General features: G+C 41.9%; 2 protein-coding genes across 2 annotated transcripts in view; both read right to left on the reverse strand.

The window, feature by feature from the left end:
• Window positions 1-19,546: 19,546 nt before the first annotated feature.
• LOC129708101 (heparan sulfate glucosamine 3-O-sulfotransferase 3B1-like) lies at window positions 19,547-49,318 on the reverse strand. The gene is made up of 2 exons (XM_055653661.1): window positions 47,440-49,318; window positions 19,547-21,655 (listed from the first exon to the last, which is right to left on the reverse strand). The coding sequence occupies exons 1-2, from the start codon at window positions 48,039-48,041 to the stop codon at window positions 21,037-21,039; spliced, it is 1,221 nt and encodes a 406-aa protein (XP_055509636.1). The 5' UTR covers window positions 48,042-49,318; the 3' UTR covers window positions 19,547-21,036.
• Window positions 49,319-60,167: 10,849 nt separating this feature from the next.
• LOC129708102 (protoheme IX farnesyltransferase, mitochondrial) overlaps window positions 60,168-72,089 on the reverse strand; it is a 97,523-nt gene continuing 85,601 nt past the window's right edge. The window contains exons 6-7 of the mRNA XM_055653662.1: window positions 67,113-67,345; window positions 60,168-62,871 (exon numbers count right to left, since the gene is read on the reverse strand). Of these exons, the coding sequence (XP_055509637.1) occupies window positions 62,447-62,871; window positions 67,113-67,345 (658 nt within the window). The 3' untranslated portion in view covers window positions 60,168-62,446. The remainder of the gene's footprint in view (window positions 62,872-67,112; window positions 67,346-72,089) is intronic.

Genomic DNA, 72,089 nt, shown 5'->3' on the forward strand with positions numbered 1-72,089 from the left:
AAACACTCATTCATACTAATCCATGTTTATTCACGCAATATTCCCATTAATTTCTCCCTGGTCATCTACAACGGCAAATTAACCTACCAGCCCACGTATCTTTGGGAGGTGCGAGGGAATTGGAGCATCTGAGAAAACCAATGTGGTCACAGACAGCACCGGAGGTCTGGATTGAACCTGAAACTTGAATCACAACTGCAGCAGTCTTACAGCTGTGTCATTGTGCCAACTTATGCTGTGGGAGCCTGCTATAAACGTTTATTCCCAATCCCATTCCCCTACTGACCTGGGCCTCCTCCACTGTCAGTGAGGTCCAATGCAAATTGGAGGAACACCTCCTCATATTTTGCTTGGGCAGCTTACAACCCAGTGGTATGAATACTGATTTCTCTATTTTAAAGTAACCCTTGCTTTCCCTCTCTTCCCCCACTCCCTCACCCTGGTTGTTCTGCTAGTTTCACTGTTGTCTTGCTTAGTCCCACTGTTTGTATCCACTCTCCCACAGCCCACAACGGACCATTGTGGGCTCCATCTTTCCTTGCTCATCATGGCTGGCTTTGATTTGTTCTTTTCATACCTTTCATTCATTTGTTCCTTGGGCCTTTTCATACCTCTAGTTGCCCTCTCTCCTGAATCCAACTGAAGAAGGGTCTCGACCCGAAACATCAGACATTCCTTTACTGCAGAGATGATGCCTGTCCCGCTGAGTTACTGCAACATTTTGTGTCGATCTTCGGTTTAAACCAGCATCTGCAGTTCCTTCCTAGACAGTAAGAAAGATATTGGAGAGAAATTAACTACCTTGTAAATGTAGGGAAATAAAATATTTTGTAAAATAAAACTTGTCACACAAGGGTGGTGGGTATATGAAACAAGAGGAGGTACTATCACAATATTTAAGAATATATTTACATAGGTATATGGATAGGGAATGTTTAGAGGGATATGGGCGAAATGCTATCAGGTGGGACTAGTGTAGCTGGGGCATCTTGGTCAGCGTGGGAAATCTGGGCCATAGAGGTAGTTTCCATGCTGTACACTCTCATGACCATGACTAGATTATTGTGGAGTTGGCGGGAAATACAGTTGCAGCTATTATGTGGAGGAAGGTAATCGAGATTGGTGATAAAATATTTCTGTTGAACATTAGCGTGTGGCCTTTGACCAGGGGGCATTTGGGAATTGTATTACCCACAGAGCAGGTAAATGAGCCAAAGAAAGGATATACCCTCATATAAAGTTATGTAATTCCCCAGTATATTATTATTCATCGCAGTAATAATATCATTGCACTGAATTAACACCAAACAGTATGATCGCACAAATGAAAATAAAACTTAACGTAGAAGTGAAAACAGAATCCTCCACTATAACTTTATTGATCGTACATATCTGATATTTAGTTATTTGTATAAGAACACAATAGCACCTAGAATTGTAGACAGCTCAGTGTCACTGTATTCCCCCTGCAATACACATTCAATGACAACTATAAATTCCTGACTTTTACTTTAGTTACAAAAGTTACACAATGAAGTCCTAATGGACGTCGTCCTGGTATTGTACAACAAGTAGCTCAAAAGATTTTTTGATGCACTGGTTTTAATCTTCCAAAGTCCTGTAAGTTCAACAAAGATTTCATCAGATCAGAAAATAACATATTAACTCAAAAAAAACGGAGGGAAACAGAATATAGGAAACTGCAAGTCAGTTAGATTAAGATCTGTCACTCGGAAAATGTTGAAAGCTGTTTTCAAAGATATCATGGAAAGGCATATAGAAAAAATCATGGTTTGAGAAGAGATATCATCTTTGAAATGGAGTTTTGTTATTTTACTATAAGAGTTCTATGCAGAAGTAACATGTGCTTAGTATTAGTGATACAGCATGGAAACTGGCCCATACACTAGCATTATCCTATACACTAGAGACAATTTTTACAGAAGGCAATTAATCTACAAACCTGCATCTCTTTGGAATATGGGTGGAAACCGGAGCACCCAGAGAAAACACACGCAGTCATAGGGAGAAGGTACAAACTCCATACTGACAGCACCCGTAGTCAGGATCAAACCCAGGTCTCTGGCACTGTTAGACCTCTGTCCCACTTAGGAAACCTGAACGGAAACCTCTGGAGACTTTGCGCCCCACCCAAGGTTTCCGTGTGGTTGCCGGAGGTTGCAGGTGGTTGCCGGAGGTTGCAGGTAGTGGAGGCAGGTAGAGAGACTGACAAAAATTATTGTTGCAGAGGGAGAGGGGGAGGGGGAGGGAGAGGGGGAGAGAGGGAGGGAGGGAGGGGGAGAGGGGGAGAAAACATTGCAAGGAAATATCAGAGCAGCATTGAACAATAAAGGGAAGGAATTAATCGACCACTAAAGATAAGGTAAATGGACAACTTTTGAAGGAACTTTTGAAGGTGGTGAGAGATGCTGTAAGGTGGGGAGAGTTCAGGGGGAGAGTTCAGACCTGGATCATTGGAAGAAATAAAACATTACTGAAGGCTGTTTATATAATGTACACCATTAATAGTTCCCTAAGCACAGCCGAAAGCAACGCATCTGGATTGAAGAATATAGAAAATAATAGGCAGGAAACTAAATAAAGAATAAATTAAGACAAAACCTGGCATGTCAGTAGCTGGTTTAATATAACTGCCCTTGTTTATTCTGTTCAGTTCTATCTATCTTTTGTGGATAAAGACATGTTGAACGGGCTAAATAGCACGGCATGGCCCATACGACTTGAAATTGTTCTGCAAAGTTCAAAGAAATATGTCTACTCGTTTCCTGTCAATGTATCTCTTTCATGTATTCTTTCCATGCATCAATAAATCTTATTAAATACCAATTAAACTACATGTTATCCAATAACAATCAGGTGAACTCTCTGTCTCCATGACGGAAAGCATACAGTATTTGATCGAAGAATCTACGAGCTTTTAGAAATTCCCTCATAAAGTCATTCAGCTCAAGCACAGGTGTCTTTAATTTCAAATAGGACTAGAAAGAGTTATGTTAACCACAGATGTACCAGAGAGTTAAAACTTCACTCCGAAAAAACTTGGATATTTTTGTTCATACTTTTATCCCTAATTTATTTATCCATTCACGCTGTGTCTAGTTTTAGTCACACTCTCCTTAATTGATCTGCATTATTAATAGCATTTTAAATCTTTTTCAGAAAGTTGCATGTTCTCAAGAATCTATAAATGACAAATGTAGCCAGGGACGATAAAATGTTTCTTTAAGCCCTGCAGGGCCTCAGGTTGTAGCTTTCCTGTACCCGATTCATTATTTATCATTTTATGATTAGCTTTTTTTGCAACGATGGTGACTATATAACTGAGTGGAAAATCAAATGCAGAAGGAGCGAACTAATAGCTTGTGGCGCTCTTTAAAAAAAAAAAATCAGGAGATAAGGTTGGCTATATCTGACTACATGTTGTTGAAAAGCAGAATATCGCAGATTTTCAAAACACTACAACGGAAACTTTAAATACTGGAAATATTCAGCAAATCAAGCAGCATCTGTAGATTTATCATTTCATGGAATTATCCTTTTTTTTGCAGAACTAATTTACATTGAGATCCTTGTGTATCGATCTTAAGTGATTCAGCTTAACACCAAGCTCTCAGGTTATTTGAAGATTCCATCACATGTAGCAAACAACAGATCTGATCACTGGTCACAGACCTCGATTCAGAAAAAAAACCCTCCACCACTACCTTCTTTCTTCATTGACCAACCCGATGTTACATCCTTGTTTGCCAACTGCACAAAACTCCAATTCCAAACAGCCGCTGCCAATCTGCTTGAATGGTCCAATCAGCCATCTCCATACACATTGCAACATTATGAACTAAGTGTTATGGTCTTACTGAAGAAACAGTGACAACAAGGAGTTCTGATGCTCTGATCTATTTTTACCCCACAACAAACATCAAAAAACAGATGGAAACATAATGAAATGCAGATGTTGAAAACTTTTGGAAAACACAAAATGTTGGAGTAACTCAGCGGGTAAGGCAGCATATGTGGAAGGAGTGATAGGCAACATTTTGGGTGGGGACCTTCTTCAGACTGAAACGTTGCCCATCTATTCCCTCCACAGATGCTGCCTCACCTGCAGAGTTACTCCAGCACTTTGTTTTACCTGAAAGCAGATCATTCAGTCACCAGCGAAATGACTTCAGCTTGAAAAATTAATTCTCGTTTCTTTTTCAAGGGATAATTTCTCCACAGATACTTACTGAGAGATTCCAGTGTTTTCTGTTTTTATTTCCGATTTCCTGCGTTTTTTTAGTTTAGTTTAGTTTAGTTTAGTTTAGAGATTCAGTATGTAAACAGTTCCCGGGTCCACCAGGTCAGCATCGACCAGTGATCCCCGCATATTAACTCTATCCTACACGCACTAGGGGCGATTTACATTTGTACCAAGCCAATTAACCTATAAAACTGTACAAAACCATAGCTGGTCATAGTGTGAACTCCATCATCAAGTTCGCTGATGACACCACTGTTGTGGGACGTATCACTGATGGGGACAAGTCAGAGTATAGAAGAGAGATTGACCGACTGACCATATGGTGCCAGCACAATAACCTGGCCCTCAACACCAGCAAAACCAAGGAACTGATTGTGGACTTTGGAAGAGGTAGGATGGGGACCCACAATCTCGTTTATATCAATGTGTCGATGGTGGAAAGGGTCAAGGGTCAAATTCCTGGGCGTGCACATCTCTGAAGATCTCTGAAGAAAGCACATCAGCGCCTCTACTTCCTGAGAATATTACGGAGAATCGGTTTGTCAAGGAGGACTCTCTCGAACTTCTACAGGTGCACAGTAGAGAGCATGCTGACCGGTTGCATCGTGGCTTGGTTCGGCAACTTGAGCGCCTAGGAATGGAAAATACCACAAAAAGTAGTAAACACTGCCCAGTCCATCATCGGCTCTGACCTCCCTACCATCGAGGGGATCTATCGCAGTTGCTGCCTCAAAAAGGCTGGCAGCATCATCAAAGACCCACACCATCCTGGCCACACACTCATCTCCTCGCTACCTTCAGGTAGAAGGTACAGGAGCAACGTCCAGATTCAGAAACAGCTACTTCCCCCACAGCCATCAGGCTATTGAACTCAACTCAAACAAAACTCTGAACATTAGTAACCCATTATCAGTTTATTTGCACTTGTGTGTATTTATTTATACAATGGTATATGGACACACTGATCTGTTCTGTATTCATGCCTACTATATTCTGTTGTGCTGAAGCAAAGCAAGAATTTCATTGTCCTATCAGGGACACATGACAATAAACTCTCTTGAACCTTGAATTTTGTCTTTGGAGTGTGGGAGGAAACCGAAGATCTCGGGAGAAACCCACACGGTCATGGAGAGAACGTACAAACTCCGCACAGACAGCACCTATAGTCAGGATCGAACCCGGGTCTCTGGCGCTGTCAGGCAGCAACTGTACAGCGGTGCCAGTTTTGTTTTTAATTTATTCATTTGTTACATTGTTATTTGTAAGACACCGCGCTGCATAGTTTAACAGTGGTGTTACCTACATTAAACAGTGATTACACCTCAAGAGATATTTCCTTCTCTCGAAAGCAATTCGGATGTCTGGAAGTCATAAATAGTGTTATATTAATACAAGTGCGTTCATTTTTGCACAGCTGAGTATATGGCTTTCAACCTGTTCTCTTCTAGCTTATAATGGTTATCAAAACCTCTCGATTGTGTTACAGAAAGAATTTAGCATTCTGTACATATATAAAAGAGGTGCATAAGAAGGTTCAAAGGTCTCGAAGGTCTGTTTATTGTCACGTGTACAGTGAAACCCGATTATCATACAGCCAGACCAAAAAATACCAGGACTGTTCAAAACATATCTTTCAGCTCAGTTAGTTTACACATTGTTTAAGTCCTTGTTCATGACCTGTTCTGTGTGTTTCCACCTCGTTGACACAAAGCTTTATTGAATTAACTACCTGGCTCCCTCTGCGTTGCTTCAGTACATTCCGTGCTTTACATTTGGTCTGCTCTCTTCCATAGCACCTTATCCACCTTGAATCTCAAGGTCATTCTTTTCTGAGAACTCCACAGTCCTGACTCACTTGGCCTTTCTTAAGAAAAGAAAGAAGGAAGTATTTGGTAACTAATTGGCAGATCCGTGGATGCTTTTGAGATGAATTCAAGACTTTGCCGTCCACATACAACTACTGGTAATTAACTACAACTAATAATTACGCTAGCTTGTACTATATAGCCATCGTGGAATTTCTTCAATGTGCTGCAGATTAATCGGCAGTAAGACTGCAAAGCATGCACACAAATGACTGTAATAACTATCTGAAAATGCCTTCTCACCAAGTCACAATACATTCCAACATTACATTCTGGGTGCAATAGTGTTGGCATGAGGGGAAACTAACCTGTGTACTTGAATTACATTGATAGAGCACTGTTTATTCTTGAGACTCATGTTAATGTCTAAAGATTACAAATATTGATCATAATCTAGCAGTCCAGTTTATGGTTCTTTACGGTCCAGTCCCCAGGTAATACTGAAGTGCTCATTTAATAGGAGTAATTATAATAAAGAGCACCAAGTATTACTTCCAGTAAAATATAACGTTCATTCATTACGTAATTAAATTCAGTTAAGGCCAGCCCAGTAGCACAGCGGTAGAGTTGCTGCCTTATGCCCCTGTCCCACTTAGGAAACCTGAACGGAAACCTCGGGAGACTTTGCGCCCCACCCAAGGTTTCCGTGCGGTTCCTGGAGGTTTTTGTCAGTCTCTCTACCTGATTCCACTACCTGCAACCTCCGGCAACCACCTGCAACCTCCGGGAACCGCACGGAAACCTAGGGTGGGGCACAAAGTCTCCAGAGGTTTCCGTTCAGGATTCCTAAGTGGGACAGGGGCATAACAGTGCCAGAGACCTGGGTTCAATCCTGACTACGGGTGCTGTCTGTACGGAGTTTGCACGTTCTCTGTGTGACTGCGTGCGTCTTCTCCAGTTTGCCCCCACATTCCAAAGATGTGCAGGTTTGTAGGTTAATCTGTCATTTGGCCTTGTGTGTTGGATAGAATTTGTGTACAGGTGACCTCTGATCGGCATGGTCTCATTGGGCCGAAGGGCCCATGACAACTCTGATCTCCAAACTAAACTAAACAAACATTGACCATATTAACAGAGAGAGAAATCGCTTTTCCGATCAAAGATATTTTGTCAGAACAGGGAAAAGTTTTTAAAAAAATAGAGGTTTTAAGCTGCAGAGATAAAGGGAGATGAGATGATAATCAAAGTAAGAGTGCAAAACAGCACAAGCCCAGAGTGGAATTGTAGAATAATCATTGGATATTAGGAAAGTATTTGGGAAATATGATGAGTGGGAAGAGAAGAATTAAAAAGGCAGGTGTCATATCTCCTGCCATTGCAATGGGAGGTGGTGAGGGAAGTCAGTTTAACAAGGTTGTGTGGACAGGACACTTGCATGGCTGGTGGGAGAAAGGTGAAGTTAGTTCCAGACAGTACATGGGGTAGGAAGGTCAGCAAGCTCGGTGAACGAGGCAGCTTATTTTGCAACTTACCGAATAGTGAAAGGCTTGGAAAGTGTTGATGTGGAGAGGATGTTTCCATTAGTGGGAGAGACTAGGACCAAAGGCCACAGCCTCAGAATTACAGGACGTTCCTTTAGGAAGGAGATGATGAGACATTTCTTTGACCAAAGAGGATGATGAATCTGTGGAATTCTTTGCCACAGAAGGCTGTGGAGGCCAAGTCAGTGGCTATTTTTAAGGCAGAGATAGATAGATTCTTGATTAGTACGGGGGTCAGAGGTTATGGAGAGAAGGCAGGAGAATGAGCAAGAGATGACTGAATGGTGCAGTAGACTTGACGGGCCAAATGGCCTAATTCTGCTCCTATCACTTTTGACATTGCCTCTCTGAATTGTGCAGAAGACAAACACAGCAGATGTGGATGTACCCGGTAACGATTTAAAGCACGGGATTACAGAAGGAGATTAGGTGGGCAAAGATCCAATGGTGAGTTGAGGGAGTGATTGGTTTTCTAGAGGAGAGGGATAAAAGGCAAAAACAAAACTGTAGAACCAGAAGAGAAAAAGGCAAGAGAAAAATCTGGCCGAGCCAAAAGGAAGAGATAATCTTCTGAGCTTCATAGCAAGAGCCAAAATGTACATGTATTTTACATTTAATTGTTGAAGCCTCTTTCATGTTGCTCTATTCCAGTTTCCATCTCAGACCTCATGTTTTCTATTTATGCATTGCAGCTGGGGAATCAAAAGTCAGTTAATTAAATCTATCTGGAAGGAGACACATACTAACCATATTTGTAACAATGGAATTGCTGGATTATCATTGACCACCATCTGGGCTCACTTTGGGGCTTTGGGGAGGGAAAACTGCTCTTGTTACTCAATCTGGGTAATATGCAAGCCCAGAAACGCAACAATGTGGTTGGTTCATCACTAGCCTCCAAGTCGAGCAAACTATCCGATTCTATCAAACCCTCCACATAAATCAATGATCCAATGATATTTTATCGTCACATGTACCTGGGTACTGATAGATGCTTTGTACAACCCGATACAAGCATGTAGCAGACCTCACCTAGGCAGTACACAAATGTCGCCATGTCTTGGCACTGACAAAGTTACACAAAGGTTCACCGAACAGTCCTATCCACTGTTACACAAAAAAGCTGGAGAAACTCAGCGGGTGCAGCAGCATCTATGGAGCGAAGGAAATAGGCGACGTTTCGGGCCGAAACCCAAGGGTTTCGGCCCGAAACGTTGCGTATTTCCTTCGCTCCATTGATGCTGCTGCACTCGCTGAGTTTCTCCAGCTTTTTTGTGTAACCTTCGATTCTCCAGCATCTGCAGTTCCCTCTTAAACAGTCCTACCCACTGCTTGCCTTCGTCGGGTCCCCCTTCATTCTTGGCACGTCCCCACCCCTCCCCCCACCCACCCACCAGGTCCCCGTTAGTTCTCAGTGCCCTCTCCCCACTGCATTCTCAATAATAATCAGTAACATTTGACACACCGTCCAGCATCAAGCAAGTGCCAGCCGTGAAAAATCCTGCTCTTGTGTCTATGATCTCAACTTAGCCCCGCTAGAGCTGTGTCGTGCTTGCATCCACAGTGGCATCCATGCTATGTCCAGTTCCACCAGCAGGTCACACAAGAGGCAGCAGTCCTTAATTGTCATATGAACCTTCAACAATGAAATTCTCACTTGCTGCCGTTTAACAGGCCGTGTTAAGAACATGCAATAACTCAAAGATAATATATATTAATCAATAATACAGTAAATGAATGACCATAATACCAGGTAATCCATATTAGTGCAGAAAACAAAGTCCATAGTCCAAGCAAAGCAAGGTCCAAAGAGGGTCATAGTAGCTGAAGTTAGTCTTGTTTAGTGTCGAGGGTTTAGGGCACAGCGGTAGAGTTGCTGCCTTACAGCACCAGAGACCCCAGTTTGATTCAGACCACGGGTACTGTCTGTACGGAGTTTATAAGTTCTCCCCGTGCTTGTAGGTTTTTCCGGGTGTTTTTTTTTCTCCCACACTCCAAAGATGTATAGGTTTGCAGGTTAATTGGCTTCAGTAAAGATTGTACATTGTTCCCAGCATGTAGGATGGTGCTAGTGTACGGTTTTAAGACATAGGAGCAGAATTAGGCCATGGGCCCATTAAGTCTGCTTCACCATTCAATCATGGTTGATCTATCTTTCTCTTTCAACCCCATTCTCCTGCCTTCTCTCCATAACCTTTGACACCCCTACTGGTCAAGAACCTATCAATCTCTGCTTTTATAAATACCCAATGACTTGGCCTCCACACCCACCTGTGGCAATAAATTCCACAGATTCACCACCCTCTGGCTAAAGAAATTGCCCATCATATATCATTGTATAAAATCATGAGAGGAATAGATCAGGTGGACATACAGAGTTTCTTGCCCAGAGTGGAGGTATGGAGAACTGCAGGACTTAGGTTTAAGGTGAAGGGGGGGATAGATTGTATAGGAATCTGAGGGGAAACATTTTTACGCAAAGGGTGGTCAGTGTATGGAACAAACTGCAGGAGGAGATAGATGAGGCAGGGACTATCGCAACATTTAAGAAGCAATTACACAGGTACATGGTTAGGACTGGTTTAGTGAGTCATGGGCCAAATGCAGCTGTGGGATTAGTGTAGATGGGACATGTTGGTGGTGGGTGTGGGCAGGTTGGGCCGATGGGCCTGTTTACACACTGTATGACTGTTGCAAGGGAACAAGTTCAAGGATCTGATGAGTCAAACAGAAAAAAGGTTCACTCATCTGTTTAGTTCCAATACAGTTTTATTCGCAATAGAGGACAAAACCAATACTTGTCTTGGTATGCGCGGGGTCCATTTTACAGCAGCACACCGCTCTCTCTCTCTCTGCTTCCATCCTCGGCGCTGATCATGGCTCAGCCCGTCGGTGAACCCCTCTCGTACGGGAACTTGAACTAACTTCTGGCTTACTGCCTTTATATAGAGAAGAAATCAGCTGTCGAAATAACTGCCGGTAAATCCTGGCCAACTGCGCTGCTCCAAAGTTCAAACTATAACCAATGGCAGCGGACTGCATCCCAAGTTTCTACCAAGTTATCTAACTCAGAGATGCAAGCAGTTGCAGATGCCGGTTTACAAAAAAAAAACACAATGTGCTGGAGTAACTCAGTAGGTCAAGCAACATCTCTGGACGATATGGTAGTGTTTTGTATGGGGATTTTTCTGCAGACAGATTGTAGTAAGGATAGCTGGATACAGAGGTGGGGGATTTGGTGTGTGGGCAAAGGCTAGAGATGAATAGGTGACAATAGGATGTACGATAAAGAGAGGTGATGATCTGTGAAGCCAGAGGAAGGGATATAGGTGAAAGGAAATATGGAGAAGAGTAAAGAGAGTCAGGATTGTGCGGGAAATGGCTCCACACCCAGTTTGGGCCACCAGAGAAAGTGGGGGGAGGTTGTTACCTAAAATTGGAGAATTCAATGATCATACCATTGGATTGTCCGCTACCCAAGGGGAATATGAGGTGCTGCTCCTCCAGTGTGTGTGTGTGTGTGTGTGTGTGGCTTCACTCTGGCAATGGAGGAGGCCCAGGACAGAAAGGTCGGTCTGGGAATGGGAGTGGAGATAAAATGGTTAACAACCGGGAGAGGAATCAAGCCTAAATGTAACTTCTTTCAGCCAACGGAACAGCCAAGTCAAACAGGCAGCGAGGTGAAGATTTTTAAACCCAGACACAAAAGACGTGAATTTTATCCTCTGCAACTTTTGCTTTGGCAGTGACTTATGTAATTGCTACATTTTCATTGAGTTTTGTTTCAGCCATCTTGCATTTCCATTGCAAGGACACACGTTAGCAATGAGAATTGTGAGAAAATGCTATTCTGTGCAATTCATTCCCAGCAATATGAGTGTGGCTGTATTGTATTGTATATCTTTATTGTCATTTCCTGAGTATTCGCATACCCAGAGGAAACAAAAAAACGTTGCTCAACCAGTGTCCATTCAGTGTGCATTAGAAATAAATAGAAATAAAAATACATGTATCATGAACAAATTTAACACTCTACTAAACATTCAACAGGCGTTCCGATCGGCAGCGGCACAACAGTGGCTCTGCTGCAGTGTGTCCAGGTTGGTGGTTGGTGCGCGATACTTGGCAGGGGGCAAAGTCCGTTTATCAGTCTTATAGCCTGTGGGAAGAAGCTGAGGAGCATCCTGCTGGTTTTGCAGCTAATGCTCCTGTACCTCTTCCCAGATGGCAGGATGGAGAAAATGTCATGCGATGGGTGGTAGGGGTCTTTAATGATGGAGATGGCTCTGCTGATACATCTCTTCCTGTATATGTCCAGCAGGAAAGGGAATGGAGCACCAATAATCCTGCTGGCGGTCTTCACAATCCTGTCTAGTTGGTGCCGTTCGTACGCCTTGCAGCTCCCGAACCAGGAAGTGATGCCGTAGGGAGGGCAGGGAGACTCCTAGTCTTGTCTCCTGTCATGCATTTTATGAAGGAACCCATGTTTATCTCTGCATTAATTTACAGTCTGAAACTGTGTGGATGGCATGTTGATTTTAATCTTTTGTTTGACAGGCAGCTGCATCATTAGGAATAGAAATTATGTAAATACGGCATGATTGGACTGTAATTTTTATTTTAAATTTTAGGAAGTCTGTCCCTTGGTGATAAAAGCATTCTACCTCAGTTATGAGATAGTTATCACTTGCTGAAAGCATGTTCATGCAAGCAAGCAGTTGATATTTTTTCACCTTGATTTTATAGGAAAAGTTTCACTAGCTTACATAAAACATAGAAATTAGGTGCAGGAGTAGAGACCATTCGGCCCTTCGAGCCTGCACCGCCATTCAATATGATCATGGCTGATCATCCAACTCAGTATCCCGTACCTGCCTTCTCTCCATACCCCCTGCTCCCTTTAGCCACAAGGGCCACATCTAACTCCCTCTTAAATATAGCCAATGAACTGGCCTCAACTACCTTCTGTGGCAGCGAATTCCACAGATTCACCACTCTCTGTGTGAAAAATGTTTTTCTCATCTCGGTCCTAAAGGATTTCCCCCTTATCCTTAAACTGTGTGGCCCCTTATCCTGGACTTCCCCAACATCGGGAACAATCTTCCTGCATCTAGCCTGTCCAACCCCTTAAGAATTTTGTACGTTTCTATAAGATCCCCCCTCACTCTTCTAAATTCTAGCGAGTACAAGCCGAGTCTATCCAGTCTTTCTTCATATGAAAGTCCTGACATCCCAGGAATTAGTCTGGTGAACCTTCTCTGTACTCCCTCTATGGCAAGAATGTCTTTCCTCAGATTTGGAGACCAAAACTGTACACAAAAGATGGAACATAGTACAACGCCGCAAAAGAGCAGGCCCTTCAGTTGACAAGTCTATGCCAAGCATGATGCCATTTAAATCAAAGATCATTTGCCTGCATGTGATCCATATCCCTCCATTCCCTGCACGTCCATGTGCCTATCTAAAAGACTCCTAAAAGCCACTATCATATTTGTTCCCACCACCACCCCTGACAGCATATTCCATGCCCCCACCACCTTTGTTATAAAAAAAATGTCCCCGCACATCTTCTTTAAGCTTTGACCCTGTCACCATAAAACTATGTCCTCTAGTCTTTGATATTTCCATCCTGGGGATAAAAGTTCCGAATGTCTATTCTATCTGTGCCTCTCATAAGTTTATATACTTCTACCACATCTGTCAGCTTCTAAAACGGCAGAGGAAACAATCCAACCTTAGATTATGGATAATAGCCCCTAATCCAGGCAGCATTATGGTAAATCTCCTCTGCACATTCTCTCAAGGCTCCCTATAATAGGGTAGACACACCAGTACCCAATACTCTAAAGGTAGACAAAATTGCTGGAGAAACTCAGCGGGAGCGGCAGCATCTATGGAGCGAAGGAAATAGGCAACGTTTCGGGACGAAACGTTGCCTATTTCCTTCGCTCCATAGATGCTGCCGCACCCGCTGAGTTTCTCCAGCAATTTTGTCTACCTTCAATTTTCCAGCATCTGCACAGTTCCTTCTTGAACATTTTATCTACCCCAATACTCTAAAGAAGGGTTTCAACCCAAAACATTGTCTATTTCCTTTGCTCCATAGATGCTGTTGCACCCGCTGATTTCTCCAGCAATTTTGTCTACCTTCGATTTTCCAGCATCTGCACAGTTCCTTCTTGAACATTTTATCTACCCCAATACTCTAACGAAGGGTTTTGACCCGAAACGTTGTATATTTCCTTTGTTCCATAGATGCTGCTGCACCTGCTGAGTTTCTCCAGCACTTGTCTACACCCAATACTCTAAATGTGGCCCCACCAAAGTCCTATAATGCAGCAACATGATGTCCTGACTCTTATATTCAATGCCCAATAAAGGCACCATGCCTACTTTACCACTCTATCTACTTGAGTTGCCACTTGCAAGTCACTACTGACCTGAAGCCCAAGCTCTCTTTGCACATCAATGCTGTGGTGCCCATGGTTGCCTCACCAAAAGTCTGCCCGTCCTTTCTTTGTTTTGTTATTTGTAGTATGTGTTAAAAGTATGTTTTAGTGTTCCTTGGTTTGTATGATGTGGGGGGTGTGGATGGGTTGGGGAAAACATTTTTTCTATCTCTTACCTCGATGGAGACGTGATTTTTTTTCCATATGGTATTTCCGTCCGCACATCGTTGAGTTGGCGGCCTTTCCTGGAGACCGACCCGGCGCTCCAAGCCGCGGGAGTCTGCGCGAATTTAACATCACGGAGCTTGCGATCCCTTTGCTAGGGATAGAAGCTCCAACCGCAGGGCCTGTGGACTTCACCCCTCATCTTCCTGCACTCCAAGGAACAGAGTCACAACCTACTCAACCTCTCCCTATAGCTCAGACCTTCTAGTCCTGGCAGCAGCCTCATAAATCTTCTCTGTACCCTTTCCAGCTTGGAACCATCTTTCCAATAAAATGGTGCCTGGAACTGAACACGAATACTCTAAATTACAATTCTGAAATAGCATCCAGGTGATTGGTATAGTTATTGTAATTGGATCACTTTCCCAATCATTGATGCATTAGTGAGAAAAAGATGGTCTGCATCAGGTTTGCTAGTATTTGACATTTTATTTCTAGTTTATCTGAATACTAATCATTTAATACAATTTTTTTAATCTTCAAAGATTTGCTGTAATGCTCTTAGCTGAAGTGAGGTTTCTACAAATGGAGCTGGGTTAATGTTTAAAAAGCAGTTGTCTGACAATACTGTAAATACCTGGAATATTTTTGTGCCTCTTTTCAATCTGCTCACTCTAGATTACCTCACCGTTGCAGGTAAATTGCAAATCCACAATCCTTTAAAAGGTTGAGTTGAGATCTGGATAATCTTTCAACGACATGCATAAACAAACAGCAAATCCTTTTTGGTCATTGATCAGAGGATCAGCCTATCATATTATTTTGTATTGTCCTTCTTCAATCATCATAGACAATGCACCACAGTAGATCCCTTTATCCAAGATCAATGTAATTCTATTAATAGCTTTTGTATAATCCAGAAACTAAATAGTCATATTTTTACAATGGAATGTTTGGTTCTATTATAGACCCGCCAGTGATTTGCAAATTGATTGTGCCACGATATCCACATGAACTTGAAAGAAGTATGTTTGTCTCCATCACAAATTATAGTCCAAGATATCAACCATGCATCTGCCATCAATATTTCAGGACAAACCTGAATTTAAATCTTGATTCAGATACAAGGAACTGCAGATGCTAAAATCTTGCATGGAACACAGACTACTAGAGTAACTCAGCAGGTCAGGCAGGATCTCTGGAGAACATGAATAGGGGTTGGGTCTGACTTCATCAGACTAATTGAAGAGTTAAGCATGCTTAATTGCCCTATGCATGGAAATAGAACAATGAAATTCTTACGTGCAGCAGCACAACAGGTTTGTAAAATTATAAAATAATAAACAAACAAAAAAAAGTTTGATCAATTAAAAAAGCCAATATACCTGCAGTAGAAAACCAACAAAAGCCCAAAGTCCAGAGTACAACCAAAGCAGTTTGTAGTTCAAAGTTTAGTTGGTGTTCGTCGTGTTCAATAGCATCGTGGTTGTTGAGGAAAAGCTGTTCCTGAACCTGGAGGTCATGGTTTTCAGTCTCCTATACCTTCTGCAGAGGTGAATCAAGAGCGTGGCCAGGATGGTGTGGGTCCCTAATGATGCTGGCGGCCTTTTTGAGGCAGCGCCTCCTATAGATCCCTTCAATGGTGCCTGCACCTGTGGTGGACAGGGCAACGTTCCCCACGTTTAATCTCCTTCGTTCTTGAGTGCTTGAGTTGCCGAATCAGGCTTTGAATGTAGTGGGGGAGTAACATTTTGATTCCACCACAATAAGCACATTTTAAAGAGACAGCCACCATTTCAGATCACATTAGTTCCTGCATTTACTGTACACTATTTGAGGTTCATATACACAAAGAATATCATTGTGTTCTGGAATAGGTGACCATAAACCAGGCAGCACGGTGGCACAGCGGTAGAGTTGCTGCCTTCAGCACTTGCAGCGCCAACTATGTGGGCCGCCTATACGGAGTTTGTATGTTCTCCCCTTGACCCAGATTTTCGGTTTCCTCCCACACTCCAAAGACTTGCAGGTATGTAGGTTAAATGGTTTGGTGTATGTGTAAAATGTTCCTAGTGTGTGTGGGATAATGTTAATGTGCGGAGATCGCTGGTTAGCGCGAAACTCGGTGGCCTGAAGGGCCTGTTTCCGTGCTGTATCTCTAAAAACTAATCAAATCTAATCTAATCTAGCTAAACTCATAAAACAAAACGACGTTCCTTTAACTGAAGAAGAGTCGCTAATTCGAAACGTCACCTATTCATGTTCTCCAGAGATGTTGCCTGACCCGCTGAGTTACTCCAACACTTTGTGAGATTTCTCTCATGCTTTTTCAGTTCCTGGTGCCTCTATGTTATTTTGTCATTGTCCAACTTGCCATTTTAGTTTGCTTTCCATTCTAAATACGTTAAGATGTTCTAGAGTGAGCTGCAGGCCTTGTGTTAGTCAGGTGTTGAACCATATCATGCAACATTTCTTACCTCATTATCTGAATATAGCTGAGTTCTGGGCATGAAATCGTGTGAGCTATGATTGATACTCAGTCTGGCCTGTCCAACTAGAGATTAAGAGACAAATTCCATTGCATCACTAAGGGCTATAGAACCCAGGCACTCCAATATGTCAACTAACTACACCATTCGGTTTGTCCTTCCCTTCAATAACATTGACATTTGGGACAAACCTTGGTTATGAACAGTTAAAAAAATACCTTTGCAAATAGTTTTGCAGTCACACCCTTGCTGTAAATAGTAATCTGTTAATTATTTATCTGGCTTCTAGACACAGGCCTGTGAAAACATGTTTACCTCAAAAGCCACTCCTAAAATGTCCCTGCAGTGGTAAGCCAACACATTTAAACATACTTCTATTTGTTCTCTATTCTATTCTTAACCCTTGATATCCTAATAAAGTAGGATATTAGGTATGGATATTTCTCACTTATTTTATTGATATTTCAGTATCAGTTTAAAAAAAATTTGGATTTTAATCTATTTAAAAATATCAGGATTTTTTTTTTTAATTGTTCCTTCATTGCAGTTCTCCAGTTTTACTTTGATAGCATTTCATTTTCTTCTTGCCTAGAACATTTCAATTGTTACTGAACATTTCTTTATAGGTTTAAAAGTATAGATATAAAGGTTGGCATAGAACGTGTTAATAGTTAGTTATTTGTACATATGACAGGGCAGAAGTTTCTAATTTCCTGGAACTGAAGCATCACGCCAAAGGAAATGACTGTTCAGTGACAGCGGAGGTCAAAGAACACCATGTACTGGAAAAGCATTGTTGTGCAACCTCTGTACATTGTGCTAGATCCTAAATATTACAAAACAAAGATTTATGGCAAGAAACCTTTAAAGTCTCATTATCTTGGCATTCAAAGATTTACCTGAGGCTATCTTTGTTTCTTATCCAATTTCCATATGCAGGTAAGGTAAATAGCATTGGAGGGTTCCATACACACTTCTTTTTGTTCATATATATATATCGTTCCTTGCCCAAACCCCAACCCCAACCCCAACGAAGGCCCGGATAGAGTGGATGTGGAGAGGATATTTCTGCCAGTGGGAGAATCTAGGACCAGAGGGCACAGCCTCAGAATAAAAGGACATATCTTTAGAAAGATGAGGAGGAATTTCTACAGTTAGAGGGTGGTGAACCTGTGGAATTCATTGACACAGATGGCTGTGGAGGCCAAGTCAATGGGTATTTTTAAAGCAGAGATTGACAGGTTCTTGATTGAATGTAAGAGTGTTAAGGTTTATGGGAAGAAGGCAGGAGAATGGGATTGAGGGGGTGAAGATATATCAGCCATGATTAAATGGCGGAGTAAGTTATATGGGGTGAATGGCCCAATTCTGCTCCTATAGCTTATGAAGGCATGAAGACTAAAGCATGAAACCATGTTTAACATTTCCTGCACAGTTGCTTACCTTTTAAAATGAGTTCTAATCATGAGAGTTTAAAATAGAATTGCCTCTGTTCATGCACCAATACAAAAATAAAACTCAAAATACTGGAGTGCTGGAGTTACTCAGCGGGTCAGGGGACATCTGTCGAGGGAATGGACAAATGACATTTTGGTCAGAACCCTTCTCCAGATACATGGACATAAAGAGTTTCAGTTCGGGACCCTTCTTCAAACTCCAGCACTTTGTGTTTTGCTCAAGATTGCAGCATCAACACTTATTGGTGTGTCAGGTCAGTTCTAATTTGGTTATCAATGGTCTAATGTTAGTCTAGCTCCAAGGGAACAATTCTATCTGCAACTGAACAGAAGCATTTGACATCAGTAAACTGTTTCAGTCAGGGGAAGGAGTGCACACCATAACTGTAGGCACTTATAGGGGTTCTGAGGTGTACAGTGTGGAATAGGCCCTTTGGCCACTGAGTACATGCAGACCAGAAACTATACATTCCAACTGACTAAACCCCAAAATCCCCCTCAACAGATCTCTCTCTCTCTCCTGAACTTCATTCAAATACATCCTAACCCAATTTATATTGTCATTGTCTAAAGAAATCCCCAGCTCTATTATTTTTTTGGATGAACATGTGGGGCAAGGGGTTGGACAGGCTAGATGCAGGAAGATTGTTCCCGATGTTGGGGAAGTCCAGGACAAGGGGTCACACAGTTTAAGGATATGGGGGAAATCTTTTAGGACCGAGATGAGAAAAACATTTTTCACACAGAGAGTGGTGAACCTCTGGAACTCTCTGCCACAGAAGGTAGTTGAGGCCACAGTTCATTGGCTATATTTAAGAGGGAGTTAGATGTGGCCCTTGTGGCTAAAGGGATCAGGGGGTATGGAGAGAAGGCAGGTACAGGATACCAAGTTGGAATATCAGCCATGATCATATGAATGGCGGTGCAGGCTCGAAGTGCCGAATGGCCTACTCCTGCACCTATTTTCTATGTAATTCATGTTGATAATTAAAGTCACAAACTTCCCACAAAAAGGTTTTTGATTGTCATCCATGGAAAACCAATATATAATTGTTAAAGGTACAAGTCGATCTGTTCTAATAAAGGAAATCTTCTGTGTTTAAAATATGATTTTGTAATTAGGTTTTCAAATATGTTTTTTGGTCATTTTTAAATTAAAGTTCTTGCTTCAAATTTGCTATATTTGAAATTGGTGCAGCGTGCAACAGATAGTAGTGGAAATATAATGGGTCTCAATCTGCTGGTTCACAGGCAAAAGACAGTTTCTATTTTCTATAAGAATTGGATTTGTCACTGAATAAAACAACATAATCATATGCTGTCTCTAAGTGGATGGTTAAGAATTACAAACTTATGAATAACTATTCAATTTTCAGAAAAATGAAAGACTATTAGTTTGGTAAAATATATTTTATTTGTTTCTTCATAACAAGAAACAGGATGCTTTTTTCCCCAAAATTCCTAGAAAGAAACATTTTTATCTGTGTAAAATTAATTTTCTGTTGTACATACCACAAAATACTTGATTTACATATTTTTTTTACACTTTAACTATTCTAAAGTACAATATTATCAGAAACCATTTGCTAATATACGTACTTTTGAATGCAAGCTGAATAAAACTCAGCCACATATTTATTATTACAAATTTATAGCTAACCACCATGTCAAGGTATAAATTCACCTTGCGGAAGACAATAGATTGGATACACTGTTATGTTATGAAGGTAGACACAAAATGCCGGAGTAGTAACTCAGCGGGTAAGGCAGCATCTTTGGAAAGAAGGAATGGGTGACGTTTCGAGTCGAGACCCTTTTTCAGACAGATCAGTCTGAAGAAGGGTCTTGACCCAAAATGTCGCCCATTCCATCTCTCTAGAGATGCTGCCTCACCCATTGAATTAACCCAGCATTTTGTGTCTACCTTCGATTTAAACCAGCATCTGCAATTCTTTCTTATACCGTTATATTATGAATTGGGTGAACAGAGCAGATGTGAAATTGATTTCTATTGCAAAACAGTTGTGTAGAGCACTTTATTGCAGGCTCAGTGAATGCAACATTTTAAAGAGAGTTTCCATTTTGCAGAGGAACAGTTTTCGTCACTGAATGGTGATATTTGAGGAGTTTCTATATTTAAAAGCAAGAGTGAGTTTAAAAACAAAAAGGTCAGAATCTATGAGTTAAAAATCAGTTAACATGCAAAATGAGAATCCACATTTTTTTAAAAATAGGAAAAATTGTATTTAGTTTATTTGCACATTTTGTAGCTAATCTTAATAGATCAGCATGGATGTAGACTAAATAACATATATCTGATAAGCAGCTCACTTTTAAAAAAATAAGTTAAAGAAACAGATGGCATTTTGTCCATAAAATGGAGAAATAGGTGTGAATGACATTATTAGAGATTTCACTCTCAGGGGCCCCGTGGCTTTGGTTTCCCACTGTAGGCTGAATTCTGCACTGAGTTTGACCAACTGACCAGTCATTGCTTTCATGATGAACTCTCTACATGCTCCCAATGTTTATCAGCAAGGAATCAAATGTCCAAACGTTAGATCTCATGAACACTGAATACCCGTAACAAAAAAAATGTGCTTTTAGATATTAAAACGTAATCAATGAAAGACAGATCCATCAATGAGCAATGCAAATACAATTGTGGAATGTTAGAAGATATGATCTATATACAGTGTACAATGTGGTTAGGCAGCTTAGTGAATTAATTGCTTAAGAATTAAAAATAAATTATTATAAAATAGATTTCTGTACAAGTTACACATATATATATATATATATATATATGTATGTATATATATATATAATATAGCAATAAATTCATGTCTCTGTTGTCAAATTGACCTTAATCCCAGCCAAAGTTCTGTCCTGTCATTTGGTAAAATTTCATGTTGAAAGGCCTGTAGAAGTCTCTCAGCCTCTGAACTATTTCCGGGTCAATGTTGGGATGTGTTCTGCCTTTTGTCTTGCCCAGGCAATGGGGTTTGCTGCTGCCCTCAGGCTTCTTCAGGCAAGGAAAGCCCTTGGTCTGGTTAAAGTAGAAATGTTTGTCTGTGATGATTCTCTTCAGAGCCAAAAAGTCTTGCACCCTGCTCAGTTCTCCCGCTGGGTCACTGATCAACCTCTCCCCACTCACAAACAGGATCTGCCGCATGGGGAAGTATTGCAGCCAATTCTCCAGGTGCTTGGCATAGATGCCAATTTGAATAGCACTCCATGACGTATCGATCAAGCCTGTAGTCCGGTTTTTGAAAGTCAAGCTCTCAAAGCTGGGGATATCGGGCTTTTTAGAGAGAGTCTGTGTGTAGTCAGAGATAGCTCGGGTGACGGGATCCCGAACCACCACGATTAGTTTGGCATCCTTGGACATGGCATAGATTCGAGCAGCTGCTTCCATAGTGACAAAGTAACTAGGAGTCTTCTCCATGGTGATTTGACCTTCCAGTGTCCGAGGCATCAAGTCCCTGAAAGAAAACACATATTTTAGTCAATCTGAGTAAAAGTGGGTCGCATTAAATGTCAAGAAACATATGGTAGATGCAACATATAGAATATTTTACAGAGGAGCGTTACAGTGTTGCAGCGGTAGAGTTGCTGCCTTACAGCGCCAGAGACCCTGGTTCGTTCCGACTAAAGGGCCTGTCCCACTTGGCGATATTTTAGGCAACTGCTGGGGACGGTCATAGTCGTAGCAGGTCGCCGATAAAACGGCAACAACCCACGTCATCCTGGCGACAACCTACGTCAGGGGAAGTCAAGCTACGCTCATTGGCATCAAACACACTGTCACTGAAAAATGTTCAACAGGTTGAAAATTTAGCGGTGACCAGAAAGATGCTACAACTGTTTGCAACCATCGCCAAACATATGGTGACAAACTAGTTGCCTGTAGTTGCCTAAAAAAAATAAATAAATAAATAAATAATCGCCTAAATGGGACAGGCCCATAGGGTGCTGTCTGTACGGCGTTTGTCCGTTCTCCCGGTGACCTGCGTGGGTTTTCTCCACGTGCTCCGGTTTCCTTCCACACGCCAAAGACGTACAGATTAGTCGGTTTTGGTAAAACTGTAAATTGTCCCTGGTGTGTGTAGGATATTGTTAGTGTGCGATGAACACTGGTGGACTGTAGGGCCTAGTTCCATGCTGTATCTCTAAACTAAAATCTAAATTACACGCGAGATGCTCTATCAGTCATCCGAGTGAAGATAGACCATTCAGCCCTGAGGTTTATTCTCTGAGATCTCAATGGGTCCAAATATAACTCAAATAGAATATATGTTTTATAACAATGGTCCTGCTGTGTTGTGTAAAACATCCCCAATTCAGAAATTCCAAAAATTATTTGGCAAATTCTGTTAACCAAAATCTACACCAGATACTTCTAGAGCCGATTTCAATAAAGCTCTTGATTGTGAAACTGCCTCGGCTACTCAACACTACAACTGCTTATTAGTGGCATCTAATTATTGCAAAACATACCCATTGCAGTAGCTCAACATAACAATGCAAATCAAAATAATGATTCATGAAATTGTTCTGTATGTTGCTATTGTAATAGATCTCCTTCCCAGCCAGAGAAAAAAAAAAGTTGAACTTCCTGGTACACCCATCAGCAATAATCCTCTCTAAACAATCTGTGCCAACCATCACAGTGAGAAATACTCACTTAATATTGTCTTTCATTATTCACACACACACAGTCACACACACAGTCACACACACAGTCACACACACTGCAGAGCAAGAATTCAAAGGAAGAAATTCAGTTGAGGTCTCTAGACCAGAGCACATGGAAATGCAGCAGCTACAGTCCATATTATTTTTATTCCGTCGTCACTAAGAACAAATATTACAAGCGCGATATAATGCCAGACATTCCTGTTTAAGATTAATTAGGGATGGACAAATTGCTGGTCTTGCCAGCAATGCACAAATAAATCCCACAAACAAAAACGTTGGGGATCACACATTGAATGTTATAATTCAAAGCAAACTTAAAGAAGATTCTTTTGTGAAAGGACAGCAGCTTTTCCACTAATACTCGTAAAGACCAGCCTTAGCCGAAGAACAGATTGGCCTACTTAGTGTATTAAGTACTATACTTGGAACCTTTCCATACTGAGACCCAAAGTTTTGGAGAAATATAATGCAAAGCTCAAGGTGCAAATAAAGTGAGCAATAAGCTGAGGGTTTTTGCGGGTCAGAACAGAAACGAGATGGTAACAACCCATCAATAGCAGGTGGCCATTTTATAATTCAGTGCCTGGTCTAATGCCTTTATTGGAGGTTTTGTCTGCACAGAAGGAATTTGTGCTAATCTGCTACAGTTTCTCAGGGAGATATTCACCGACTATTATGAACAGAAGAGTAGAGGATTTGTGAATGTTATTTTATATTCAAGTGTAACAAATTCTCAACCATGTCAGGGAACTGGCAAACCTTTCCGTCAAATCACAGTCCAGTTCACTTGGTATAACCGATAATGTTTATTGTTGTTCTTCCGTCTAATGTACCCGTAAATTAATGTGCCAGCAATAAATAATACCAGTACACATGACAAATAAGCACTCTTGAAATCTTGAATCTGTGCTATGGTAAAGATTCACCACCTTCCTCAGTATCTAAACATTGAGTTAATCTTGAAAAGAAATCGCCAAGCTTGATTGACTGTTTTTACTCGTAGGAACAAAGTTAGAAAGAACTCGTGGGAGTTCAGTTTGATCAAATGCTCAGCACAGTCATAATTTGTGCCCTTGTAAATTTTGGTATGCTATGTTAAAAAAAAAGGATGATCTTGCTTTGATGTGGTGCTTTTCACAACTGCCTAATCGGCCAAAGTGCTACAGTTGAAGTGCAGTCACACTAATAGGAATCGGAACACTGTCCACTCCCTGCTCTCAGATGCACCAGATAATCTGCTCTTCAAATCCAATTCAATGCATCCTTGATAAAGATAGCACTTTATATATGTGCGATCATAAAATGCCAAGTCCAAATCGATGAACACATGTTCTCTGAATAATTTTTCAATTAACTGGTGATAAAAATTAGGAAATCTGCAAAATATGATCAGTTGTTCTATTTGAACCATGCTAGTTATTGTGCTCAGTTTTAGTTTAGTTTAGAGAAACAGTGTGGAAACAGGCCCTTCGGCCCAAGACCACACCGGCTAACGATTGCCCGTGCACCAGTTCTATCCTACATTCTAGGGGCAATTTACAGAAGCCAATTAACCTACAAACATGCACAACTTTGGAATGTGGGGGGAAATTGGAGCACCCAGAGAAATCCCACGCAGGTACAGTGAGAATGTACAAACTCCACATAAGCAGCACCCGTAGTCAGGTTCAAACAGGGGTCTCTGGTGCTGCTACCACTCTGCTGGCAATTTACTGGATTATGCAGTGGAAAAAAAGTGGTTATTGTTTTGAGTTTCATTTAAAAGTTGTTGGCTATCATAGGTATTCCAAACAGTAGGTTGTTGGAGATCTAGCTCATCAGCCAGTTGGGGAAGTCCAGGACAAGGGGTCACAGCTTAAGGATAAGGGGGAAATCCTTTAAAACCGAGATGAGAAGAACTTTTTTCACACAGAGAGTGGTGAATCTCTGGAACTCTCTGCCACAGAGGGTAGTTGAGGCCAGTTTCATTGGCTATATTTAAGAGGGAGTTAGATGTGGCCCTTGTGGCTAAGGGGATCAGAGGGTATGGAGAGAAGGCAGGTGCGGGATACTGAGTTGGATGATCAGCCATGATCATATTGAATGGCGGTGCAGGCTCGAAGGGCCGAATGGCCTACTCCTGCACCTAATTTCTATGTTTCTATCAGGAGAACAACGTGAGATGGGGTCAGGTGGTGGGTTGAGCAGTCAGAGGCACAATGGTGGTGGAAACTGCAGGATTAAAGGAAAAACAGTCAGGTTACAATTATCTTGATGGCAAACCAATTCACTGATGCTCTATACAAGCCAACATATCCAGGGAATCTTGTGCAAAACCTAGCGGGTCAGCCAGCATCTCTGGAGAAAAAGGATTGGTGAATTATTGGGTTAGAAGAACCCTTCTACAGACTGATACCCATCTAAAGAAGAGTTCTGACCTAAAACATCACCTATCCTTTTTCTCCAGAGATGATGCCTGACGGACTGAGTTCCTCCAGCACTTTGTGTCTATTGTCAGTATTAACCAGCATCTGCAGTTCCTTCTTACACATGTGATTGTGTGGATACAAGTGAGGGGAGGTGGGGGGGGGGGGGGTTGAGTGGCGACAACCCATGTCATCCTGGCGACAACCTACGCCAGCCCCTACGTCAGGAGAAGTCAAGCTACGCTCATTAGCGTCAAACCCACTGTCGCCAAAAAAGTTTCAACATGTTGAAAATTTAGTGGTGACCAGACGCTACGGATTTTAGCTCGACTGAGTTGACTTACCCAGTGGCGACATTTTTTAGTTGCCTACAAAAAAACAATTGCCTAAATAGAACAGGCCCATAAATGGCTTGAATGTAATCATGTGTTGCCTTTCCGCTGACATGCAACAAAAGCTGTTCACTGTACCTCAGTACATGTGACAATAAACCAAAGTGTATCTAATCTGTACTGTACCCTGTGACCCAACAAAGTTGGGAACATTTCAATAACTGGTAGTTTAGTATCAGTACATCTGAATTATGCCCGAGTTGGCAGCAATATCTTGGCCACTGGCTGGTCGTGCCTTGACGGAGGGTGACACGAGTACAGTACGTTTATTTTGTTGAGATTTAACTATTTGAATTCTGAATGGTGGCTGCTTAAAACAATGACGAGGACAGATTAATACAGGGATATTCATCCACATGCTTTTTGTAGCAAGTTTTAATGTAATGATAGTGCTTTAGATTAATATTCGCAAGCACTGTACATTCTGAGCAGGAATAAACATTTTAAATTGTTCCCCCACGAGTCAAAATAAGCCCCAAACCAATGCTCAGGACAACAATACAGGGATATTCATAAATGCTTTTTGCACAGATTTTTTAATGTAATCCAGTGATTTGACCTCATCATTCGTCACATCCTTGTACTTGACTGAGCAGGAATAAACATTTTAAAATATTTCCCCCGAGTCTTTAAATAAACCCCAAATTTGATTTAAACACTAGCTCATTTAGATTTTTGCACTCTGAAAGAGGAGATAAGTTTATGCCCAGATCTAAAAGAATAGTTTCTGATTGTCATTCACACCGGCCATGTACAACCAAATTTAAAATGTCACCAGTCACAAGCATTCAAACATTCTAAAGCTAACGAAATCCTGTCTTTAAAATAATAAAGCCTAAGCAAAAACATAGAAATCATTTAGATTTTTGCACTCTGAAAGAAATAAGGTGAACGCCCATATCTATACGTTAAAAATGGTGAATAGGTAAGAACTTTGTGGTTCCATTCCCGGTACAAATGACAATTAAACACTCTTGACTCGTGAAAAAGTGGACAGTCAGTAATTCTGGTTGTTTGCGATTCAATGACAACAAAAGGCTATGGAGTCCAATAGCCCACCAGATAGAAAGGGAAACGACATCAATATGATTTGTGGTCATTCAAAGATTTTGTTGGCAAATAGATATTCTTCCACATTACTTCGTTCTGCTAACAACTCTTTTGTTTCTTCATTTACTTTTCAACTCGAGTTGACAAAGCTGAAAGGTTCAGCACAGGAAACAAGCTGCAAACCGCACTAGCCTCCTTTATCCCAGATTGGTATAACTGGTTCCATCAACAATTGTTAGGTTAAAGGGCCTCATCCAATGCTTTAATAAGTGACAAGCTCCATTCACAATTTCAAAAAGATACACCAATGCTTTGAAGATGTGTCTAAATCAACTAAACATCAAAAGGCAGTCTCAAGATCCACCTCAAACAGATGCACCATTTAAGGGAAAAGATAGACTAAAGGAAAGGCTCTTTCTCTGTTTAATGCTTTCATCTGCTCAACAGAATTTCAGCTGTAGTTTTACAATCAACCTGCTTTGTTAGACCTTTAACATCAAAAAACATCAAATATCATATTTAAAAAACACGAGACAAATCATTAGTTTTAGTTTCCTTAAAACCATTAAAAAAACTCAGTAAGGGTACTCAAACACTCAATAAGTAGGAGCTAACTTTTCTAAATGAGCAAATACCCTCCAACGTGGAGTTTTTAGCGAGTCAAACACGACAAACAGCCTGGCGCAGGCTTCAACATGGCACAGTGGCGCAGCAGTAGAGTTGCTGCCTTACAGCGCCAGAGACCCGGGTTCGATCCTAACTACAGGTGCTGTCAGTACGGTGTTTGTACGCTCTCCCCGTGACCTGCATGGGTTTTCTCTCGGTGCTCCGGTTTCCTCCCACATTCCAAAGACGTACAGGTTTGTAGGTTACTTGGGCGTTGGTAAAATTGTAAATTGTCCCCACTGTGTGTAGGATCGTGCAAGTGCAGAAGGTTCACTGGACAGCATGGACTAGGTGGGCCGAAGGGCCTGTTTCCGCGCTGTATCTCCAAACTAAAATAATAAACTAAGCCGAGACCATGCCAACTACCGATCACCCCGTATACTAACACCATCCTACACACTAGGGACAATTTACAATTTTGACCAAATCCAATTCACCTACAAACCTGTACGTGTTTGGAGTGTGGTAGCAAACCGCAGCACCTGGAGAAAACCCACGCAGTCACAGGAAGAACGTACAAAATTTGTACAGACAGCACCCATAGTCAGTATCAAAGCCAGGTCTCTGGTGCTGTAAGGCAGCAACACTATCCCTGCACCACTGTGCCACCCTATACATCGCGTTGGAACATTTCTGCCCCATAGAGTGTGGCATTTAAGAAGCTTTTGGATAGGTGTGTGGATATGCAGGGAATGGCGGGATATGGATCAAGTGCAGGCAGGGGATATCTAAGCATCGTGGTTGGCACAGACATTGTGGGTCGAAGGGCCTGTTCCTGCGTTGTATTGTTCTGTGTTCTATCTTCATACAATCACCTCCCTTATCAGTCAGGAAACAAAACTCTCAAATTAAACTAAGCCTTGTTAACAAGAATGGGTGACATTTTGGCTTGAGGCCTTCTTCAGACTGAGAGTCGGGGAGATATGGAAGGGTACAAAGACCCTTGCGCAAGGTGTTGAAAGGACAGATCAAAGCAGAGGCGATGCAAGAAAATGTAGAATGTTTCATCGTCAGCTGCCAACAAGGCATACAAACAGTAAAGTTAATCAGGAGGTCCGTGAAACTAGTAGGAGAACTAGAGTAGAGGGGGGGCGGAGGGAGAGGGAAAGTAATGCCCCTGTCCCACTTAGAAAACCTGAACGGAAACCTCTGGAGACTTTGTGCCCCACCCAAGGTTTCTGTGCGGTTCCCGGAGGTTGCAGGTAGTGGAAGCAGGTAGGGAGACTGACAAAAACCTCCGGGAACCGCACAGAAACCTCGGGTGGGGCACAAAGTCTCCAGAGGTTTCCGTTCAGGTTTCCCAAGTGGGACAGGGGCATCTAAAGTTAGAGAAATCAATATTCATACCGCTGGGTTGAAAGCTTCCACAAATGGTTTAAGTCGAAAGTCGATAATATACAAGAAAACACATGGTTGCCAAAGCAGAAACTCTACAATAATGGGGCATAGATTATAGGGGGGAAAAAAACGACATAGCATGTCAAAGCTTGCCCTGGAAAAGGATCTGCAAAAGTCAAACATCTTGTGATGAACTACTGTATAAATTCAATTAAGACAGATTAGCCTTTTGAGGACTTGTATAGTCTTGTCAAACTGAGAAACATCTGTGCCTTATACACTTTGATATTAAGTGCATCAGACTCCATGAGCATCCACTCCCACTTCGGACTATAAAGCAGAGGAATTTTGTTTGCACAATGCCATAAAGAACCTATATATTCATAGTTCAAACAAGACGTCACCTGTTTTAAAGTGGCAATTTTGCATTCATCCTGTGGGGCCATTATCTGGGGCCCTGATACCATGACATGGGATCATTGCATCATGTAATATAAACAGAACAGAACGGATTGCTGGACATCGTACACCGACACCTTCACAGATGAGGCCTCTTTATTTGCTGGAGAACAACATGGAAGAACTGAGGTTTTAGATTGATTCGCTGAAAGATACTGCGTGAAAACTGCATGGCCCTTCGTCTCACCGAGTCCATGCTACCCATCAATCACACATTCACACGATCCCATTTTCTCATCCACATCCCCACACATTTGGGGGGCAATTTACAGAGGCTGATTGACCTACAAACCCGCTCGTCTCTGGGATGTGGGAGCACCCAGGGTCACAAGAAGAACATGCAAGCTCCACACAGACAGCACCCGAGTTCCGGATCGAACCCGAGTCTCTGGTGCCGCGAGGCAGTGACTCGATCAGCTGTACCACTGTGCCACCCCGAGCTAAATATTTTGGGTAAATATCTGCTCCAAACCTGCACTCCACCACTCCAAGTGCACCATTGCATTAGTCAGAGGTGCCTTCTGCAGATTGTTCATTACCAGATCAACTTGTGTGTGATTCATCAACAAAAGACTTAGCAAAACTAGGTAAATGATTTCTACATTTCTAATGAAGATGGGTAGCTTCTAACAATTTCAGAGGGTCCGATAAGAATCTCCCTTTGCCAGGCACACTGTTCAGTGACATTTTTCCAAAGCCTTTGGGCGAATCGTGGAAACCAAGCAATATTCACACAAGAAACAAAACACGAGGTGCGATTGTAACTCAGCAGATCAGGGAGCATCTCCGGAGGGAAAGGACAGGCAACTTCTCAGGCTGGGACCCTTCTTCAGACTCCAAAGGATCTATCGATTCTCCACAGATGCTGCGTGGCCTCCAGATTTCTTCCAGCACATTGTGTTTTGCTCGACTCAAACATCTGCAGTTTCTTACATCTCAATATTTACTGAATTCCTTCGTTTGGGAAAGAAAACTTGATTGTGTAATGACCATAACAGCTAATATGAGCAGGGAGACCAGTTTCTCAGTTCTCCTTTCCAAAGGGTTTTTAACGAGGCCTTGATTACAATCTACAATTGATTAGTTCAGAGATACAGCGCGGAAACATGCCCTTCGGCCCATCGACTCCACACCGACCAGCGATCCCTGCACATTAACATTATCCTACACACACACACACTAGGGACATTTTTTACATTTATGCCAAGCCAATTAACCTTCAAACATGTACGAATTTGGAGTGTGGGAGAAAACTGAAGATCTCGGAGCAAACCCACGCATGTCACGGGGAGAACGTACAAACTGCGTACAGACAAGCACCCATAGGTAGGATTGAACCCGGGTCTCTGGCGCTGTGAGCTGTGTAAGGCAGCAACCCTACCCCTGCGCCACTGTGACTTCTAATCGTTCAAGCATCCACTTTCCCCATTATGATGAGCGTTGCAATATTTTGTGGCAAGACTTGAACTTGCTGAAACATTGTCAGGGTGAATGTTACAGCAGTGTTTTTCATTCCTGCCCAGGCTGGTAACACAGCATTTAAGAAGGAACTGCAGATGCTGGAGAATCAAAGGTACACAAAAAAGCTGGAGAAACTCAGCGGGTGCAGCAGCATCTATGGAGCGAAGGAAATAGGCAACGTTTCGGGCCGAAATGTTGCCTATTTCCTTCGCTCCATAGATGCTGCTGTACCCGCTGAGTTTCTCCAGCTTTTTTGTGTACCTCTGGTAACACAGCAGTTGTGCAAACTTCCTACGAAAACCATGGAGAAAATTAACCACTTAGGATCTCTCTCCTGCTCGAATATTACACCATGTGCTGTGCAAAATGAGCTGACAGAGACTCATTGTGCAAACAGGTCTCTGCTCTCACCATCCCCCAAACAAGGAGTGCAATGCAGCAAGGAGCTTCATACAAGGGCAATAGGTCATACACTAGGTAAAAAAGTAGGCCAATGTCAAAAAGAATGTTAGACACAAGGAACTGCAGATGCTGGAATCTAGAGCAAAAAAAAACAGAAAGTGCTGATGTAACTCAGTCAGTCGGGCAGCATCTCTGGAGAACACAGAGTCCGAAGAAGGGACTAGACTAGACTTCCACTAATGGGCTAATGAGTCTAAATCCTGAGAGCATAGACTCTGAATAAAAGGACTCACCTTTAAAAAGGAGATGAGGAATTTATTCAATCAGAAGGTGGTGAATCTGTGGAATTCATGGCCGCAGACAGCTGTGGAAGCCAAGTCTTTGGGAACTTTGAAAACGGTGATTAACAGATTTTGGATTAGTGAGGGTGACAAGGGTTATGGTGAGAAGGCAGGAGTTGATTAGATCAGCCATGGGCCGAACGGCCTACTTCTGCTCCTATGACAATACAAGGCCCCGATTAAAGAATGTCACCCATCCATGTTCTCCAGAGATGCCGCCTGTATTATTACAGAACTTTGTATTGTATCTTTCTCCAAAATAATATTTATGGAGTGTGCTGTACCTATGCATGCTATAAAGCCAACACTTTATAATGGAATCCAAGCCATTCATTACTGCAACCACAGACAGTCCAGTCTGTGAATGAAATAGAAATGCTCCCTTACCACTGACTACTAATGGTGAGCTAATTCATCCATTTATCTTTGCTTGTTTGCCAGAGGTGTTACTAACCTGTTACTGACCTATCTAATCACCTCAGGAATAACATAGGCTTATCAAAGTGTGATTTATCAAGGTGACAACAGTTTGGGGCCTCAATCAGAACAAAGCTCTCAACACACACACACTTTAAAAAAGTTACATTTATAGCACCTGATAAGTCTTTCCACGGGCATGCCCTGCCCAGTCCCGAAGCCTGTGATATGTTGATTAAACGATGCACATTAGGGATGAAATTAGATTGGTATTGTCTGTTCCTTAATCCACAAAAAGTACAAATTAGCCACTCCAATTTGTGCAGCAGAGTGCAGTGTAGAAATACAGTGCAGAAACAAGCCCTTCAGCCCAACCAACCTGTGCCGACCAGCCATCACCCTGTACTCTAGCACCATCCTACACTCTAGCGACAATTCAACATTTTTACCGAAGCCAAATTAACCTACAAACCTGTATGTGTTTGGAGTGAGGGAGGGGACTGGAACAGCTGGGGAAAAGCACAGGGAGAACGTACAGACAGCACCCATAGTCCGGATCGAACTGGGGTCTCTGGCACTGTAAGGCAGTAGCTCCACCACTGTCTACTGTGCTACATACGTGCTTTATAGACGTACTGTATGGAAACAGCTCAACTAGCCCATGCTAACAAAGATGTCCCATCTACACTCATCCCACACCAACTATATCCACCCATTGTCTATGTCTTGTCTCAACCTCCTCACCTGTTTATACTAACTCTCACCCCTCTCCTCTGCCAGTCCACGGGAAGGGTTTCAGCCTGAAACGTCGACTGTCCATTTCCCTTCCCATTCACGGATGTTGCCTGACTCGCTGAATTTGGCCAGCAGTTTTGGTTTTTTTTGCACAGGATACTCAGCTAAAGGGATTTCTAGTTCATGTGCAGCACAGTAGAACTGACACCATTCTGGAACCGAATACAAGGCTCAGCCGCATTATTTACAGCCCCATGCAGGTTCCTGTGCATTTTTCCCGTGCATACTTCCATGCAAGTACTTTTGATTTTAGTAGATATCTTTTGTGAGAATACACAATTTGGACCAGATCCACATAGATCAGAAATTGATCGGAGTTGTATAATTCCGAATCCAATCCATTTCATGTCTTGAAAGCACCTTATACCTCCCATCCTCATGTGCTCACTCTGACTGTCAGGAGTAGTGGGTCTCCTTTAGTTTAGAGATACAGTGTGGAAACAGGCCCTTCAGCCCACCGAGTCCACACTGACCAGCCATCACCCGTACACAAGTTCTATACTAGTTCTGCACACTAGGGATTGTTTACAGGAGTCAATTATCCTCCAAACCGGTATGTCCGTGGAATGTGGGAGGAAACCGGAGCACCCGGAGAAAATCCATGCAGAGAGCGGGAGAACATACAAACTCCATACAAAGAGCACGAATAATCAGGATCAAACTCGGGTCTCTGGTGCTGTAAGGCAGCAACTCTACCACAGCGCCATTGTACATTCCAAGGACGTGCAGGTTTGTAGGTTAATCGACCTGTAAATTGTGAGATAAATAACAAAAAGCTGGAGAAAAAGGCAGCGTGTCAAGCAGCATCATTCTTCAGGCCCTAGTGTGTAGGATAGTACCAGTGTATGGGTGATTGTTGGTTGATGCTGACTTGGTGGGCTGAAGGGTCTGTTTCCACCCTGTATCTCTGAACTAAACTAAACTCCACATAGAATTGCTGGAAGCACATTGCATGATTTGGGAGACACTTGTACCATCGACCCATGGTTCTGTGTCGGGTAGTTATCCAACACGGACACGAGGCAAAATGAGAAATACGTTATCTTTAAAGATGGCATCAGATAAAACAATTTGTAGCCACGTCATTTTGTGATGAATGAAATAGCTGTTCTTTAATAGACACATAATGCTGGAGTAACTCAGCGGGACAGGCAGCATCTCTGGAGAGAAGGAATGGGTGACGTTTCTGGTCAGATTGAAGGGGGGTCTCAACTCGAAACGTCGCCCATTCGTTCTCTCCAGCGATGCTGCCTGTCTCGCTGAGTTACTCCAGCATTTTGTTCTGTTTAAAGCAGCATCTTGCAGTTCCTTCCTACACAGCTGTTCTTTATTTCTCCCTTTACTTCCCATCGCTTTCATACCCTGGGCATTTCAATTTCCACATGAAACAGGAGTGTCGGACATCGCTGGGCCCGTGCAAAATCTGCCACACATGTAGACCGATACAGTTACATCCTGGAACGACTCTGCTGTTGTGCCTCATGCTTGGAAACTGGTTAAATAAATATTGCAAGACTGTGAGAGGTTTGAACCCTGAAGAGGCTGGATGAGCCCGAGGGAGATTTTATATTCATGTTCTGTTGTTTTAACAAGAATAACTAAGACTATTCTCTGCACCAATTCCATTGCTTGGTTGGCATCGCCATGGCGAAGCGACGAATTAAAGCAGAATGTTGCCATTTACATAATGCACAACTGTAGCCATTTGTTAGAAGCCATTTTGGAGAGCGAGTATGACACATTATAATAAAACATGAAGAAATTGGTTGACGGACTACACTTTCCATGCTCAACAGTAATGAGTGTAGCCCCCAGTAATGAGTGTAGCACCCAGTAATGAGTGTACCAGTAATGAGTGTACAAGTGTAAATAAATCATAAAGTAACTCTTCCACCAATACCTATGAGGAAAAACCACATAACTTAAAGGCTACTCATCTGCAATTGATGAAAATGTTATCCATGTATTCCTGGGGGGGTATTAACCATTCATTTGCATTAGCCAGGGATCTGAGAGCTATTGCTGCTATAGCATTAGTGGGAACTAATTATCCGCATGGATTGCAAATGGCTTCAACCTCAACAGCAATATTTTACAGAGCGAACATAAATCTTCCCAAACGTTACTTTATCACTAAAGAATCTTCACGAGATGAACACCTCAAGGCGTCAGCACCGTTAGAACTTTATAGTCAACGTTGACATTTTCTGGTAAAATGACAGGAGTGTTTACGCCAGGTTCGTGCCTCTTGATGGATGGATGAGTCACTGGTGCATTAAGAGTTAATCATTGATGGAACTAGTTTGGTGCTGGCTGCCCTCTTAATGTTGTTCATTAACATCAGTAAGGAGCTCCATATTAGAATAACTATCCAACATTTAAATTAGAAACCCATAAAATCATCTTTCTGTTTTTGTCCAAAACAAGAACAACTTGGGCAGCACAGTGGTAGAGTTGCTGCCTTAGTGCACCAGTGACCGGGTTTGATCCCGACTACCAGTGCTGTCTTTTCAGTTTGTATGTTCTCCCCAAGATTGCGTGGGTTTTCTCCGGGTGCTCCGGTTTCCTCACATACACCAAAGACGTTCAGGCGTGTAGGCTAATTGGCTTCAGCAAAAATTGTAAATTGTCCCTAATGTGTAGAATAGTGAAAAATATTGTGCATAGAAAAAGTACAGACCCTGATCTATACAGGATAGAGTAGTGTACAGGTGATCACTAGTTGGCACGGACTCGGTGAACTGAAGGGCTTGTATCTCTAAACTAAAAAAATAAAACTAAGAAGGGTTTTATTGCTGTGCATGGGACCTACAGATCACTGGCTTGGATGGATACAGCTGACTTCAACTACAGGGGAAAGCAAACTTTACTAAGGAACATGAAATATGCGCTGGAAGAGGCTGGATGAGCAGAGTTGTTTGAATGATCATGAACAATAATTGACGGTACACCATGTGTTGGAGGCTTTCTGCTGACATGGCTGTTTGACATGGAGTTCCTGTTGGACTGAATCACTTTTGTTTCCGTCGTCAGCGGGGGATTCCTATCTGTCCCAGCCATGTTTTCCCAACTGTTGTGGCCACATTCAGTGGCAATCAGCGGGTGTCGGGCCACCCCAGTAGCATCAGCCCTCCCCTCTCCCCATGTCCCCCTCACAATTAGTCTCTGTAATTCAGAATGAAAACAATCCACTGCTTCTCAGTGCAAGATGAAAGGGGTTTGTGCAGCAGAAGTAATTCCACTGCTGTGAAGAGGCCACTCCAGGCATTGTGTCCAGCTAAGGAGTTGGAACAGGATAGGATGCAAGGGGTTTCCATGTGATTTCGCAGCTCCCCACTGTTTTTTATGCTGCTTAGGTAGAGACTGTTGGGATAATTATCACTAAGAATACAGGAGAGAAAGTAATCTTTTAATGTACAGAGGAAAGTGTTTTATTTATACAACAGCCCGTTCCCCCCAGTGCACTGGGACTTAATTGCACTCGGCGATGAGTGCTCTTCAAGCCGAACATTTTGTAAGGGAGGACATTGTCTTTTGCCTCACAGTGGCCTAATTACAAACAACTTCAGACAACAGCATTTTATGGTTTGCGATCACAGGTCTTAGGCCAGCATTAACTTGATACACTGAGCAAGCCACTCACGGCTTTCCCACCGATCATGAAATTATGCGCCGTACTGAAACCAAGAGAAAAATAACGGTGAAAGGAGAAAGGAATTCTCATTTAGTTTCTAACAAAACCTGCAATTTTACTAATACGGGTTCATCTTATTGAGAGAAAAAGCTATGCAGAAGTCAGAGCGTTTTATAAACTACAGAACAACCCTGTAATACATATAAAAATCAATTGAAAGCCAATCGGTCTGTATTCACGTTCTACAAATGACCCCACGTGTAATAAGTTGACCTCAGTGTAAGTTTTCAAATGATCCAGTTTCAGTGCAACACTCAGTTTACGTTTATTTTCCAAGCCCAAAGCTCTAGTGCGAGAGATGAATTATTTTATAACTGGATCCTCCTGTTTCCGACAAATATCAGAACAGGTGGTGTGTTTGGCATGCTACAGCGCAGAGCGCTTTGTAGAAATGTGTAAGTCAGCATTGTTCTAATGGCAGCAGAGGGGGCTGATCGGGGGAACATGAATGAGGTGCACAAAATTACCAGAAGCATATGTAGGGTAGCTAGTAAGAAACCTTTCCCCATGGCAAAGGCATCTAAGACCAGAAAGGATAGATTCACATAACTCACGTGAGGAGTAAGAGGTTTAGAGGGAATCGCAGGAAGATTTTTTCCCCACCCATAGACTGGTTGCAATGTCAAATATACTGGTAGAGTCAAGTACCCTCACAACATTTAATTATCCACTTGATGAAGGCAGAGTAGGCAGTGGAACAAGTGCTGGCAAGTGGGATCATTGTAGATAAGTATCGATGCTTGGCATGGATTTGGTGGGCAGAAGTGCCCAGTGTGACTCCATAACTTTATTAAACCTGCCTGTCCCAGTAAATCTATCGGAGAAGTGAACTAGGCAATCAAACAACGGCACTGATACGAGGTTTCATTACTTTGTTCCTTAAACTACAGGATATAGACCTGACCTTACCCAGAATACTAATGGTTCGGTTCATTACATAATCTGAAATGCAAGCCAGTTTGGTCAAGAACTGGCAGTCCAGGGTCAAAGAAATCAATCATTTGAAAAAAAAAAAGTATTTAATGTTGGATGTATACAAAAGATGTAGCAAAATAAATAAAAACTCAAGGTACAATTATTTTTCTCAAACAGATAGTTCCTTTGTCTTATCTTTTGACCTGTATCACTAGAGTAAGTAAAATTAAAAGTATTTCTTCTATAATGAGACAGATGTTGCACATTAACAGAAAGCAATGCTAATTTGCACTGCTGTGATTCAGTTGTGTCATTTTAGCACAATGCACATTCTTCAATGCTCTGATTTAGTAGATGAATCAAACAGTGTTGCCAAGAATTATAAATGTGTCCATTTCCCATTGTTAATATGAAAATGGTATATTATTCTGATAGAAAAATAAGATTAAATGTGATATAAGTGGATGATGGTTTAAGTCACAAAGACTTAACTATATCAAATATCCAGCAGAAAACGTCCTATCCGTGACCCCCTTGCCAAGTAAAAACAAGTGTAACAGCGTTATGCTTGCAAAGCAAACTGTAACTTTCCAAAGAACAATTTCAACAGTTTTTATAAAATAAATTCTCGAGATTAAGCAATCGTACTTTTGGGTCCAAATAAGAATGGAGCAACCAATTAATAATTAACTACGGAATTTCACATAGAAGGGTCAAATAAGTATGACAAGCTATTTTCTAGATGGCTCGTTTGGAATGTGAATTTCCATGCTAATTCTTGGGTCACTGAAGAGCAATGTTATGAGGTAGTTTTCACCTGACTGTGTGAAAGCATCAGAACCATTGGCAGCATAAATGGAGAAATTGCAACACATGCAACAACTATTTCAGACAGTAGAATATTCACAATCAAATATGCTGTCGTTAGTGTTCACCGCAAGGGATTTGTGATGTTTACACAGTGAGCAGGAAGGCAAATGTATTCGTTTTGGAAACCATAAGGCAGCAGTAAGTGCAGCTCTAATAGACTTATAGATACTCATCCAAACTCCAAACATCCAGCAACTTCATTGCGACTGTCCCAGGGATAATCATGATATTGTCATTAAAAATTAAACCATGATGGATACTACTGTATGCACCATATGTATTGTATGTACTTATAATATATCATATGTACATCTTTGTGGTAACATATCATTAGTTGTACAGATATTTTTCTGGCATTAAAACAAGCTTGGATAATTTCACTAGTTTCTCTCCCAACAACAAATCTCGTGATTATCAATGATAATGCAGTTGATTTATAATCATGTTATTACCTATTTAAATTGATCTTGAATGTTTTGAGAGACTGCTACTCATCATAACTCTCAATTCATCTTAATTTCCTTATAATATAATTATATCAGCGTTAACAATTAGCTATATGCAAGTGAGATAATGATGACTGATATAATTGACTGATTTCTTAAGTGTGACACATTAATCTGACCCATAAAACAAATATTACCAGTGCTCAATTCTGATAATTGAGTGAAAACTAATCCTGCACATGAGCCATTACGAATGTACATGCAATATATTACCATTTAAAATTAGAATTAAACTCTTAATCAATAATGGAAGTAGTTATGAAAACTCCATTTGCAAACTTGTAAAGTGTACTGCAAATTCTCCACAATAGTTATTTCCCTGCAAATTCATTTTAAATACAGACTCAATCTGTGTATTTACATAACGGCATTCAAAACCCTTTATGAAATTTGGTATTGATCCATTTGAAACATTGCAGCTGTCTGAAGCATGTTTGTGTGGATTCTGATAAAAAATGAACATGCTCCGTGCTTTCCATAAGACCATTGAAAAGTGCAGGCAATGTACAGTTGAGATGTCTCTCTCTCTCTCTCTCTCACACATTAATGCAATGGAAATTAAAATAGTCAATGTGCAAGATTGTCCAAATGAAAGAATGTAGTCTGTTTTTATTGTTAATAGCCCCACCACAATTAATAATAATTCTATCTCATTAAAACCATTTCACATTCTTGAACTGCTTGTCCTCTTCTTATCTAAGTTTTTTTTTTATAAAATTGTCCTGTCGGTTATTGTCCTCCTTACAGAACATTGTTTCAGACAGACTAATTAATGATAACTTCAAAACCTCGATTCTTGTAAAGCAAACACAGGAGGGCCCTGGTACTGATACTTCATATACAACTAATTACACCAGCATTATCTGGGGTTCTTTTAACGATAATTTTGACGTAATCTCAGAGAATATGTAAGCACTCAAATGTTATGATAGAATTTCAAAACTGCAGCTCAACTTTGTTCCAACATGCGATGAACCTGATCAGACGGTGCAATGGAAGGTTCCACATATCTTGCCTTATTCAATGATAAATACTGGAATTAATTTTTTTAAATGCAGTCCAAAAAAGTTCAAGTGAATGGAAAACAGCAGTGGGTAAATAAATCAATATTTGTCGTGCAAAAGACATTGTGTCAATAAACTAACCAAAGGAAAAAATCAACAAGCAGGCAGGTCGTTTACCCATCATGTTGTTTGTCATTTACAATGTTTTCAGTAAAGGTGACTTCTGCAATCTCCTGGACAAAAGTTACACAGAGTCCTTACTCTAGCACCAGGCGATGTTTCCCAAACACCAACAATTCATTAAGTAAAGAACCTATGTTTCAGCAACACAGTGGATCTGCCACATTGGCAGCAACAATGCTACAATAGATTGTGCTGCATTTATGTTCCCTTTAATGAGAGATCTGCTCCAATGGTTTTGATAATACAAATTAAAAACAATGCACGATATAAGAATTGAAAGAAAATGCCTATTGCATAGAATTATACTATTATCTCTTAATTTATGCTATTATTTTAAATGTATATAGTCAAATATATCTGCAATGCCTATTGAAACGCCAGGATACAAGGAGATTCACTTCAATAAAACATGTTTCCATGTCTCCAAAGTTGGCACACAGTACAGTTCTGATAAGGATTGCAAATGTAACAACACAAATCATTCTAGTTAATTAAGGTATCGGTGAGTCACCCTGTTGTCCTTTCACACTACAATGAGATTAATATTCTAACCAGAGGCACTCGTACATCCAGGTTTCCTAGGGTCTGAACAAGAATCCTTACTAGGTTACAGCAGCATAATACTGGCCCCAGCAACAACAAAACATGGTATCAAGTGTTGAATCAAACTCTCTGGACTTTTCTATTTATAATGAAGTTAGATTTTATTCTGCACACTGGAAATTACTGAAAAGTAAAATATATTGTCTTTCCTTTCCTTCTCCCACAGTACTGTTCACCACATGGGGATCAGGAGCCAAACCCAAGTAAAGTCCATTCTCCACCAATGGCCTGTACGGTGTACATATATCGGCATTGAAGACACATACATCTATTATTGGCCGGGCATAAGTCCCTCAAGGGTATACTGGTCTGCGGCTCATCAGCAATAAGAATGGCATTTATTTCTATGTAACCCTACAAGCGAGGATATTTATCCACTGGATTCCAATCGGTGATGGCAGCTGATGCTACTAACATGCCTTCACCACGCCCGACTCTCTGCAGCCTCGCCCTCTCCGCCCCAAACACCACACCCCTTCCCTGCTCCTGCTCCATGTCAAATGGCATGACATTGGTAATCTGTGCCTTGCTGTTGGCAGCCCCAACACCCAACCTTGATGCTCTTACATTCTCCGTTGCCAACTGTCCATCCCATTCTTAGACGGGAACATAGATAGACACAAGATATCTCAGCGGGACAGGCAAGAGAAAATAGAAGGAATGGGTGACGTTTCAGTCGAGACCCTTCGTCAAGACTGAGTCACATCATTGTTCTCTTACACTATTAAACCCCAATGAGATTACAATTGAATTGAATTGAATTCCTTAATTGTCATTCAGACCTTACAGTCTGAACGAAATTTCGTGCCTGCAGTCATACATACAATAATACAATAATAAACAACAATAAACACAAATTAACATCCACCACAGTGAGTCCTCCAAACACCTCCTCACTGTGGTAGAGGTAAAAATCTTAGGGCTGCAGTATATTCCCTCCTCTTCTCCCTCTGCGCTGAGGCGATTGTAATTCTAACCAGAGACACTCATACTTTCAGGTTTCCAAGGGTTTGAACAATGACTTGATTCGGTTTCAGCCACACAAAACTGGCCCAGCAAAAAAAGAGTTGAATTAAACTGAAGAAGGTTCTCGAACCGAAGTGTCACCCATTCCATCTCTCCAGAAATGCTGCCTGACCCGCTGAGTTACTCCAACATTCCGTGTCTATCTTCGGTGTAAACCAGTATCTGCACTTCCTTCCGGCACATTACTGAAATTAATGGGTGGCAACCAATTACAATGACCAAGTCAAGCCAATGTTTTGCAAAGCAGAAGTTAATGTTTGCAAATCCTCAGCTATCCTACAACTCTTTGAGAGGGGCTGTTGAGGACAAATGATTCACCCTTCAAACGCCAATGCAAGCACAGGTTAAAATTTCTCCAACTGTTCGTTTCCCACTGGGTTTAGACCAGTCGGTGTTCCTGGTTACAGATATTAGTTCAAATTTAACTGGAGTTATTCAATCTTTCTAAAAACATACCGCTGTTATTTTCTAAAATGTTACTCATGGGGGTGGGGGGTAGGTTCATGTTACTGAATGCTCAGCAAATACCTCAGGATGTTGCGAGTGAACGGTCCTGTCCCTGCCTCCGCCTCACACACAGCTGGGGATCACCACAGGAAACTGGACAACCTCTCAAATGGGGCTAGTTGGAGAAATAAAGAGAAACTTTCCAGCCTTCAATTCCCAGTCGCACAAATCATCAATTTGTAGATTTCCTTAGGACATTAAGATCCCATTTGGTCCATCAAGTGTGTGGCACCTCTTTGCCTCTCCATTCCCCACTACTCTCTCCTGCTGCCAAATACTAATTCAGTAAATTGCATTGTTGTAGATCTTTAGACTTTTACTTTAGAGATACAGCGCAGAGTCCATGGACCCGACTCACACTATCCCGCATCGAGGAACAATTCTTACCGAAGCCAATTAACCTCAAAACCTGTACGTCTTTGGAGTGTGGGTGGAAATCAGAGCACCCGCAGAAAACCCACGCGGTCTCAGGAACCACGTGGAAACTCGGTGCTGATCAGGATTGAACCCATGTCTTGGTGCTGTCAGGGCAGCTACTGTACCGCTGTGCCACTCGTATTCATATCCATGTGACTGGTGTCTCCTCTATAAACAGTGCCGGTGTACATGGCAGTTAAACTTGGTTGGGATATGAATTGTTGGCAGCGTGGCAGGGTAGAGACGCCATTCGCAGGCAAGGAGAGACAGGAACGGGTTGTGGAGTTACATTTCAAGTCTCCTACAGGCGGGGCAGAAACAAACTCGATCCTTTGGGATGGAGTGAAGAATTGTCTCCCCCCCCCCCCCCCCCCCCCCCCCCCCTCTCTTTTTGAGTTCCTATTTGCTGAGGGGGTTCGGTCGGCACTTGTTGGCGGTGGAACGAACGAGCCCTTGTTGAGGAGGTGCATCGACACCGCCTGACGGTGGCAGCAGAAGCACAGAATGAACATGGCCATCTGTCCGGAGATCTCACAGCGAGCTGCCTCTGAACACAGACTATTTATACCTCTGCAAGAAAAACGAGGTTTAATCCCCGCAACCCCCCCCCCCCCCCCCCCCCCTCCCCCCTCCCCCCCTCCCCCTCTCCCCCCACCCCCAACAAACCTTCAAAAACAAACGCAATGTCAATAGCAAACTTTCACCCCGTTATGAATTTCGTTTAAAATATCCAAAACCGGTACATGTCAACCTATTTAATTTGCCTGTAAAGTATCTACCCAATTAATATCGAGGGCAAAACGTGGGTGTTTTAGTCTGAATGGCAACTGGACATTGGAGCAACAGCAGACATTATTCCGTCTATTTAAAACAAACTAATATTAATAAACGCCGTGGACAACGGAATAGAAGAACTTTGAGGAAACTCTAGTTTGCAAAACTGCAATGAGTTGCTCCTCGGGTCAAAGGGACGAAGGATCTGTGGTCGCGATCCAATTTTAGAAAACACAACGCTATACAGGATGGAGCAACTTGTCACCCGATTAATTCCGTTGGTATCTGTTGATCAACGAGTCCGGGGCTAAACCATCAGTAGACGGCCCCCAGACCCGTTATAATTAGCCGGCGCAAGCTGTTGGACCGGCACCCAACTCGACAAGAAGCTGCCGACCAAACCCTGGCAGATGGACATTCTTGTTTATTTCGTTTCCCACCTCCGTCCCAAGGATTGTTTGGGGGGGGGGGGGGGGGGGGGGGGGGGGGATTGTTGTTGACCGAGCCATTTATTTTTGTTTTCTCGCTCAACCCAGGAGCACAGATCTGACCGGAATGGATTGACAGTGGGATGCGCATAGAACATGGTAAAGTGCATCACAAGAACATGTCCCTCCGCCCACAACATATGTGCTGAACATATTGCCAAGTTAATCTAACATATGCTTTGGATTGTGTAGGAACTGTAATTAAGTAACCAAGTAGGGTAGCCGCCTGGAATTTAGTTTGCAAATTTGTGCATTTTCGGTTGGCAAAATTAGGAGAAAATATTAGTTTGAACTGAAATGTTTTGCCAAATAGGTTAATAGTTTTAAGCTTTCTATCAGGGTCCTTATTCGTTCTATGCGGGAGGTGTAAAAGGAAAGACTTTCCTTCAGTTTCTAAAGTCGCCCATCTTATTCAAATTCAGTTTAAATGGACTCCCAGTTCTCCCTGGCGTGAAGCTGAAGGGTTTTCCATCCAATGATAATGTACAGGGCCGGAACTTGTTGACACTTCTCCCGCGCTCTCACAGCAGAGAGTCGCAGACAAACGTCTCTGAAGAGCCGGGGTAAGGGCGCAGACATTTGGAGAGATTTGTTTTCCTTTCCTTTTGTTGTTGTTGATTTACATTCCACTCGATCCAAGTCAACAAACGAGCGCGCCACGGCGCAGTCTGAGCCAAGCGCAAAAAGCAACAACAAAAAACCGGGATTTCCGCCACGTCAATATTCTACACATTCACTCAACTGGCCTTTTTCCCCACTGCTCATAATCCAGAAGAACTACACGCGAATACCCCGCGTTATCCATGATCCAATGGGTTTTCTAATATTTCTTAATCAGAATTTTAGATTCCTTTGTAAAATAAAACACACACACACATGTTGTAATATATTGAACATATTGGAAAGAGAAACAATGACTCCCCCCACCCAAAGAGTTAACCTTAATACCACTTGCAGCTAAAGTTGGGGTTTTATTTATTCAGATTATTCCCCACCCACCCACACCCACTTTAAGGAACAATGAGTATTTACATCCATGGTTATATTTTCCCTGGCGATTTTTTAAATCCTTGTCCTTGGGCAATTAAGCAAATAATCCATAAATCTCAATATTTACAAAAACAAATCGTATTTTAACGACTTGCAAATTATACAATTCATTATAACTTTCCGGTAGGATACACTTGATGGGAGAAGAATAATTGCAAACAATGATTATGAAATGCTTGACATGTTCTCAAAAGCAGGAGGGGGGGGGGGGGGGGGGGGGGGGGGGGGGGGGAGGGGGGAGGAGGGGGGGGGGGGGGGGGAGGGGGGGAGAGGAGGGGAGGGGGGGGGGAGGGGACAGGGAGGGGAGTGAGGGGACATTAGAAGCTGAAACTTTCTCCCCTCTGCCTTTCAAGCAGTGCCGTTTCATCAACTACAAAACTTTACATCAAAGTCTTCCCTCCCCGAGGCGTTTTGGAAGACACAGAACAATTGGAAGTATTTGTATGTGGAAGGGGGGTAGAGAGACCAGAATAAAACGCTCATCAGATTCTGGAGGTCCCGCCTGCACTGAAATGACACCTTGTTTTCTTATCTCAATTAAAACACATCTTTCAACCCGAATTCTAAATGAAACGAAGCATTTCATCGCCAGGTAGAATTAAATCTACACACTCCAATATTTTGAAAACAACTACGAACCCAACATTGTCATTTAGTTTTCGTTTTTAATTTGTGAAAGGACTGTTCTCCCGCGCTCTCTCCCTCTCCTGCCTCTCGCCCGCTTTGTTAAGACTCGGGCTTTGAAGAAAAAGCGGGGCTCTCCCTCATGATCGGTTCATCTCGAATCGCTTTCAATATCAGTCCCCGCCACCAACACGTGTAAAACCACATCTACATAATAACGAAAGCTCCAAGAAAAAATATTTTTGGAGGAACTTCGTTTTGAAAGAATCGGTACAATTTCACAATTCTAACGATCCGCATTGGGCCGGGGCGTAAAGACGCGGTGAAGCCAACAATCTCCAGAGAAGATAAACGCAATTTCCATTAATTGTTGTCAATCATCAGATCACTAGAATTCATTAGTGCAGGCACCTCTAAAGCCTTGTTTGGGTATTGTTGTAATTTGAACAAATGGGGGCAAAAACCAGCTCTACCAGTTAGATCCTTAACTCGAGTTGCATGTCACTTTCTACCAAGGCTGGGTTCTGAGAAATGTCTCCTTGGCCGGGGACACGAATGGGTGCGTCTTAAATGGGCAAATTAGCCGGGAGACCAGACTTAGCAGGTGAGCCGAGGCGGCTAGCTGTCATTACGTGTCCCGAACATGCGTTTAAAATCAGAGCGGCCACAAGTTACACAAACATTCTCATCTCCCCGTGACTGGCGGCGACGGAACATCTCGGAGAGCAAATTGGTTATGGGAAGATTTTGTTGTTGTTGATGTTGCCCTCCGTCCATGGAGGGGGTGGAAATGAGGTCTCGCCTCCAGAATGTATTCACAGGAATCTCCAGCCGGCAGAGAGAGCTTCGCTGGAAAGAGGGAAATCTCCAGTTTCCCTGCATCCCGCGTTATTCCCACAGCTTGTGTTACTGAGACGTTTCCTGAATTGATGGATCTGCACTAAAAGGCTGCTGGGTCTCACCTTTTGAACTGACAAAATATACCCTGTTGTTGGGCCACTACGGAGCACTATAAAAATAAAAACGCACTGCCCTCGGCTCCCTACAGTTTTAACCCAATGAGTCTTGCACCATAACTTATTTTAATGATCTTTCTCGATCATCCCACCCCCACCCTCTACACACACACACACACGCACACACACATTGAAGTCACACGCGATTCGCAGCGCACATCAAAAGCACGACCCTGGGAAAATAACCAGTTGAAACTCCGACCTAGATTAGGATTAGACAGTCGTTCGCCCAAGTGGAGCTTCTGTAATACCAACTAGCGTGGACGGTTATATACCCAATCGTGGTTTATTAAACTGCAGACAGAGGCACCGAAATAATGTGTTTGCCAAATCGCTCCCTTAGATCGCAATAAAGAGTTTAACGCACAGATAGATATTTCCTCCAGCTGCCTTTTGTAGTTGGAGAACCCCTTTCCTCGCCTGTGTCACCATCCGTACTAAATTTATAACTTGGTACCTTTTGATTTTCTTGGCTGGCCGGCGATAAATAATAAAGTCTGCCGATCCGCGCAAGTTGTTATTTCAATAATCGAATATGGTTCAAACTTGTGGAAATGGACAAGGGACTGGAAAAGCGGCTATGTTTTGCCCGTCGACAGAGTTATATAAAACAAAGGTCACCCTGACGTTTTATGGTCACACCAACAAACTCAAAGTTCTCTACAGACAGCGGAGATGTAACAATGACACGGAACATAAACGGCCTGTAGGAATGTGGGAACATTAAGGCGCAGTATTAACATTACCGACTAAAGGGAGAATGTTGCATTAAAACTGGTCTGACACGGACGTTTCAACGTGGGCTGGGGTTTACAACTCTGCTCATGAGATGCTATCACCAAAGGAGGGAAAATGGAGTTGGGGTTTTCAAAAGGAGATGCCGTTTTAGTTTGGGAGCCGCGCAACAAATAACCGCGCCGGGAGTTTGACGGCCGATACCACGCGTCGCCTACGGCAGCCAACATCAGCACAGCTATTGCAGTTTTGAATTAACACATTCACAACGGTTCAACCCATGATTGAAGCGAGCGCAGTCTCCCGGCTTGTGGCACCGTTTGTTGTTGGTGCTACAACGCGGGGCCCGGTACTCGGGAGACGATGGGACAATCATGTTTACCCCACCCCCCCACACACAAACACAAACACCCCGGCGACTACCACTCACTTGTACCACTCCATCCCCTTGTCATAGTGGCGGTCGAAGAAGTGCGGTTCTGCCCCAACGGCCCTGATGTCGGGGTGAACCCGGAGAAACTCCAGCAGAGCCCGAGTGCCCCCTTTCTTCACCCCGATGATGATGGCCTGCGGGAGTTTCTTGGCTCCGAAGCCGCCCAGGTTGAGATCAAAGGGCCTCTGCGAGTGTCCACTGGCGGCCGTGGGGATGTCGGTCTGTGGAGCCGCCGCATCGTCCTGTAGTAAGTCGCTGGTGGCCGGCGCTGCCTCCTCCTCACCTGCCGCCTGCGAGCGCAGCAGCAGCAGTTTGGACCTCAGCTCCGAGACCCCGGCGCCAGAGGCTGTGGCTGACTTCTGTCGGCCCGCCTCGTAGTCGTAGACCAGGCTGGGCAGAGAGAGGCAGAGCCCGGCGCAAGAGTACAGGATGTAGAGCCACAGGAGTAACATGGTGAAAAGCAGCAAGAGTTTCTTGCGGAGCGCGGCCGGGGAAGTGAGATCTGAATGATACCAGCTCAGGCTACATTCCATGCCTTGTCGGTCCCATACATCGTAAACCAGCCAACTCCTACAGAAAGTGCACTGGAATGGACACATAAACCCCCATCATCTGGAAGAGATACGTGCGATCACCAGCCTGTTGGTTGTGGCCACATCGTTGAAAAAGCAACCGCTGGCTAATGAGATAACAGCCCGGCCCCTTGTATCTATCCCGCCTGCCTGCCTGCGCCCGCTCCGAGCTGACTCTCGCTCTAATTCCCCCAGCTTAATGTTACACCCCGGCAGCCCGCTGCAGTGACACCGAGTGATCGACGGCTCTAGTATCCACTCCTCAGCGAGTTTGAGTACAGATGAGCTGACATGGGCTCAGCGCGTTCTCCAATCCGCCCGCATTCCGCCCCTCTGCTTTCTCAATTGGCCCAGAGTCGGTATCAGAGGTAAACGTGACGACCATGCCCACCTGGCGTTGGAGCCGTGTCCAACTTTGCCGGGAGTTTATTTACACCCCCCTCCCCTCCCGCCACCCATCTATCGCTCGATACATTACAGGACCTTTTATTTAAAAAAAAAAGTATCACGCTGGCCTTATTTGGTAAGTGTCGGCTGGTCCTTCGCCTCTCCCCAAACCAGCAAGCGTGCCATAGTGGAAACGCGCCGGAAAGCTGCATTTAACACACTCTGACTTCTCCCACTACTGACGGAAATGAGTGAATCGAACCCGAACGGCCAGTTAGTTTACCCCGAGATAGGCTCCTGACTTTGTGTAGGTCGACAGGAACGTTCTTCACGGCGGTTCTCATCAGTTTCAAGTAGAAAGCTTACCTCGGTAATTGATATTGATAGCGGCACCGGGAGACTGGTGCAGAGGCAACACTATTATTAGACGGGGCAGTCGGGTTAGATTAAATATATGGATGGAATGATTTTTTTATAAAGTATTAATCTCTCGGCTAATTCGTGGACTAAACCAAAATCTAGAGGACCCGCCGATGCCGGAGATGAGGGAACAATCTCAAAAGTTACCAACACTTGCACAAAGGGGACAAAGCCGTCATCGATGTATCATCTTTCCTTTCATTATCGGTTGGACGTTCCTTTGTTTAATTAGCCTGATTTATGAAACAGTCGGCGCTAAAATGTCCAAATGAGTCATGATATGCAGAGTTTGTTATCCGTTATCAAACTTTGTTTGAAACTAGATTTAACTCCGTTGTGGATGAAACTAATTCACAGCAACTAATAACTTTAAACGTCGATATCCATGTACAGTTAAAGCGGTAAATAAGAAAAAAAATCAAATATAATTTTGTGGTAATTAAAATATCAGATCAAGGTCCTTAATCCCCGTCCAATGTCATTATGTATTTAGATTATCCACAGTTGTGGAAATAAATGTCCTTTAACATCTTATATCTGTTGACCATATTTCGATCGGTTTATGTTGTCTGCTGTGATATTTCGTCGGTTAAGAATAACTATCTCAAATCCTGACTGTAATTCAACAGAAGGTTGAATCTGTTCAATGGGCTATCAGATTGGCAATTACAACAAGTGTGGAGTCTCCGGTCATTTAGCCCCTGGATCGGGGTGAAATAAGTCACAAATGTTTTGTTTTTTTTGTCGTGTATGATCTTTATTAAGACGTCTGTACATCAAGAGTGGACGTATATGGCCTCCTCGGTGTTTCAGAGAGCGAGCGCCTCGCGCAGTGCTTTTTTTTACAATCTTCACCAACTTTGAAAGCAAAACACACATCAACACTTAAACTGCAAAGCCTCGGATATACTTTTAGCACCAGATCCTGATCTCTTAATTCTATAAAGTCTTTTTGGAACGATTCAGAATTTTAACCAACAACAGCACAGCTTCAAACTTGCAAATATATGAATGGCACTCCCCGTTTTAAGTGGCAATTAACATTAACAATAATTCATTTGAAATCGCCCAATAAAATAATTAATCGAGTGTTTTTTTTTGTTGCCGAAGTCAATCCTTGGAACAAAAGTAGGAATAACCCATTCTTTTTGGAGTTCGGGGAAAGAAATGGCGAGAAACGTGTCTATCGGCTGTTTCTATAGTTGGGGCGGGGGTCGGGAGGGAATATGTTACTGGGTAGTTTTACAGTAAATTTGCAACATTCATGGGTCTACAATGAATAATGAGAAAAGCGCCACAGACAGGGCCTGGATGATAAATGAGTAAAGTTCTGGTGTCACTCACAATGTCTGCTTGTGAGGTAACATGTTCATTCAACAAATATCGGTTTTGTAAATCTACCCCGTCGGTTTAATAGGCGTGGATTGAAATCTACATCGAAATGGAAGCAGACAGTCTTCGTTTTGTCTTCTCCGCTCATCTCATTTCCTTTGATAATGGTTTTAATTGTATGGCATTAATCAGTTTACGGATGGCCCCGGCTCAGTAAAGCAGCGCAGTCCGGCGCAGATCAGCGCTCGGTTCATTTACAATTCCTGAATCTGACACAAAGTTGACGGGTGGATGCGAGGGCGATTTCGCCGACCTAACACGCGTGACTAATACACTTCCAAAACTGGAGACACAATTCCCGGCAAAAGCAGATTTGTTGCAGGAATGACCACGCAAGGTTTGGGAATAGTTTCCAGACTTGAACCTATTTAAAGGCCCTCCATGCAGGTGTTCCAACATATTTTTTGGGGGGGTTTTTCCCGGAAAGTTGGGCGGGGAGAGGAGGAGAAGACGGAATAATACCTCGTTTAATTGGAATGAGCGAATCTTTCCAAAAAATGAACGTCTGCTGATATGTTCGCCCAGTAAACTAGATAGATAATTGATAGAGCACTGGTTACAGTTCAGAGTAATTAACGATTGTATTAATCCGATCTACACACTATCCTTGTTTTTGGCTGCAAGAAATTAAACAGAAGGCACTTGTTAAATTCTTTGATCGATTTGTAACTCTGCATATTGAGTTTATTACCGTGTACAATCCCCGCAAGCATTGCTCAGGGCAATGGGTATATAACCGGCCCCGGTCACCATGAACTCTGCATCTCAAACCTCAGATTAATGTTCATAACTAAACGGGTAACTATCAATTTACTCACCAATATTTCCCAATGCGTTAGATTTTCCCGTCACGTAACGTGGCTGCCTTTAGGGATATAATTTCATTGTTTGTCACATTCTCCAATGGAATCAGTTAATGTTTAGCGTTAAAACTGAAGCATGATAGCGTGTCGCAATTGTATAACTGCGTTCGCGAGTATCTATGCGTATCTATCCATGTCTCTGCACGGTATATGTAGATCTGTGTACACTTGGTGTTGTATGAAGTTTACTCACTCACGTGTGTTCAAAGAAGTATTACATCAATGCATTTTTCCTTTACAGATTACATTAGGAAGTCATATTAATTTCTGCGAACTCTATGTATATCCCCACAATTAAGTGTAGCATGCGCTGGTATTACATTACACCCAAGGCTAATTTAACTTCATACTTTATTTGGAGTTGGAAATCAGTCTGACCAAATCACGCATCGAATCAAAGTTAGTGGAGTCACAGAGTCATACAGCGTGGAAACAGGCCCTTCGGCCCAACTTGCCCACACCGACCATCATGTCCCATTTACGCCAGAAAACTAAAATGATTTTTTTTAACATGTAAATCGATATTTTGGAATCATTTTTGATTGGACAGGAATCAATGGGTAGGGATCGAAAGCACTAAGCGGATAGATACGTAATATTAACCGGCGCGTATATTTCGCTTCTACAGTGAAGTACAGTATGGAATAAGAAGTTATTGTATTACATGTATCGATCATGGAGTATAATCAATGTAAACAGTTTCGCTCTTTTAAACACGAGCGGTCATTTGTTTTAAATGGGAGACACTATTGAGATGAATAAAAGAGCAAATGATTGCTGGCAGTTGATCAATGAGGCATTCAGAGATCAGTTCATTACCATCAGAGTCAGGAAATAAGTGTTCTATCTCGGAGTTTACACCGACAAGTACAAATAGCTGGCAGTGATGCTGTGAAAACATCTCCACGTTAGAGGTGGGCAGGCAATAGATTGTTGTTAAAGGTTTTCATGTAAAACGCACGGAACAAGGGGGCAATGAAACTAATATTGAGTTTAGTTTATTGCCACATGTACCGAGGTACAGTGAACAGCTTTTGTTGCGTGCTGTCCATTCAGCAGAAAGACAATACGTGATTACTGATTACAATCGAGCCATCCACAGTGTACAGATACGTGATAAGGGAATAAAGCGAGTACCGTTTACTGCAAGATAAAGTCCAGTAAAGTCCGGTCAAAGATAGCCCGACGGTCTCAATTGAGGTGGATAGTATCTCAGGACCGCTCTCTAGTTGTTGGTAGGTGGGTCTTATATAAAATAGTTCATCCGGTTATTAAAATGAATACACGACTTGTTCTGTGTAGGGGAGGGGACAGTAAATACAAGGTTTTAATGTTGAAATGGACATCACTCTCGTATCACTAGTAGACTGCCATGGATTTTACATCTCAAAGTGTTACTTGTTTTCGGGAAATGGTCAGGATGGAGGCGTGGGTTTTGATTCTAAAAGTATTCTGTCGCCTTGTAGACACTTTTAAACAATAATAAGAAAGTTCAGCACTTCGAGGGTTAAAGCACAAGGTCTGGGGCTGGCGTGAAGAGTGTTTGTAATCTTCCCGGGATGTGGTCAGGAACTATTATAAATACTTACTCCATTTCTAAAATTCCCCAAGTACTCGTCTGTCTTGTTCTGCAGCGCTGGACAGATTCATTATTCCTTACAAACTCGACATCTATTCTAACTCTGAAATATGAAGTGCCGGTGAATGGTCGAGGTAATATTTAATATCCTGCGAGGCGGCCTTCCCTTCTCCCTGACAAATGAACTATAACCCAAACAAATGGTTCACATCTGTTTGGGCGCTTCTTCTGTGCTTGCAAATTAGCATTAAAATATGGGTAAACTATAGAGAAGCCGTTTCTAGATCACAGAACACAGACAATGATTCCTGGACTAAGAGTCGTGCCAAAAGCATCTGACATGGTTAGACCAGATGTTTTTACATCTACCCTTGCTTCCTTCCTCTCAAACAAAAACCTCCACACAAGTGTCTGATTTTGACTATTTGAAAGAAATGCAACCATAAGCCATGCCGTTCAGTGTGGCCCTCATCATTAGTCTTTCCACCCCCTTCCAAGTGTGTTTGGATGAACACGCTCATTTAAACATGGCTGCGGTGGGGAATCTTTAGCTCAGCTTTGCTTTTTGGATTCTCAGTTCAGTGTTGGAAGTTTTCACAGGAAGTAAAGTGAATCTAACAAGCCGGACATACAGTTAGTTACTGCAGATTGTTGTGTCATTCATACACTCAGTCGGGTCGGCTACGGTGGATCGATCATATCTTTGCTGGCTGGCTGGAAGATGTTTATATTAACGTCGTGCCAATGAACTAAATTAAATGGAATTCAACTGAAAATTGATACAATGATAACCATTATCTCAAGAAAAGTAATTCTTGGGCCAAATTCCTACAAATAAGGAACGAGAGAAGCATGTTTTACACCGTTGGACCATTCAACAATCTGATATTTAGGCAAAGTATATCATATCCATATTTTATCCACCTAAGTAGCCTCTTTGTGGTTCGCCCATTGTCCGCGATGACCATTACAATGCATTATCTGGAAACAATCCAGGTTTAGATAAAGGCGCCCTCCTTACACTGCCCGCCTAATCCTCGGCCGTTTTAACCTGAAGAGGATTTTTCTTAAAGATCACCGTAAATCTGACGAGTGCTTTCGGATCCGCAATTAATCTATCTCTTCTAAAGTGCAGTGCCTTTAAGAAATGTTGTGTTTCAATGTGGATGTATCAGCCTAAACTTGAACCCTGCATCTGCACCTTTAGTAAACGTTACCTGAAAATAGGATTGTAATTGTACCATTCTATCAACTTCAAATACAACGTAGACACAAAAAGCTGGAGTAACTCAGCGGGACAAGCAGCATCTCTGGAGAGAAGGAATGGGTAACGTTTCGGGTCGAGACCCTTCTTCAGACTTCAAATACAATATACCACCAAATCAGATTTGTTTTTTAAACTGCTGCCATTATTTAGGGACAAAACTAACAGCCGTTGCTGGGAATATCGCGCGGTTCCAGCAACAACTTTAGAGGGAAACTGAGTTGATGGTTCTAATAAATATCCTGGACGTTGAGAAGACAGAGCACAGAGCTGAGACGGAGACTCGGTTTCTGCCTCTACAGCTGCTGATTAGCCGGATAACAAGTCGCTCTTTAGCCCTTCAGTTGCAGGAAAATGTATCCAGCTCGATATGACAACTTAGTCCGGACGGACAAGGTGTTGTGTTGTGTTGTACAGCTCTAGATTCCAATACAGAAACATATTTAAATCTGTACTTAATTGTATTAAATGACATCCGTTTCTTGTTGAGATGTAAAACGAACACGCTACATTTATATTGTCAGTTGACGGCATCAGAAGGCCAGAGAGCTCTTTTAAAACCAAATGTTGAAATGTATGACTGCCGCCTTTTATGAAACATAGCCAATCGAGTCATAACAAGGTCCTTCGTTGGTATATTAATATGGCCGTCCCTTTAGTGTTATTGATGGAAAGATTAAAGCTGATCAGGATACCGAGGATAACTTCACTGCTTCATATTGAAATGGTACATGGTATCTTTACATAAGTTCTTAAGTCATAGGAGCAGAATTAGGTCATTCGGCCCATCGAGTCTACTCCGCCTATCCTTCCCTCTCAACCCAATTCTCATACCTTCTCCCCATAACCCTTAACACCATTTTACATCCATCTGAGAATTCTGATGGTCCCAACTTAATATTTCATTAGAAAGGAGATAAATAGTTGGAACAAGAATGTCAACCCTTCGACCCAGCTCGGCCATTCATATAACATAGAGAAATACAGGCCCTTTAGCCTACAATGATATCCGAACATGATGCCAAGCCAAATGATGCAGTTCCTCTCTACACATGATGGAATCCCGACCGGACACCTCTTCCTCAGCACAGCGCAAATGTCAGCCTAGACTGAGCAATGGGAATACATACTCACATCAGCGAATCCTTATTAAGGCACGGATTTCTGAGAGAACGTTTCGTAAATAAAATGAATCCCTGGAACTATCCTGTAGGGACAGTAAACTAGTCGCCATATAATTGCTAAAGGAGACGTTAGTTGAAAGATGACAAACCGGTTGTGCCATATTTTATAGACATCTATCGCCGGCTTCAAAAACTATTGGCGACTGATTGAATTTCAAAATTCTACCCCCCACCCTGTGAGCTGATCGCACTACACACACAAGTGCCCGACTTGAAATATAACAACACCATATGAATGTATTTTGCAAACCTAGTCAATCGGTTGCATTCTGTTCTGGGGTAAACCATTTGTACACAATTATTGAGAGTAACAAAAATATTGTTTAAAAAATCCTTTGAATATGGAATATGGAATATTTTTATCGAGTAGATAATCTCTTCAATAGTATACTCTCCACTAAAAACATCGACCAACCCACCAACTGGTTAAAAGATTATAAGCAGAAAGAAATGTATCTTTATTATCCATAAATATTGTTCGCTATTTAATTCAGTGAGGGAAAAAAAACTCCCAGAAAAGATAAGGGTGAGATTTCCACTTGGAGCGGTAGAGCTTGCATTACTTAAGGATAAATATCAAATCAAATGTGGACAGTTATTGTCCTGGCTAATTGGTAAACCTCGGGTTGATCCTTTCCAAGACTGTTTCAACATCCCAGCCTTCTAATGTAGAGCGCGCTTCCACTAAATTCACCCATAAAATGGCAACTTCTGGAATCTTGAGTAAAACACAAAGTGAGTTAGTTGCTTTAGTTTAGTTTATTGTCACGTGCACTGATGTACAGTGAAATTATTTTTGATGCCTGCTATCCAGTCAGCTGAAAGTCTGAAGAAGGGTTTCGGCCCGAAACGTCGCCTATTTCCTTCGCTCCATAGATGCTGCTGCACCCGCTGAGTTTCACCAGCATCTTTGTGTACCAGCTGAAAGACTATTCGTGATTACAATCAAGCCGGCCACAGTGTATAGGGAATAGCGTTTAGGGTAAGATGAATTCCAGTAAATATCGATTGAAGATAGTCGGGGGGAGGGGGGGGGGGTCTCCAATGAGGTAGATAGCAGCTCAGGGCCGCTCTCTAGTTGGTGAGAGTACGGTTTAGTTTCCTGATAACAACTGGGGGAAACCTGTCCCCGAATCTATAGGTATTACGAAGCGCTGGAAGAACACAGCGGGTGAAGCAGCATCTGTGGAGGGAATAGATGGGCAACGTTTCGGGTCGGGATCCTTCGCCTGACTGATTCACTTGGTCCAGGTCTTTACCCGTTTGAGAACAGTTCAATGAATGAGGTGCGTGAGATGTACAGGCACATTTACTCAAATAGCAGCAGAAAAAAACAAAAACATGTATTGGATACACGGTCAGTGAGGTTTATAAATCTGCCCGATATTTCCTTCTCTGTCAATGTACATACAAGGGGTTAATGGTGGGATGAAGCCGCCCTCGCCCAGCTGTGTGGTGCCTTGCCCCAGCCAGCGCCCAGCTGTACAAGAGCGAAAATACAATGCATCTTAATTATTGCTGGCCTTTAACCCCCAGCTAGTTTTAATTTGGGATTAATTGCTCTTTAACAACTCCTTCAAGTATAACCTACAGCACATAAAATTAATAGAGAGGGGAGTTGTGGGGTGGAAGGATTGACTCGTGTACACGTTAGCGAGATTACCATTTCTTCAACGTTCGGGGATAGTGAAGAGGCGAAGTAGTTTATTAGCAGCGCGTCCAAACACGTAGTTCAAACTTGTCTGTTTATCGATTTCTAGACGCTACAGTTTTATTCTCAGTTTTAAGCAACTCGTGTGCATTTGCTCAATGTGTCGTGTCCGCATTTCCCAAAAGTATCCATCTATCTTTGCAGAAATCTCCATCCCCGAGGTATTTCATAACGTCTGAACAAACACGGGATGATGGGGTTGGAGAGTCGATGTTTCTACTTGTGGGAACTCGTCAAATAGTCATCAATTAATCCACCGATGTATCCGTTTGTAAATCATTCGCAGAGAGTGGGATTTAGCTGCCGCATGAAGGCCAAGGGCAATGCACACGTTTAAATTAAAGGGTGGAAATAAAGGCGAGTGGTTTGATAGAGCGCGGGGTGGTGACGAGGAGCCGCGTTGTAGTGGGCGAGGTGGCATATGGTGCAACTTGTACCCCCAGCCTCGCCAGAGGGCTGAAGATACGAGAAAGGATATTAGTTTGGTTAAAACGTCAGAGAATGAGGAGAATCCTAAAGACTGGATTAAATTGAAGAGTTTAGGAAAGTAATTCCCCGGTTTGGGATCCAGCTACCCCTTATACATAGCCGCCAAAAGTTGGGAAAGGAAACCAGGGTGTCCACATCAATGTGGGGAACTCCACATTCAGCGACATTTACCGACAGGAGACCATAGACAGAGAGGGGCGAAGCCGCTGAGAGACCATGAAGGTATTTGAACGCGATTGTGAGATTAAACCTGACGAATTGCTGTTAGTGGTCGGGAGTAGGGGGGTTACGGGCAAGGGGTTTGGCGAGGAGTCTGGACCTTTTAACACTGTGGCAGGCAGCAGAGAGTTTTCAGAGTTCACTATTTGAATGCCATGGATCGGTCCCTGACAAAAACGTTTGAAAACTTTGGGCGCAAAGCACTTAGTTGTTACTACCGGATGGTGTAAAACTTATGGAAACTCTTTAAGAAACCTGCTGAACAGAATCACACGTTTACAATGACATTTGGATTTAAAAATTTTCTTCAATCATATTGATATTAGTTCGAAAAACATCCAACTTTTTTTATTTGCACTCAATTAGGAAAGTTTTACATTGAAATCATGAGCACGAATGTCCCAACCCATGGGCTTAAGTAACCTGTAACTCGAGGGGGGGGGGGGGTTGGATGGGGGTCACAGTTTTACAGTTCAAGTGCCATTTGTCTTTGTTCAATAAATATGAGGCCTCTAGGTGGGGCAGGAAGTTCGTGACAGCGTGGGACCACGCTTCACTTCCTTGCCAAGATAATTGCACACACAACTGTGTGACCCACCCAACCCCCTCGAACAGGCAGTGTGCTATTTTCAATGATAGAGGTTGGGTGTTTGCAAGAAGTGAGAATTCCTGTTGAAGGTTTCTTTAAAGACAAATTAGCACTTGATTGTCAGGGGACTGGAAAAATAGTAAAACTGAAGACCCCCTTACTTTTAAAACGAAGGGCAGAGTTAAAAATCTGAGATGGCAAATAAAAAATTGACAAAGAATCAACTAGCTGATTTATTTTTCAACAATTTTGTTTTGGTTACTGCCAGGGTAATATTTTATGTGATTTAATCCTTCAGTGGATGCAACATTTTTTGGGCCATAATTTGTTTTATTTATATTTTATAATATTTGCACTTGGTTGGCCAAACATTCACACACAACGACTTTCATGACTTTAGGATGTTTGTCTCAGAGCCGTTAACAACCACAAAGAAATAGAAACAAGGAAATGTAGATGCTGATTTACAAAACAAGACACTAAGTGCTGGAGTAACACGGTGGGTCACACAGCATCCCTGGAGAACATGGATAGGTGACATCTTGGGTTGAGGATCCTTCTTCAGTCTCATGTTTGTTTTGTCGAACGCTAATATCAATATGATTGCACTGCAGAAAGGATATGTTTTGGTTAAATGATCCGATTGCTTTACTCATTGCAAACGTGTGATTCTGGACACGGTGACGTTTGCCCTGGACTTTCTCAAAGAGAGATACAAACGCTGTCCATAAGTACAGAGACACGCACAGCCTGTCTACATTCACCATCCGGTGTAACAACGCCACAAGTGCGTTGCGATTTAGTTCAAACCAAACAAACCAAACCACGCAAACACTTTTTTTTCAGTAAAACCACACTCACAGTTTAGTAGACATGTGTTCAGTGTTTATTCACGAGCGGGACGTGACCCTTCCGCTTCCCCCATCTTGCTCGGCTCGACAAACTCTGAAAACTTTTCTGCTGCCTGCAAAGGGGTGTGTTAAAAGGTCCGAGAATCTCAACATTTTTCGCCAACTCTTTTATTTTTGCCCGTAAAAAATCCTCTTGTCCTGCACCTAGGGGGGACCACTAACAGCAATTCGTCAGGTTTCATCTCACAATCGCGTTAGTAATATAGATATTCCAGTATTTAAACCACCAGGAACAATTTTTTTTTAAAACTTGAGAATTTTGGGAATGTATGGACTCCTATAAAATGTTTTTCAAAATGAAGTTACCAAGTATTGAACATGAACATTAGGATACTAAGTAAAATGAGTAGGAAATAGAATTACAGGAGACCAATGTTGGGCTGGCACTGACACAATGGGTTCAATTGCCTCTTTGCACATAACAATTTATTATCACAGTTGTAAAAGATTCTGTAAAGTTAAGATTCCAATTACTTTCTTCTGGAATCTTTTTTAACTTAGCTAACAAAAATAATCTTCCAAACTTTGAAAGGACAATAATACTTATCCCTTTAGTAACTGAGATATTAATCATTGGAGTATATGCAGTTAACAAATATATTTATCCACCTGCAGCAAGTGAAATATTGTTTTAGTTTTCCTCAAAACAAAATTAAGAACAGTTACTTTAAAGAGACCTCTAATAAATGTTATCCAAATCCTTTCAGAGAAACACAATCTGTCCTCAAGGGCAGAGTAATAATCCCCGATATAACTTGCGATTGACTCGTATTTACACAAACTAATATAAAACAGTTATTTTACTTTTAAGCACAAAGGCATAATAGAATCTAAACACATTTGTACCATTTCAATTAAAAACTACTCCACAGAGCTCAGCATTGGAACAACAGTCTGCATTGCATATTCAAGTAGATGTGGCCCTTGTGGCTAAAGGGATCAGGGGGTATGGAGAGAAAGCAGGTAAAGGATACTGAGTTGGATGATCAGCCATGATCATATTGAATGGCGGTGCAGGCTCGAAGGGCCGAATGGCCTACTCCTGCACCTATTTTCTATGTTTCTATGTAAACTGTTACCACACAACCGAATACAACAGAATTCTAAAGCCTTCAAACAAAAAGAAAGTGACTCATTTCACAATGATCAGTTATACTCATTTATTACAAACATTCACAAACCTTTATTTGCTTAAGGTTCTGATTTCAATTTTTTAAATCATCATAATGATAGTCATTAATTACTGGAGGATTACTTCACATCCTGACCACACTTGTCATTTCTAAAGCAACTTCTGGTACATAGATATGAAACACTTTGGATCACTGTTGCTAAAAATATGGTTATTCTATTTATACATTGTCACCTTGAAACTACATAAGTGATCTCTGAGCTTTGTTGGGGTGAAAGGATGGTAGTTACAAGTCTCCTATCCCATGTGGTATGAATTTGAAGAATCACACCATCTACCAATTTTGATATCAAAGTATCAACACTGTGGCATAAAAGTTTGTGGTTTAAATGCTAATCTTTTTACATTGTTTCATAATGTAATTCCCAATATGAGATCTGAACGATTTTCAACCATCAATTTCAATGGACATGGTCAACAATCTCAATTGCTGAATGACCTGTGTTCAATTGAACTTACGCAGGAAGAAAACCTTGAAACAGTTCGAACTCATTAATTTAAAATAATTTAACGTTGCAAAATAAAACGGAGTACTTCTGAACATATATGTCAGTGCTAACCACACATTTATAGTTGGAAGAGAAATGTAAACTTGGTTGTAAGTCCTCAAGTATTAACAGCAGATACCTGCAATTTGCAATTAAACAAAGTGTCACAATAAATGAGAATTTCTTTTGGTTTCCTCTGAAGAACACACTGAATGACATATTTTATAATTAATTCCACGATAATGCAAATTGTGGTCCAATGATCTTTCCTGAAATTCTGGCCAGCACTTCAGAACATTCACTGGTGTTCAAAAGCACTTAGTGATACATTAATCTGTTAGTTCCTTGTGCATGTATTGTGCGTTTAAGGCATCCACAGCCATAACGGGATACTAAAGGACATTGTGTGTAGGAAGGAACTGCAGATGCTGGTTTGAACCGAAGATAGACACAAAAAGCTGGAGTAACTCAACGGACCAGGCAGCATCTCTGGAGAGAAGGAATAGGTGACATTTCGGGTCGAGACCCTTCTTTTACATCAATGGAAATCACAAAATAACCTTATTGACACCATGAGGGAGATGTGGAACCTGCTAGTTGTTAACCTTTGAAGACAGTAGCATAAACTTTGCTTATATTCCTCTGAGCACAGTAATTCAAGGTGTAATCTTGATCAAGGGATTTAAAGAGTCATAAACGATTTGTTAGGGTAGATATAAATAGTCAAGTGATTTAAATGAATGGGCAAATGAAGAACAAAAGAATTATGCGATTAAGGAAGGGGATTGCGAAACATTTATTCCCACACAACTAGTGGATATCTGGAAACCTCTTTCCCACAAGGCTGTGAATATTGGGATATCCGGAGTTTAAGACCGGGATCAATAGACTTCTGCTAGTTAGGAAGTCGAGCATTTTGGAGATGAGCAGTATAGTGTAGTTCAGGTCGGTTCAAACCATGAACTTACTGAATGATGGAGCAGATGACGAGGGACCATATGGCCTGTGTATACCCCTATTTCTTATGTTATACAGGTCTGACGGACTATGGAGCTATGGCAGCGAAAAAGAATTGAGATATAATTGCACCAAATTACAACTGAAAGGGAAAGTGAGGCATGCCTGAGGGGTGAAAATGCTAGAATTTAGAAGATTGAGGGGTGATCTTATAGAAACGTACAAAATTCTCAAGGGGTTGGACAGGCTAGATGCAGGAAGATTGTTCCCGATGTTGGGGAAGTCCAGAGCAAGGGGTCACAGTTTAAGGATAAGGGGGAAATCTTTTAGGACCAAGATGAGAAAAACATTTTTCACACAGAGAGTGGTGAATCTGTGGATTTCTCTGCCACAGAAGGTAGTTGAGGCCAGTTCATTGGCTGTATTTAAGAGGGAGTTAGATGTGGCCCCAGTGGCTAAAGAGATCAGGGGGTATGGAGAGAAGGCAGGTACAGGATACTGAGTTGGATGATCAGCCATGATCATATTGAATGGCGGTGCAGGCTCGAAGGGCCGAATGGCCTACTCCTGCACCTATTTTCAATGTTTCTATGTTTCTAAAAGCCTGAACCTATTCCTATGAAAAGTGAAGTTTGCTTGCATTTAACATTGCAGAATCACATACAGCAATAATAAACCGTAAAACATCGAGGAACAGAAATGAGACTGTCCCACTTTACGGGACAATGGCAAATGGCACAGAAATAACCGTAGCTACCTTCTGAAGTTTTCTTTAAAAAAAAGAACATTACACTTGCATTTCTGTTTGAACTTGATGATGGATCGTACTCTCACTACCAGCTATCGATTTCTTGCAGGTCAGCATGAGGAGTAGTAACATTGGAAGGTGCCAGAGGCTACAGAAGAAAAGTTTGCGAGCACTGTTACGGCTGGAGTCCCTGTAAAATCGGTAGCCGAGATAGCTGATGTACAAGTTTATTGGGAGTGAAATGAGGGGAAAGGTCCACGTGGTCACATCAAAGACGGAACAGAGCGTTGATAGTCCAATGAGACCAAAGCAGTGGCGGAATGCCACCCGTTTACAGAGCGCGGGGTGCGTGACGGACATCATACGGTATCCTCCTCGTGAATAATCCTCTCTGAGGTTCCAGCTTAACGCATTGAAATGTGGGAACTGCCAGGAGTAGAGAATGCCACCTAATAACAAGGCACCTAAACAAAGAGAAAGGGAGATGTCTTAGGTTTGAAACATTACAGAATTAAATGTTTCTTGCCCCACATTATTGAATTCCAGTAAGAATATAGAGAAGCAAAAAAATCTGCGAGTGCTGGTTTACAAAAAAAAAAGTAATGCTGGAGTGACTCAGCAGGTCAAGAAGCATCCGAGGTGGGTCACCACAGATGCTGCCTAACCTACTGTTACTCCAGCACTGTTTTTTTCCCTTTAAAAATATATTTTACAAAACATTTTCCCTTTTCAAGGTTGAAGCCCTTCTGAAGTACGGCAATATCAAGTTGGTCGGAAGAAGGGTTTTGGCCTGAAACGTTGCCTATTTCCTTCGCTCCATAGATGCTGCTGCACCCGCTGAGTTTCTCCAACATTTTTGTGTACCTACGGCAATATCAACTTTGATTATTCTTTTACACATTACAATGCCCAGCGTGCACATTGTTTTGCCATTAACAATGCATAACGGCTTCTTAAAACCAGGTGAAACAAATACAGAATTAAAAAGAGCACTTAAAAGTGAATACCAAGTACATTTTTTAACTTTTTGATTCACGTTAATTCTGCCTTGTGAGTCGATAAGTCCACTGCAATGTCTTATCTGAAAAATTGTGTAAACACAAAAACTAATTTCACAGAAGATCAATGTGGCATCAGATTTAATCTACTTAAGATGTCATATGTGCTAATTAATGACTCAGAATGTGATTAAAAATGTGAACTGTTTTAGTTTGCTTAAAAATTCATTTTACAAAAGCAAGATATTAATTATATTACAGATGCAAAAAAATAAAAAAGAGTGAAGGAGCCAAGGGCATGGTTTGTGCAGTTATATCAGTTATATACTGTGTCCAGATTTGTACACAATTCACTAACAGCAGGCTAAACATTGATTAAGGCCTTACAAAGTAATATCAAAGCCAAGACATGGAGTTGTTCTCTAGTGGGGGACAGAAAATCAAACACAAATTCACTTCATATAGGCCTTTGAGCAAGCATTGGACGATGTAAACAACAACTCTGCACAGTTCACATTAACCAACCTGATCTCCCGGTAGCTCAGCACTTCAACTCCCCCTCCCATTCCGAATCCAACCTTTCTGTCCTGGGCCTCCTCCATGGCCAGAGTGAGTCCCACTGCAAATTGGAGGAGCAGCACCTCATATTTCGCTTGGGTAGTTTACACCCCAGCGGTATGAACATTGACTTATCCAATTTCAGGTAGTCCTTGCTCTCTCCTCCTTCCCCTCCCCTTCCCAGCTCTCCCACAGCCTACTGTCTCCGCTTCTTCTGTTCTTCATTTTCCCCCCCCCCCCCCCCCCCCACCATCGGTCTGAAGAAGGGGCCTCGACCCGAAACGTCACCTATTCCTTCGCTCCATAGATGCTGCCTCACCCACTGAGTTTCTCCAGCATTTTTGTCTACCATCTGTAGGGTGGAAATTAATGTGCAATGTTGGGTAGAGAATCCATTTGAGAAGACCTTTACTAGCTCTCTCCTCACTCCGACATGACTACAAACAGGATTGGGAAGTGCAAAATTTACAAAAAATACAGGAGGGATCAGCTGCCATACATTATGTTTTACAAGCTTACAGAATCCTTTGCCTCTGTCAACCCAGAGCAACTGTGGAGAATCTCAAATCTGGTTGATCCCAGAAGTTCATCGACATTGCAGAGTTGTGGAGCATCATGCAGATCAGCCTCCCTTCCATATCTACACTTCACGCTGCCTCAGCAAGGCCACCAGCATAATCAATAGACAATAGACAATAGGTGCAGGAGTAGGCCATTCGGCCCTTCGAGCCAGCACTGCCAGTCAATATGATCATGGTTGATCATCCCCAATCAGTACCCCAATAGTTGGGTTAAATGGCCTGTTCCATGACGTATGATTCAATAATTTCATTAATAACAGGTAAAAGACACAACGGCAGAAATAGAATACAATGTGCAATTACAAAAAACTATGAATTGAGGAAGAATTCATTATCATGATGATGATTATAATTCTCCCCACAGGAAGGACAAAAATGATATGCTGTAATTACCCTTTGACTGTCTTCTTTATGGTTCACAGCATGGAAGTGACAGGATGCGCGGTGAGTCATTAGCCTTGTTTACATTAGCAGATGGAATGGGTATCTAGTCCGTGAAGATGTCCAATCCTGAAACTGCCCTGTTTACATTAGTGTCTCAGAGCAGGGTCACTCTGATGACAGATTACGAGTTACATTTGCTCCATTCACTTGGAAATACGTCAGAGAAACAGTGAGCTTCACTGTTCCCAGGTAGCTCAAAGGCCATTAGTGTGGCCGCTAGTGGCAGCAGTTTATGTAGAACTTATACTGATGTCAAAGTATTAAAAAATACACTGAGTAGGAAAATGCTTATGGTTCCAGAAAGACAATTATACCACAGACATTGTGTAGAGTGTTGAATTGTTATGAAATGAATTGGAATTTAGCCTTGATTTCAGATAATCGACATCTGCTAAAATGATTTTGACATTTGTTCGTCATGTTAATTGCAATTTATTACAAGGACCTATTCAGATACATATTCTGAATGTGAACTTAAGCTAGAGTGCATGCCCTTATATTGCATTTACTGTATGTGTTGGTGGTTCTAATGGAATGAAGATTTGTTTACACTTGGGGGGATCCTGCCTTGCTGAGATCCAGAGATACAAATATAGACAGCTCCACTTAAATGTGCCTCCGTCTTTTAAATAGGGTTACAGCAGAGACCACAGTGTACATAAAAATGGAATGTGTTTAAAACTTAATTTTGAGCTCACTTCCCACCAACCATTGAAGTTTGAATATGCTTGCTAGCAACCGGGCAGAAACATTTTCATTAATCCACTTTAGATAAAGCAATATTGAAGTAGAAACATTCAATGAGTGTAAAATTGCAGCAGCTTTTTGTATCATTAATATCTGGGATAAAACATTGGTCCTTGGAATCGTGGTGACCTGAGGCCACCAAGGATGCATCGTGTCAAGCGCTCTTCCACAGCGCCACCACCCACCATGAGAAAATCTCTTTATCTGATGAACAATTAATGATAAGGGCCATTGTGTGTCCACTGGGACAGGGTTAGATCAGCAGTTGGGTGGTTTGTGCATTAGTTATAAGCCTTTAACTTGTGCTTTTCTGCATTTGGTTTAGGAATAAGATAGCATTTAGCAACAAGCATGTCAAGTGCATTCGATGATTTGAATGTGTGCCCGGAAAATATTCATTCATCTAAATGGCTGCAGACGTTGTTTATGTCTAATTAAACCTTGGTGCCGGAAAGAGTCAGGTTTAGAAATAATCATGGGATGAACATTCATTGAACTATCACTTTGATCCTAACAGGAACAGAGACTCAATGACATCCTGCGTAAACAACCAAACACAGCTAATTGGTTTAAATTATAAAACTGATGGCCATTTAATGCACGGTGAACAACAGACTTAACCCAACAATGTTGATGCGCACATTGATGGTTCATGAGGGAGAGCACTTTAGAAATATGACTAGATCAGTTCAAAATAAGTGTTTAAAGGAATATAATTTATGTTACAGAGATAAACATTTTGGCAGCACAGAGGCGCAGTGGTAGAGCTGCTGCCTTACAGAATTACGAGACCTGGGTTTGATCCTGACTACGGGTGCTGTCTCACTGTGACTGCATGGGTTTTATCCGGGTGCGCCCGTTTCCTCCCACATGCCAGACACGTACAGGTTTGTTGTTGAATTGGTTTCTGGAAATTGTAAATTGTTCTAGTCTGTAGGATAGCATTAGAATACGGGGTGATCGTTGGTCGGTGTGGACTTGGTGCGCCGAAGGGCCTGTTTCCACATTGCATCTCTAAAATCTAAAGTGATAATACACATCTGTAAGAAGTCAGCTATTCCTTATTCAACTACTCAGTACGATCCAATAAGTTGATCCTCCACTGTAGTTGATTCATCTTTCAACCAACTCACAGGTATAGACCTTCCAGGTGCAAGATTTAGTTATTCAACACTAATGATACAACATTGTTAAGGTTTTTCCACCTAGTCTGACCCAATGAACAGTTGTATCAGATAATGGGAGATTTTGTTCCTCAAAGCTGTTCATCTTAAAATTTACAATTGATATAGATGAGTTTTTGCAAAATCAAATTGCTGTATGGTCAATGCACATCTTTAATCTTCCTGGGAAGATTGATTAGTAAAAAGGACTTACCTGCGCCGATGCTGCCAGTGGCTGCTGTCCAGCCCATGACTGGAGGAATAGCACCAACTACAGAGCCCACCCAGGTGTTGAGAATACTCAGCCGTTTCATTGGGGTGTAGCAACATGTGTAGAGGAAAAGGTTAAAGGCTCCCAATGCTCCAGTTAGTGGGTTAATTCCAAGTGCCAATATCGCTATACCGGGCACCCCGCAGGCAGCAGCGAAGGATACTGCATGTAAAGGACTAGGGGTTTAAAAGAAAACACACAGATCAGCAAGTTGGATATGTAATTCACAGGTAGCCAGAAGAAAATTTAATCTCTACTTTTCAATAACACACTGTTTAAGATCCCAGGGCTGCACAACTGGTGATACAGTACATTATAAACTCAAAAAGTTGCCAGTTTTCATTTTCTCCCTTGCCATCCCATGCCACAAAACATGTACATCAGTTATAGGTGTTTAGTTTGAGATTATGAATGAACTTGCTTATGCTACTTTTAGTATCGTTTAGAGATATAGCTGTGAAATAGGCCCTGCACGAGTCTGCATCGACCAATGATCCCCTCGCACTATTCTACATACTGTACTGGGGACAATTTATAATTTTTTACCAAAGTCAATTAACCTACAAACCTGTACGTCTTTGGATTGTGGGAGGAATCAGGAGCACCCAGAGAAAACCCATGCGGTCACAGGGAGAACGTACAAACTCCCTACAGACAGCACGGTTAGAATCGAACCTGGGTCTCTGGCGCTGTAAGGCAGCAACACAACCACTATGCTACCGTGCTGCCCTTATAGTTAGGCAAATATTAATTTCCTCGATCAACGATGGGTATGATGGAGTGTAATGAAGTCTCAAATGAGTATTTTGTTTTCAAAATGACTGCATTAAAAACTATTAATTGTAAGGAACTGCACAAGTTTTCTTTTTACTCTTCTGAAATTAGGTAGAGCACATTTATCAGTTCACATTTGCAAGGACCTCTGGAAGAGTGAATAATGGGAGGATGTTTCACATAGGCTATTTAATGACCCATCTGGACATGACAAACATTGCTGCACATTAGGCTGACTGAACACAAACTCAGCAGTGATTAAATGAACCGTAGATTGCACACAAACGGTGATAATCGTTACACATCAAGCTTGTTTGTTTATTGAACATTCAGCAACTTTCAGCAGGATATATTTAAATCATTTTTACAACTTCAGGATGACAAATTAGCTTGTGTAATTTCCATATTTTAATTGAACTAATACAATTAAGATCTAGGAATCAGTGGCATCTTTCCTGATGTTTCGGAGTTTATTGCATGAGAAAGGGACAGGTTGGGTTCCAGATTTCAGCTGCTTGATTTCCCAAACATAAATTGCTCCCAGCAAACCCAGGTGAACAAAGCTGAGCCCCTGCTGATGTGCATGATTACTCAGGGTAGTAGACATGAGCAAGAGAAGCACATTCAGCCCTTCAGGAGGCTGTCTATTACTATAGTTTGTATTTGAAAGCCACATTCTGGCCCTGCTCCAAAATCTTAGAGTTTTGCAAATATCCAGCAATCTATAGGGTTAATTTAAGGGGAGCATTTGATGGCTTTGGGCCCATACATGCCAGAGATTAGAAGGATGAAATCTAGCAAATAACGAAAGGCCTAGATAGAATGGATGTGGAGAGGATGTTTCCTGTAGTGAAGAACTGGCTTCTAGAACGAAAAACAATTAAACCTGAAACTAAGGTGGAATGGTGATATAAAAAACATTGATATCACAATAGAACAATGTTGGTTTGTAACTTTTCCTGCACTGTTCTGGTTACCAAGCATGTTAGAAATGAGTTGCTCCTGAGTTTGATCTAATTCCTTTGGAATTACTGGTGCAAACAGCCCAAGAGTTGCAATAACAGGTTAACCGTACGGTGACACGACGTTATTCTCAGTGCAACAGACTCGGGAATCAATTGCCATTCGAGGCAGGCTTAACTGGTTTCATCAGGTCAGTTTTATTTCGAATTACCACCTTATTTGTTCATTTGTCAGAATCATTGGTTACTTCAGCGATCGTTGTCCATCCCTTGTTACCACAGTGTCATGAAACCAGAGAGACCTGACTGTGTTTCCTCTTGTGAAGGGCACTGGTGAACCAAATGAGTTCTCACGACAAGCTTTTGGTTGTCTAGATTACTGTTAGCTGGCCTTTTCTTTCCAATTACAGTTATTAACAGAATTGTAGATCTCTGGTGTTATGTTGGAAGTTGAAGTCAGATGTTTGTATTGTCAGTTCAGGCTTCTGCATCAGGCAGCATCTGTGGAGGGAAGGGGCAACAACGTTTCGGCTCGGGATCCTTCTTCAGACCCAACCCGAAACGTTGCCTGTCCATTCCTTCCGCTGATACTGCCAGACTAACTGAGTTTTTCCAGCACTTTGTCTTTTGCTCAAGGCTCCAGTATCTGCAGCACCACGTGCCTGCTGATTACTAGTGCATTACCAGCACTATACTGTAAATGGGCTGCATGTTCTATGGAAGTCGGTGGGCGGAGCCAGATCATCTGCAGGTCACCCCTTCCTCAAGCCTGATAGCTGATGTCCACAATTCCTGCTTAATTTGCAAAACCTATAGGTGCCAGGGATTCATTTCAGTTTTGCATCTGCAGCTCAAAGAGACTCTGATCCGTTTTGCAGCAGAGATGTAGTTTGCAAGTTGATATACCGTTATTACTTTTCTGAATGATGGATTTTATAACACATGAATGCAAAAAAAGATAGCATAAGTATAGTGTATCGCAGTGGGTCAGGCAGCATCTGTGGAGGGAATGGATAGGTGATGTTTCGGCTCTGAATCCTTCTTCCAGTTCCGAGGAGCAGAAGATGGATGTGTGTTAATTTTATTTAATGAGGGATGGCCATTGCATTCTAGCTAACAGATGGTGTTGACAAAGGCTTCGTCCATTGGCAAGGGGGTCCAAGCAATCAGGAGGTCATGCTGCACAATCTTATGTCCCTTAAGGATGGGATAATATATATATTTTTTACAGTGATTTATGATTGTACCAATGCTCCAGCATGTGGACATAAACAAGGTTGATTTATTATCATTCCATTACATCATCAACAAATTAATATTTCACACAAAAGGAAGGAAAATCTAATATTACCTCAAAATATCAAAATGTGACATTATCTAAAAATTATTGGTTTGAATCTTCAGGAATTCTGAACCTGCCTTCACGCATTGTTCAAAATCTATTGTGCAAACTCCAGCACTATTTTAATTCTTTACTCGCTAAACTATTTATGTAATTGTTAAAAACAACTTTCAGTTGGTTATTGACATTTTTTTAAGGAATGTGCGCTTATTTCACCAAAAAAGGTCTATGGAGCTCTCCGATGTAAATATTAATGACAGTATCTTTTACAAAGGGTTTTTGGGGGCAGGTGTTGTTGCTTCATAATTGGGTAGCATGAACAAGTTCTGCTGCAGAGCCAGGCGTTACTTCCTATCCATCATCCCAAATCTAACCAGGAACATGATGGAGTTGCAGTAGCATGTCAAATGAGGATGGCAACCACTTTAAACACATCAAGGTTGGTTACACAATTGGCCCATGATCAGGGCAGCCACTTATGCTTTATCACAGCAGAGGGATTATTAACCTCAACACAGTAAAGAGGAATCAAATTACATTTCAATTCACTTAAAAATAGATTTTTTTAGACCTGCAAGCTCTTTACAGCATTGGAGCGCTTTTGAAGTTTTCTTTTTCAAAAGCTTTTGCCCTAAATTTTTTTATGTGAGGTTTGGATTCCAGTTAGATGAGTTAGGAAATGAGTTAGATGTGGCCCTTGTGGCTAAAGGGATCAGGGGGTATGAGAGAAGGCAGGTACAGGATACCGAGTTGGATGATCAGCCATGATCATATTGAAAGGCGGTGCAGGCTCGAAGGGCCGAATGGCCTACTCCTGCACCTATTTTCTATGTTTCTATGAGACTGCTGTTGCTGGAATCTTGCACACAAATCAAATGACTGGAGTTACTCAGTAGTTCAGACAGCATCTGTGGAGACAATGTTTTGGGCTGGACCTTTCTTCAGACTCCAGCAGTTTGTATTTATGACTCTATCATCTTTATTTTCCATTCTATTGTTCTGCATTCATGATGCCCATCGACACATCTTATTGATATATTATTAATGGTTAACATTTTCTACAAACATCAACTTAAGAGCAAAAAAAAAACAGAATAATTAACCAAAAACACAATTCCTAATGAAACTTAATTAAAAGATCCTTCAAGATTCAACATTGCTTGTACCAAATGTAAAAAAAGATTGGATTAAACACTCATCAGAACAATCTCCTTAAAGATTCTCCTTAAAAACTCCTGTTGCGGGCATGAATGCTATATTACTCTTCCACTTAATACTTCATCCAAACATAATAGGAACTTACACAGGATCAATGTGAAATGGGCAGGTCAGAATACACATAAATATGATAGATTATAAATAAAACACCATAAAAAAGTTTTGCTTCATTCAGCTTTCATGGCTGAGGAATGGGATTCAATTTGAAATTGGAGTGAGTGTTTGCAGAATCCATGAATAAAAATTACATTTAACAGTTTCATAAATCCTATTTTATATTAATAGGCTAAACTGTTCTCTTCAATAAACCAGTCTCAACCATAGAAACAATTGGCTTTGAAATGTGGTGGATAGGATACATTTATTGAATATTATAAAATAATTTATTCATGTAGATTCTGTGATGACTTTTTTCAAAAGTAGTACACACACTCAGGTGATACTCAAGATGGGTTTAAACCAGTATTTCATGAATATTCAACATAACTTCCTTGCTTCTCCACACATTTATTTATCAAATCCCAAATTCCATGTTCCTCTATGACTACCTTTTCAATTTCCCATCTCCTCTGCCACCTTGCCAAGACATGCGGACAAAACCCCAGGACTTGTGAGCTCCACCGA

The sequence above is a fragment of the Leucoraja erinacea genome, chromosome 23 (assembly GCF_028641065.1).
Source record: "Leucoraja erinacea ecotype New England chromosome 23, Leri_hhj_1, whole genome shotgun sequence".
Taxonomy (NCBI): Eukaryota; Metazoa; Chordata; class Chondrichthyes; order Rajiformes; family Rajidae; genus Leucoraja; species Leucoraja erinaceus.

Bases quoted from the DNA above. Each gene is read 5' to 3' on its own strand.
- LOC129708101 (XM_055653661.1), bottom strand. From the start codon at position 48,041: ATGTGTCCATTCCAGTGCACTTTCTGTAGGAGTTGGCTGGTTTACGAT. The intron at 21,656-47,439 runs GTGAGTGGTAGT...GTTTTCTTTCAG, and splicing joins AAGGGGATGGAGTGGTACAA to GGACTTGATGCCTCGGACAC.